Here is a 72,089-nt window from a genome sequence, read left to right as displayed (position 1 = left end):
AACAATTCCTTTGGCAGCTGCACAAAAGAACCAGTGGCTACCTAATGTTAGTCCAAACCTCAGTTTGCTTTCCCAGAAATTGCATTCTTGATGCCTTTCCCACGTTTAGAGGCGAAAGTAAGGTGGCTTGTCCAAAAACAGCAGTCCCACTAATTTTCCAGAATGTGTTTATGAAGGTATATTCATATATCCTGTTCAACAAGGGAATTCTACCATTATGTAAATTAAGTGCATATTTTTAATCCAGTTCTTGATCTATGGAAAAGTACTATTCACAAGTCAACTAATTCATATAGTGAAATTGGGAGGGAGGAGTTTTGTATTTTTCCTTTTCTTCTAGCAGTTTTGATGTATGGGATTCTGAACACTGACGTATTCATATATGGGCTGAGTCCTGGGGTAAGAGAAAACAAAGTGGTAATATCTGATGGTCAGAAGAGAGTTGTGGGGAAGGGGGGAAAAGGTTTACAAAAATGGATGATTATTCATAAAATGTCTATGGTTTTGGTTTGACTTGGTTGTGCGTTTTTGTGGATGGCTCTCAGACCACTTGTGATTATTTGTTTCTAGTAGCACCGCTAATGTGCTAGGTGCTTTCCAAACGAAAACCACGAGTCAGCTGTGTCCATCACATGCTTGGGTATATTAGCAATGTCTTCTGTTTTCCTCTTAGTCCAGGAAGGTCACCCTAAACTCAGTAGCGTGGGCTAGGGTCTGAGACAAAAATGCCTGTTCGGCACCATGGCAATAGTGGGTCAAGCCCCCATCCCAGCTATGGTTTTGTGGGTGAGGCTAGCAATTCAGGGCTGTGTTTGATAGTAGCCCTTTTATTATTTATTCATTTTTTATCATAATCAAGTTACATAATGTGTCAGGTTTCTTCTCATTTGATTTTCTGCATAAAAAAAATTATGTACATGAGCATCAGTGTCATTCCTAGGGACGGGCCACATTATGACTGGCTGTTGTGCCCCACGCAAAGGCACAGCCACAGTCCCTGCACTTGGAAGAGTATAGGAACTCTGCTCCCTCTGTGGTGTACCCCCACAAGCACATGTTGCCTCGAAGGGATAGGGAGGAGATCGCCTCATGACCCCACCCCACTCTGCACCTCCATGGTGCAGGGAACAGGCAGTGCTGAACGCAGGAAGGACAGTGCAGTTTGTACAGGCTCCCTGTGCCCTGGGTTGCTAGGGGAAGGACTGTACCATTTGATTTCCCTGCACAGCACTAAATGAGCTTCATTGTGAGTTGCTTTTTTCTACTGGACACTGATAGTCCAGGAAGAATTGTGGCAAGAGACAGTAATATCTGCTTCTTTCGTATACTCAACCTCCTAGACTTACTGCTGTTGTCCTCTGCCAGCATACCTAGTGGAACAGAAGAACTAAAAATGTTAATGGCAACAATTGCTGGCTGCAAGTAATCAACTTTACTGTGGTGTTCTTGGTAGTCCTCTGGCTAAGTGTAGATAATATTCTGGTAATGTTAATTAAGCATGAACAAAGACTTTAGTGGTGACCACTATGTAGAGATCTTGCTCTTTCACTCTCTCTCTCTTTTTCTGGCTTTATACTTTCTTAATATAGGATTAAATTCTGATTGTTGCTAAGCACCTGCACATCTAAGTGACTTTAATGGGAATTGTAGGTGTTCAGCATCTTAGAGTTTGGACAGGAAGTTAGGAGATTTGATTCTTCACTGCCTTGTACCTTGTGTAGGCATTTTCCTTGGTACAAACTGCATGTGAAAAACTACCCAATCAGAATTCTTGCACTCTCTTTGCATGTTCACAAGCAAGGAGAGAAACCAGTTTACAGAAATTGCAGAACATGGTCATCAGTGGCCTACAGACAAATTTTACTATTCAAGAAAGAATAAGAAAGTTGTATGCCCCAAGAGGTTCCTGGATGAGGAGGACAATCAACAAGAGAATCCTTGTGAAACTGTTGCAGTTACTAACCAAAATGGTATACCTGGAAACAAGGAATTTAGAGATGTAAAATACAGTATGAATGCCCTTTGAAATTCTGCAACCAACCGTACTGAAAACAATAAGAAGACTGATTTTTCAGTAGGTTCCATTAAAAGCTCAAGATTTGTCAGCACAGGAACCTGCAATAATCATAGTATCATTCTATAATTAGCAAAGGAGGTACCACTGTGCCACACTCAATGTGTACACTGGAAAGACAATGTCTTCCTGTGGCAAGGGCATGATACTGGGACTCAAGACACCTGAATTCTATTCCCAGCTTTACCTGGCTATTCTATTGCCATTTACCTGGCTGTTGTGTGATCTTAGGTAAGTCACTTCACCGGTGGTGTCCCAGTTTCCCCTCCCACACTCTGTCTATCTTAGCCTTTGTTTGTTTACACTGTAAACTCTCCAGGACAGGGACTGTTTGTCACCACATTTATCTACGGGCCCTGGTCAGGCATTCGGCACAGGAGTGAATTTTCCCTTTGATGTATCACTTTTTGACTAGCTGTCCTTCATTATCGACCTAGCATATACCTCAAGCTGCAAAGGCTCCTGTGTCAATACACAATGATTTACAAGCAAAATCCCATAAGAACTTATTTATTTTAATCTTCTTATGACTCTATTGTGTCGATCCATAAAGACAACCACTTACTTCAACCAGCGATTTACCAGATTTATCTAACTGCATGCTGCAGTGTTTCAGGAGAACATTTGATTTCAAGGCTAAAGAGAATAAAGAGGAAATTGAGGAGCAGAATGAGCCAAAAGAGGTTAAACTCAGTTTAAATCATGACAGCTGAAGCAGATGTTCCAATAATTGATTTAAACAATGCTAAGTATTTATTTTCTTAGATAAAACTGAGAGGAAAACTGACTTGAGGGCTGAAATATGAGTTGGTGCTATGGATATAATGTGTCTTGGATTCACGATGTGTTGACTTAGTGGACACATAGAGTAAGATTAAATTCAAACATTTCTTTGAGCTGTAAATTTTATCCAGGTTGTTTTCATTATATTGTACAATAGACAAACACTGGATGTGATTTTAGTCTCACAGCAGCATAGATCAGAGATAGCTCCATAGAAAGCAGTGGAATCACAATAATGAAAGAAATAGCAGAATCTGGCGCATATTTCTTATGAGTAATTAGTTGACCTAAAAAAGACAGAAGAGGTGTAGACAAATATTTTTATTTCATGTTCTTAGGTGAGTAGGTACAATTTTGGTCCAGATCCTCCAGTGCAATGCAACTACATGATATTCTGCCACTGGTGAGCTATGAACTGGCCAGTGGAGGATCCCACCAATGAAGGAAGGCATTCCAATCGCAAATAGCTCACATGGTGGCTCCTATGCCACCTTTGTCATATTTTTAGGCAACATGGCCCTGATCCAAAGCTTATTGAAATTAAAGGGAGTCTTTTCACTGGATTCAGTAGGTTTTTGATCAAACCCTATCTGGGTGCTTTTGACAAGTGGTATTCTGGGGAACAGTGACCAAACCAAGGACTTGACATTGGAATCCCCCTATATCCAGAATTCCCCCTGATTTCAAATGTGGCCACTATTTTTTGGGGTCTTCAATTTTGGGGGCCCAATGTAACCCATTATGGGGCCTGATTTTCAGAGGTGTTGAGTCTCTGCAGCTCCAACTGAAGTCAACAGTGCTGTGCCTGGGTCAGCTCATTCCATGATCAGGGTCTAAACTGTGTGCCATTTTCAAAGTGAAACTGTCAATGAAAAGATTCTACAACCCTTCCAAAACATCAGCAACAACAGCAAAACAGCCAGGAGTGGGTGAAATAAGTATATTCTATTTTAAAATATCCATTAAAACTGTAAATAGTTTTCCAATAAATGTTGTGTGTATTCAGTGAATTTGCTTTAAAAATCCCCACAGATTTATACATTAAAAAATTCCCCACAAAATTTGGAGCAAAATTCAGTAGAACTTGCTATCAATTCCCACAGACTTTTAGTGGCTTTTTATGTGACGAATCAATGCCGAAGAATATACCTGCATCTATTTGATTTTAACCTTTTTGTTTGCATATCTTTTCCTCCAACTCCTTTGATTTAACTGCCAGGTGCCATTTGTATATAATCTTGCCACACAATAGCAACTTTTCTTGGCAAATCCCTTCCCCTGGTAACTTCCTAATTATTTAGTGTACCTCAGGGAAATCAGATGCTGGTTAGACGTTATACAACATCACAAACCACCTGCATAAATTATACTTTTTATGATATTTCAATATGCTGTACTGAACTAATGTACTGTGGTCTACTAATGTGAGATTGTCTCTGAGGCCAGTGAATAGCACGTTGGTATGTGGCTTGTTATGATGGGATATATTGTCAGTAAAACAGTTTAGAGAGTTGGACAGTGATTAAAAGTTTCTTGCACATTTTTAGCATCTCAAAGAGAAGCTACCTGTTAGCTTACATCCTTCATAAATCAGTTTTGCGTGCTACCTCAGAGATCTTTGGCTGATTTAGAATGTCCATAAAAAAAGTGTTGCTTTAGCCTGTCATAAGTCTGGGGGTTTTTTATTGTTCACTTCAAAAAGCTGTCTTGATCTACTGGTGGTAATAATGCTAATTTAACCCTTACGTGCTTGCATTTTCCAGATTGTCAGGCAAATTAATTACTTATAAGATGTGTACCCTATATACAGAATTTGAGTGGTCAGCTTCTGCTAGATTCTCTAAAATTCTCTTAATTATGCAGTTAAGGGTCCAAATCCTGCTTTTACTTACAGCAATATAAATCCACACATACTCCAGTGAAGCCATTGAAGTTACTCCAGATTTACACTGGTGTGACTGACAACAGTGTTTGTTTCAATGTGCCTTTGAAGCCTATTGTGTGTGCACTAGAGGCTCAGGTTCTGCCACCCTTAGGCCTTGGCTACACTTGCGAGTTGCAGCGCTGTAACTCACTCCCCGTCCACACTGGCAAGGCATTTGCAGCGCTGTATCTGCGTGGTTGCAGAGCTGCATGTACTCCACCTCTCTGAGAGGAATAGTGAGTATTGCGCTGCCGCTGCAGCGCTGCGGCACCAGTGTGGCCACCCAATGCGCCGTGAATGGCCTCCAGAATTATTCGGCAGTATCCCACAATGCCTGTTCTAGCCACTCTGGTCATCAGTTCAAACTCTACTGCCCTGGCCTCAGGTAACCAAGCATGTGACCCACCCTTTACATTCCCCGGGAATTTTAAAAATCCCCTTCCTGTTTGCTCAGCCCGGCGTGGCGTGGAGTGCTATCAGCGAATCTTTCCAGGTGACCATGCCTCTACACGCCAAGCAAACCCCAGCATGGAGCAATGGCGAGTTGCTGGACCTCATCAGTGTTTGGGGGGAGGAAGCTGTACAGTCCCAGCTGTGCTCCAGCTGTAGGAATTATGATACCTTCGGGAAGGTATCAAAGGACATGATGGAAAGGGGCCATGACTTGGACGCCCTGCAGTGCAGGATTAAAGTGAAGGAGCTGTGGAGTGCCTACCGCAAAGCCTGCGATGCAAACGGCCGCTCGGGTGCTCCCCCCGTGACCTGCCGATTCTACAAAGAGCTGGATGCGATACTTGGGGTTAACCCCACCTCCACTCCGAGCACCACCATGGACACTTCAGAGCCGGTGGGGGAGTGGGGGGTAAGGAGGAGGAGGAAAACAGGAGTGATGGTGATGGGCTGGATGGAGACACCCTGGAATCCCTGGAGCCATGCAGCCAGGAGCTCTTCTCGAGCCAGGAGGAAGGTAGCCAGTCGCAGCGGCCGGTACTTGGTGGAGGACAAACAGAAGAGCAGGTTCCCAGTAAGCGGGGTTTTTTTTCGGGAAGGAATTTTTTCAGTGCGGGCTCTTTGAGAGAGGAGGGTTAGGCATGCATGCCTAGATGCGGAATAGTGCATTGATGTGGTTTATCACATTGCGGTAATCGGCCTTGGTAATCTCCTCGAATGTCTCATCCAGAACATGTGCAATGCACTTGCGCAGGTTTATCGGGAGAGCCACCGCGGTCCTTATCCCAGCCAGGCTAACGTGTCCGCGCCACCATGCCGCGAGGGGCGGGGGGACCATTGCTGCACACAGGCAAGCTGCATATGGGCCAGGGCGGAAGCCGCATTGCAATAGAAGACCCTCCCTTGCTTCCCAGGTCACCCTCAGCAGCGAGATATCGTCCAAGATGAACTCCTGTGAAAAATGTTGGGACAGTGTTCAGTGTAGGTGCCCCCTGAAGCTGTTGTCTCTCCCCAAGGCACAGAAACCCAGAGGACAGTGCAGCCCTGAAACAATCAGTCCCCCTTACTCACCATTTTGAGGCTCCCGTGGGATATGTACGCTCTGTTTCGGACGGGAAAATTATGCTATTGTGTAGACCCTGTGTGTTTTCTACTCCTTAAGTGCGGGGGGAATCATTACTCTGTCTAATATAAACAATGCTGCCTCTGTTAAAGGTTGCATTTTGCCTATTCAGCTGCATCAACCTTGAGACCTCAGCCGTCCCTCTTATTGCCTGCTCAGAGACTGCAAAGACTCAGGAAGAGACCGCGAAAAAGCAAAGAAGACATGCTGCAAGAAGTGATGTGGCAATCTATTAAAGAGAATGAGAAAGCACAGAACTGGAGCGAGAGAGAAAGCAGGATCCGCCAGGAAAACGCAGCGCACCGGCGGCAAAGCACCGCGCACTGGCAGCAAAGCACTGATAGGCTCATAAGCATCCTGGAGCACCAAGCAGACACTATCCAGGAGCTGGTAGCCATGCAGAAAGAGGAGCAGTACCGCAAACGCCACCCCCCCCCCACAGCCCTTTCCGTTGTGCCCCACTGTCACCTCCAACCCACTTTCCCCAACTTCCGTGTTCTTCATGGCACCCGCTGCCTCCAACACCAGTATCTTCACCACCTAGCCCTGAAAACCACGACCCTTACCCTCTGCACTCAACCCCCATCACCATGCAGTATAGCTGTCCTGAAATGCAGCACTCACTGCACAGCACACCAGACAGGACATACGCGAATCTGTGATTGTACTGTTCCCCACTCCACCCCCTTGTTTCTTTTCAATAAATAATTTTTTTTTCTTTTGAATAAATGGATTTTTTGGCTTTGAAAACATTCTTTATTGTTGCATAAAGTAAAAGACTCCTTAGCCCAGGAAATAAACAGGCACTGCAAGTCTGCTTGTCTGCTTAGCAAACACTGATTCCTAAAGATTGGAACTACTGCACTTCACTCCCGTGCAGGGCACCAGATACTGCTGGTTTTCAGCCTCAAATTGCTCCCTCAAGGCATCCCTAATCTTTGCAGCCCCGTGCTGGGTCCCTGTAATAGCCCTGCTTTCTGGCTGTGCAAATTCAGCCTCCAGGTGTTGAACCTCAGAGGTCCATGCCTGAGTGAAGCTTTCGCGTTTCCCTTCACAAATATTATAGAAGACACAGCACGCGGATATAACCGCGGGGATGCTGTTTTCGGCTAAGTCCAGCTTCCCATACAGAGATCGCCAGCGGGTCTTTAAACAGTCAAAGGCACACTCCAGAGTCATTCGGCACCGTCTCAGCCTGTAGTTGAACCGTTCCTTGCTGCTGTCAAGGCTCCCTGTGTAGGGTTTCATGAGCCACGGCATTAACAGGTAAGCGGGATCTCCAGGGATCACAATGGGCATTTCAACTTCCCCTACCATGATCTTCCACTTTGGGAAAAAAGTCCCGGCTTGGATCTTCCTGAACAGCCAAGTGTTCCGAAAGATGCATGCGTCATGCACCTTTCTGGGCCGGCCTGTGTTAATGTCAATGAAACGCCCACGGTGATCCACAAGTGCCTGGAGAACTATAGAGAAATACCCCTTCCGATTAACGTACTCAGATCCTAGGTGGGCTGGTGCCAGAATAGGAATGTGCGTCCCATCTATCACCCCTCCACAGTTAGGGAACCCCATTTGTGCAAAGCCAGCCACTATTTCCCGCACGTTACCCAGAGTCACGGTTCTTCTGAGTAGGATGCGATTAATGGCCTTGCAAACTTGCATCAACACGATTCCAACGGTCGACTTTCCCACTACAAACTGGTTTGCGACCGACCGGTAGCTGTCTGGAGTTGCCAGCTTCCAGACTGCAATAGCCACCCGCTTCTCCACTGGCAGGGCAGCTCTCAATCTCATGTCCTTGCGCCGCAGGGTGGGGGCAAGCTCCTCACACAGTCCCATGAAAGTGGCTTTTCTCATCCGAAAGTTCTGCAGCCACTGCTCGTCATCCCAGACTTCCATGACGATGTGATCCCACCACTCGGTGCTTGTTTCCCAAACCCAAAAGTGGCGTTCCACGGTGCTGAGCATGTCCGTGAATGCCACAAGCAATTTCGTGTCGTACGCATTATGCGGCTCGATAGCATCATCGGACTCCTCACCCTCGCTCTCACTGTCACTTTGGATCTTAAGGAATAGTTCGACAGCCAAACGTGACGTGCTGGTGAGACTCGTCAGCATATGCCTCAGCAGTTCGGACTCCATTTCCCGCAGACAGATCGCGCTGCACAGAAACCATTGAAAGATGGCGCCAAAGGTGGATGGAAACAAAGGGATTTCTGGGATGCGAAGTGAGGCATCATGCGGCATTGTGACAGGACCCAGAATCCCCCGCACCCACGCCCCCTTCCCTCAACCCACGGCGCCAGAATGGGAAAAGGTGCTCTGTGGGATAGCTGCCCATAATGCACTGCTCCCAATAGCGCTGCAATTGCCGCAAATGTGGCCATGACAGTGCGCTGGGCAGCTGTCAGTGTGGACAGACTGCAGCGCTTTCCCTACTCAGCTGCACGAAGTCAGGTTTAACTCACAGCGCTGTACATCTGCAAGTGTAGCCAAGGCCTTAGATTGTGTAGTAGCTTCCTCCGCGAGTAGCCCTATGAAGAGCAATTTCATATAATGGTTGAAAGAATCAAAATAAAATCAGTTTTGCCCCATGCCAGGATAAGTCAATGGCTTTACTTGCAGAGTAAGACACTGCCCCTATTGAGTAAGAGCAGCAGCATATGGCCCTCACCATTTAGAATTTATACTGGGCTTCAGGCCCTTTCATGTTTGAAAAATCAATTTTTAATGACATTATTTCTGCTTTAGTACACTGGGTTAGGGAGAGGTATTATCCTGCTAAGGGATCAAGATTGATGTTATTAACTTATTCGTGATGTAAAAGCAATGAGACTCGGAGAGGAAAAGGTTTGGGAAGTAAAAACCCCCTTAGCTCTCAGCAGATCTCTGCACTGGGTGGACATGGCGGCAGGAGGATGCAATTTATACACCATGAAGGGAGACTAAGAGGAGGGTGGATGTGAACCCTTTTTGACTTACCCTTCCCATTCCCGCCACTTCTTTGGGAGATTAATGTGTAGCCTGATGAACACCAGGGCAGTTGGACTCCCTTTATTGGAAATGAAGGGATTAAATGCCTTCCGGCAGGAGATTAGCTGCCTGCAGCTGGGACCCAATTCTGTTTCATTACTGCCCTGTTGTCTGAAAGTCATTGGCCATTGTTGGGATCTATGGCATTGCTAAAACACAGAAAATGCAGAAAAAATCTTGTAAAATCTCTTACACTGGAGTCTTCCCCCTCAGTATCAAAAGGGTGCATACTGTAGAGTGTTCCAACAAGACCCCAAGGAACTTCATCATCCCAAACTCAACTACTGTGAAAGTGTTAGACTATGACATCATGCTGAAGATATTAACCATGCCATGGAAATTTAGGAGTTGTCATAGTAATAATCTGATCCAGACTTTTCAGTAGAAATTCAGCAGCATTATGGCCTAAAGCACTCACAACTGAAACAAAAAGGAATACAATACACATCTTCCCAGACTTAGAGGTAAAAACCTTTGCGAACAGAGATGATGCTTCCTTCATTCCAAAGGATTATCACTAAACATAGAATTACCATTGTGACGTTGTGCAGTCTATATGGTTTTATAAAAACATGATAATAAGTGAATATAATGTAACTGGGATATGCTTCGTGCAAAAGGTATCTTGTAAGGTATCATTACAAAGCTCATAATCTACTGAGTGTGATCATCCTATTTGTAGAAATGTGCCACTCTTGTATCTAAAACTAGAAGTATAAAACATAACTCTGAGGGCCTATTGTAATTATGTAAAATGTGGGCCATTAAGATGGTTTGGAATCTTGATGACTCCCATTAACCAGGACCATTGTCTGCAGATGGCTGTGTTTACCTGTTAGTCTTCCTGTATATGAGTGTGCTGGCAAGTGAGTAATGAAGTCTTGCAGTGACATGTGATCATGTCACCTGAACTGGAATCCATCTTTAACCTGGTGCTTTTCCAGTGAGGGGGGGGGGTGGAAACCCAGAGGGACAAAGGGTTTCCGCCTTATGCGAAAGATATATAAAGGGGTGGAAGAGAACAAAGGGAGGGAGGAGCCATCATGAAGAATCTCCTAGCTATCACCTGAACTGGAACAAGAGCTATACCAGGGGAAAGAATTGTGCCTAGGCCTAGAAGGTGTCCAGTCTGAGAAAAACTTACTGAAGCATCTCTGAGGGTGAGATTATCTGTATTTAGCTTGATTAGACATAGATTTGCGCATTTAATTTTATTTTGCTTGGTGACTTACTTTGTTCTGTCTGTTACTACTTGGAACCACTTAAATCCTATTTTCTGTATTTAATAAATCACTTTTTATTTAGTAATTTACTCAGAGTATGTATTAATACCTGGGGGAGCAAACAACTGTGCATATCTCTCTATCAGTGTTATAGAGGGCGAACAATTTGAGTTTGCCCTGCATAAGCTTTATGCAGGGTAAAACGGATTTATCTGCGTTTAGACCCCATTGGGAATTGGGCATCTGAGTGCTAAAGACAAGCACACTTCTGGGAGCTGTTTTCAGGTAAACTTGCAGCTTTGGGGCAAGTGATTCAGACCCTGGGTCTGTGTTGGAGCAGTCGGGAGTGACTAGTTCAGCAAGACAGGGTGCTGGAGTCCTGAGCTGGCAGTGAAAACAGGAACGGGGTAGTCTTGGTACATCGGGTGGCAGCTCCCAAGGGGGTTTCTGTGATCCAACCTATCACAACCATCATATAATTTAAATATCCTGGAAGGAGAACTGCCACCTACCACATGGATCAGTGCCCTAGGCAAGTCAGAGAACCACCTGGCATTGGACATTCAGTGAGAGATATTTTGTAGTGGATCTAAAGAAATATTTCCTTAAAGAATAATACCTAGAAATGAGATTCACTTAAACTCTGGGCCCCAGAAATTATTTTACAGTTAAGGGGATTCAACTGCATCAACACAGACCCACTAACATCCAGAAAATCAGGTGAGGATCCATACAGTAAAAGATTATAAGGTGCTCTTGTACATCCACATCAATCTCAACTCACACGCCTTCCCACACATGGATTCTTCCACTTCACAACGGTGTTTTATTTTTCTTCTTTTTAAAATTGTCTCATTGCCAGCAGCCCCACTGTTTTAATCTCTCCAGGGCACTTTGTAAGATTAGCAAATCCAAATGATGACAATTTGGGTGTCGTTGGTAAATTTGATCGCCCCTGAAGTGACATGTGCTGGAATAAGAATAAAAGACTGGAATTGGTGACATATGAAGCACAGTGTGAGAGTTTGCCAAAAAGCATGACCTTGGCAGAAAATACCACTACAGAGCTTATGGAGGAAACTGTGAAGCATAGCAAATTACAGTCCCTCACTGCAAAATGTGAAGACTTGGAAAAGATGTAAATCAATCCTGAGACCAGGAAGAACTCTATTATGCTCTATACTCAGAGAAGAGGCTTTCTCTCTTTATTATATACAAGTACTGACAAAGAATTCTATAATTCAGATGTAAATCAATCCTGAGGCTATAACATAAATCAATTTACATCACTTAAATCAGCTTCTGTACCAGATGACTGGAGGATAGTTAATGTGATGCCAATTTTTCAAAAAGGCTCCAGAGGCGATCTTGGCAATTTCAGTCCAGTAAGTCTAACTTCAGTACCAGGCAAATTTGTTGAAACTATAGTAAAAAAAAAAAAACAAATAAAAAAACAGAATTATCAGACACATAAATGAACATGATTTACATGATGAACAGCTCTTAAAGCAAACTAAGTAGTCATGGGATAAGAGGGAAAGTCCTCTCATGGATCAGTAACTGGTTAAAGCACAGGAAACAAAGAGTAGGAATAAATTATCACTTTTCACAATGGAGAGAGGGGAATAGCAGTGTCCCCCAGGGCTCTGTACTGGCACTGGTGATGTTCCACATTTCATAAATGATTTAGCATTAAGAAATCTGTAGCCAGAGGTACAGTACCAGAGGTCTCTAAGTCCCAAACAAAATGTACCTAGTTTACCTGTAGAGTAACAGGTGGCAGTGAATCTAACTCTTTTTTTAGTTGATGTCTACCAAAGCCAGGTATTGGGGGCAAGCACTTCAAATAGAGGATTTAGGAATAGTGACTGATACAGCTTCCATTGAAATCAATGGAAAAAATGACCATTAACGTCAGTGGAAACAGGTGCTCTTCTTGTCTGCAATAGCTTACAGTCTAGTGGTTAGATAAGATTGGGTACATAGTTGCACAGGAGAGCTGAGGGCAAAAGAATCTTTTTACTCATACACAGGGATTGAGCATAATTACCTTGTCCACAGGTAAGTACAAAGGCTATGGAAGACAAGCCACTGCTAGTATCACTAGTTAGCTCAATGGTGGTGGAGAGAGGATGGAGGGAAGTCAGGGCTGCCTCACTGGTTGCTGTGGAGGGGATAACACATAATGAGCACTTAAGGCGTGGGGAAGTGGCCATGGTCACCCAGTACTTTGGCCGTTAGAGTACACTGTAGGGGTTTTGAATACCCGTATAATTCACGTCTTGATTCATTTTGCTGCAGTGTTTGCAGCACTGTGTTTCGGTACTTGGGACAGGGTCGCCATGTGCTAAATGGAGCTGGGACGTGAACCCCGCTCAATGGGAGCTGATAGGAGTTCAGCACTTGTGGAAATCAGGCCACTTATTTAGATGCCTAAATGGCTGTAGGTGCCTATCTTTGAAAATCTTGGCCCAGGGGTTGAAGTCATTTCAGAGACGTGCATTAAGGCAAAAGCAAGAGTCCCACCTTCTGATACAGCGGTTGGCTTTGGCTAAACCTATTCTATTGTCTCTGAAACAAGATGACTTGAGTCTATGTGGGTGCCCTCTCTCCCCTCCCCTTTAGCAGTTAAGGATAAGGGATTGTCTACAGGCCGACAAAAGTCGATGTATCTTCCTCTGCCTGTTCTAAGATGCTGCAACATCTTCTATTATTATCCTCTTTATTTTCTTTTCCCCCTCAGGATGACAGGCTTAATGACAAATGACGGAAAAGCCTGAAGTAAGGTATTAGTCTGCGGCAGCAGAGATAAAAACAAATCATTGATTAAGAGGGATTTGCAAGTAAATGTTTGTCTTCCTTTCATCAAGTACAGCTGCCTGAGGCTGGTCTGCTGCCTGAGACTGAGGCATGTAGGAACAGGCTTCTTCCTCTGGGGAGTGGCACAAGTGGGGTAGGTTAGCTGTTTGGAGTCCCTCAGAGGGAAAAACCTGGGTTTCTTCACTATGAATTGGATTTTGGCTTTTTCAGCATTCTAATTGCTGCATAGAGGGATTAGAGTGTGTATATAATGCTGTATCTTGATGCTGCTGAACGTCTATAAAGGGTATGACTTTATGTATTCATATGTTGTATTAATAGGCCTGAGGAGAAAAGCCTGTTAGTCCTCTAAGAAGCAAAGCAGACTGGGATTACCTGCTAGTAAGTGCTGAGCAGGACTCTCTTCATCAGTGCAGGGCTAGGATCATTAGGGGAAGAGTTTTTGCAGGAGACAAGACAAACTCACTCATGGAGCCAAGGACATCCTTGATCTGGGCTTTTTTTTTTTTTTTTTTTTTTAATAATAGCTTGGTTAGTGGTAGGCATTGGGCTGATTGTACCATCCCAGTAAACCACCTCTGTAGTGAAATGGGCTTTCCTCTTTCTAGTGTTCATCACACCCAGGATTCATAATGCAGCGTCTTTTCAGTAAGGATGAAGTTTAACTTTTGAAAGCTGAAGTCCAATGAAGCAGAAGCTCTGCTTTTCTTCATGTAATGAGGTCGTTTTAGGCTGACTCTATAAGGCTCAAATAATCTTTACATTGGTATCTCCAGTACCGGTGCAAGCCCTTAGTGTAGACATGCCACAGCAACAAAAACCGTGACTTGCACTACTGTGGTTTAACTCAGTTTGAAACCAGTGTGAACTGTACCAGTGCACATCTCAGTTTACACCAGTGCAAAGTATTTATGCTAAGGATGTGCACAGATGCAGCTACGTGGGTTTGCTATGCCAGTACAAAAAACCCCCCGAACATGAGCTTCACAAAGGTATTTAGGCACCTAACTTCCACCCCTACTGTATATAAGACATCAGTCACATCTGGGGGGTAGTATAAGTAGTTACCTCAGAGCAGGGAGTTGGGTAGAGCTAAATGTGGGGGCAGATTCTGATCTCTGTTGCACTGATGAAAATCTGAAGTAATTCCATTGGTTCCACGTAGTTAATCCAGGATTAAATCAGTGTAATTGATATCAGAATCCAGCCTATAATTGGGCCAATGCATCCAAAAGATCTAATAATCATTAGAAGACTGTAGCTTCAGTGAAGACTAAATAAAACAAATGGTGAGCCCCTGAGATCACATGCAGCGGCTGCTTTCAAAATGAGAGCTGATTTTTCTGCAGCCCAGTGCACCTCCAATTCTGGTGGAAGTGCTGCAGGTGCTCAGCACTCTGAAAATCAGACCCACACTATTTCATATTGCCTACAAAACAGAAAAAATGATGGGTTTTTTCTAATTAACTGCAGCCCTGCCTATGGAACGCTTGTATTTGCATTGAAGCAAACTGATTTCCTCTGCTATATGAGAATAAAGCTGATGGGTTAGGTTATTCACACTGGAGCTAATGTGGCCCACAATACATCTACCAGAAGTAACATTTGAAAGTCATTCAGAGAGTTTAGGTGGGATACACAGACACACTGGTAAGAGTCTGAACTTTCTTGCCTGACACTGGTAACCTGACATGGAATCCCCCATCACATGTCAGGGCTCATTAGGCACTTACTATAGTGCTGCTGTTTCAGAGAGGATTCTGCTCAGAAATCAACATGCACATCCACCTTGAAACTACATCATCTGCCCAGATTCAAAACGTTTGTTCCAAAGCTTTAGCTCACAATTTCACAAAGTGAAACTGATGATTTTTAGTGCAATGGAGCAAATGGACCAGCGGTGGAGCACAGTGTTATTCAGTGACAATTTTCAGGAGACTCCTAGGTAGCTCACAGAATGTAGTAAAATGCATCCATAAAATATATTTCTCCTTATAAAATATGGGCCTGAACCTTCTTCATTTGAGTTCAATGATAATCTTCATTGTCTTCAGTGAGGGCAGAGCAGGTTCATTATGGTATTTTTACAATAACATATACACTTGTGCAGGCGTGTGTGTGTGTAAATATCATTAGGGTTATTATATTATATGACATATAGTTGTATTTTAAAGAATGATCATCATTTTGTCTAATATACTCTCTGCAGTCACTAAAGATTTCTGCATTTAGAAGCACCAGGGATATAAGGAAATCTGCTGCCTTGGTCTGGTCCCAGATTCATGGGCTGTATTAATAGATAGGATTAGTAAATAAGAACAGGTCAGAGGGCTGCAAAGCTCTTTCTTGTCTCTTGAGATTTCCCTGTTTAGTTTCAGTCTCAGGGCACCGCTTCCTAGAATGCAAGGAGCAGAAGTTTAAGAAAGCCAGAGACCATTTTCTTTTACTGGGCATTTGAGACTAACCGTGGGGGGGAGAAAAGGGCAAGTTCTGGGTCACGGGCTTTGCCTGAAAATGTCTCTCCAGTTTTCTCAACAGGCACCATGGAGGAACAACAACATCACCTTTCTGAACAAAGAGCCTCCTGTCTCAGAACAAGGAGAGACTATTATAGGCTTCTACCTACTGGCTTTAGGTATGTACTGTACCTCTGAATGGCTTATGAAATGAAACTCCTTTTTAAGTTTGGACTAAAGTTCAAAGGGATTCCTATAGTGTTCATCCACAAAGGAACAAGATGTCATAAACTGCAACTTTTTCTTCAGAAAGTTCTTTCAAAAAAAAAAAAAAAAAAAGGAGCTAGTGGTTTTTTTATTAGTATTATATTTTATTTTAAATGCAAACATTTGTATTGTGGGCAAAAGGATATGATATTATAGTCCAAGCTATTCCTTTAACTAAGGTTCATTTAGGATGTGGATACGAACAAAATATCTTGTGCAGAAAAATATGACATTACCTTGTTTTCTCAAAATGTCTCAATGGCATTCAATTAGTGTTCTATGCTTCTATCTTCTGCTTACTGAAGTCTATATTCAGATTGTTCAGCAAATAGTTCACCTTCTAAAACTAATACATTTAGTTAAATGAAATAGAATTCTACATAGAATTCTACAATCATATTTTAAATTTGTTTGTAAAATTCTTCCATCTAATATTTTATATACATTTAGAGGAAACTTTCTTGATCTGAGTCTATTAAAGATTCCTTAAAGTACTAAATTATTACTCATTATCAGTAGTTACAATAATACGTGCATAAAGTCTAAAAACTTGATATTCAGATTACATTGCAAGGCAGTTATTATACACTCATATTAAAAGTGTTTGAAAATGGAACCTCGTATTAACTTACTTTGTTCCTAAGGGCTTGTCTATACTTACCGCGCTGGTTCGGCGGCAGGCAATCGAACTTCTGGGTTCGATTTATCGCGTCTAGTCTGGACGCGATAAATCGAACTCAGAAGTGCTCCCCGTCGACTCCGGTAATCCTGCTCGCCGCGAGGAGTACGCGGAGTCGACGGGGGAGCCTGCCTGCCGGGTCTGGACGGGGGTAAGTTCGAACTAAGGTATGTCGACTTCAGCTACGTTATTCACGTAGCTGAAGTTGCGTACCTTAGTTCGATTTGGGGGTTTAGTGTAGACCAAGCCTAAGACTTTTTTTTGATTAAGTACTGTATTGTAATTTACAGCAAACTCAGTGCAGGATGATGGTGAATTACCATATCTGTTGTTCTGTAGGCAGACTTTATGAAATTTCAAAGAATGTAGATGTACCAGTTGACAAAGAAAATAAAAATAGCCATCTATTATTCTGACTTCATATGAAACAATATCAAAAGGTAACTGTTTTCCAGAGAATAATTCACAATCACGTCTTAGCTTTATAGTGATTCTATCTAATCGATCTATCTCTGTTTTTAAATGATAAAGAAATGAAACTGCATATAAAAGATGTTGCACATAATGAGAACTCCACAGCAATGTTACTAGAAATAGTTCCTGAATACAACCATTGAGAAACAGGCTTGTAAATTAAATAATCACGCTAAATAAACTTTTCTTTTTCTAAGCTTATCATGTATTCCCCCCCGGTACCAGCAGCTGCAAACCACCACCTGATACTTGTAAAGGAAAACTCACAGCCATGATGAAGAGGCTTGAAGGCCTTTCCTTCTGTCTATACGAGACTGGCATACTTATCAACAAAAATAGCCGACATAATGTAGTTGGAGTAAAGAATAAGACAGTTCAGAAAAAAGTTGGAAAAAAAAATAGCAGCCACTTTATTAGGAAGCAGAATAAAAATAATGTGGTCAAAAGGAAGTAGAGATGTTCTGATTTATCCCAGACCTATGTGCACAGGTGCAAACACATTCATGCAGCATCAGCAGCCTAGAAAGCACACAGCACAATCAACTACTGAATGAACCACACTAGAACACATTCTCAATTAGGGCTTGATCCTGTATTTATTGACGTCAATGACAAAACACACATTGACTTCAGTGGTTCAAGATCAGGTCTGAACTGATTAGCCCTGCTGAGAATGGGATTCTGTGATTACTTGGTACCTACCAGACTCCTCCCCAGCCCTTTGCTGCAGGTTTCTCTAAAGAAATAAAAATGATACAATGAAGAATAATAAAAAGAGTTTTCCCTTTCTTTTACAAATATTGTCTTTTGGGAAATGTCTCAGAATGCTTAGAGCTGGTTGACATATTGGGACAAATCGATCCTTGATGTAACTTCATTGTGAATCTGAAGTCTCTAGTACACTCTCAGCGTTAACTTCAGTAGTGAATACATTTTGATTTGTGTTATTGCTGGAAAAGCTAGTAATTTCCCAAGCAGACATCATTCCTACTGATCCAGTGGAACACCTCAAAGTCTTACAAATGATTAGCTAGTAGAGACGATTGACAATTTTCATTCAACATATTTTTAAATGAAAAATGCCTTTTTTGTTAAAACAGCTATTTCTGAGGTAAATGTCAATTTCTGACTATTTTTGGGGGGTGGGGGTGGAGATGAGGTATCCATAAAGCAGAACATTTCAGTTTTTTGGCCACAGTGGTTTATTTCTAGGGTTGCTGAGAACCAAAAACTGCTGGTTTTCAGTCAAAACCCAGAAATGTGTGAAGAAATTTTTTTGATGAAAATTAAAAAAAAAAGTACTCTGGTACTCTTTATTCCTATAAAAAAATTATTTCCTGGCCAGTTCTACTAGCTAGCACCTCATCCATATGCATATTTAAACCTTTTCACATTTCAGTGTACTTCTACTATATCTACAAAAACAACAAGGAGTCTGGTGGCACCTTAAAGACTAACAGATTTATTTGGGCATAAGCTTTCGTGAGTAAAAACCTCACTTCTTCGGATGCATAGAGTGAAAGTCTACTATATCTATTACTATATCTCTTACAGGACCAATGAATTTCTTTATGCTTATTTGAAATTAGACAAAGGCACGAATCAATACACTAGATCCAAACATTCCCAAGCTTTGGATTCGGATCTACACTTCATCTAACTTCTTGCTTTAAGGCCTAAACTCTACTCGTAACCAAGTTTCTCTATTGCTTTTTGCCCTGTACTCTTTTAAAATGTGGTCCTACTATGATAACTGACTCCTTACATATGGCAGCAAAGGTTTTCATGTTAGTTAGCTCCATGTTTATAAGTAGAGATGTTTCATAATTGCCAGCCGTATTCACTCTAACTCAGGTATAATCACCAGTAAAACTTGTCCAACTGAGGTGTCTTAGAGGTGTAGTTCAAGTGCAACTGATATGTACAATTTTGCATTTGGAACTTAATTATACATTCTGTTGATGATGTAACAACCAGGAGAGACTCTACCTCGCTTTCCCATAGCTGCATTGACTTTGTTCTGCAATGGTCACCACAGTATTTATGTCAGTAAAGTCAGAAGATAAAACTAATTTACCCAGGAAGCAGGGCTGTGGTATAAGGAGGTGTTATTTTTCACATTGTCACTTTTTGCTCATAAGGGCTTTCAAGGAGCAAAGCTTGCTCTGGAAGGAAGATATTTCAGTGTATATGTATTATACCCACGTGTCTGGCTTACAGCAGGCAGCCATAAAAGATCATATGCATTAGCAAGAACCCAGAGAAATTTATACAGAATATCCTGCTAATATGGTGCCTGTGAAAGACAGTTGTTGCACTTTGGGAACTGCTAAAGAAGGTGCCCTATTCTCTTGAATCCTGAGATTTCAATGATGTTTATGGTTAGTTATCAATTTTTTTTACCACATACATATTTGAGAGACTTCAGCACTCCAAATACTGTACTTAGGGACTTGTTCTTACTTCCCAAAAGATATCACAATTAGAGCTGAATGAATTATTTTCAACTAACAGATTTTTTTTCCCAAAAAGTGCATTTTTTGTTATTCTGAATCTACATGCAAATTCAGGTAGAATTTGACAAATAGTTTTGGCTGAGGAAAAAAACTGATCTTTTTTCAAATGAGTCTAAACTTGACTTTTGTTTCAAAATGACATTTCAAATTCAAATGTGGCCAATTTTTTTAAGAAAACAAAAAAAAAAGGCTAAAAAACACCTTAAAAAGACGGAATCAAAATGAAAAATTTGAAAAAATATGTCAATCAAACAAAATCAGAAAAAAATGTTTAAACCCCCAAAATATTGTTTCAGATGGACCCAGAATGTTTTAGTTAATTTCATATGAATATATTTTCAAGTTTTCCTATTTTATTCACTCAGCTGTAATCAGCATATCTGTGAATCTCTACACAGTCAAAACAAAATGCAAGACCTATTTCTTTGACCTGTTCTTCCCACAGAAACACCCCTCAAAACAAAACAACTACACAAAAATTCAAACCACAGAGAAAATTAACAAAAAACCAATTCCTGAAAATAGGATCAGAATATTGTGATCTTAAACATGAAAGTGTAGGGTGAAAAGCAGGTTAGGAACTTTTTGGATCTGGAATAGTTTTTAATGACAGCTCTGCCGTTTCTATCCTACATCATTTTTAAACAATGTGTTTTAATTTTACTTCTTGTGCAAACCTCTTCCAATTGCTTTTTGTTTGGATTTTGTTGTTGTTGTTGAGAAAGGAGGCAGCTTACAAACCATCTATAGTAGTGGAAAAGAGGACAGCATAATTAGAAAAAAAAATAATAATTGTGTTCTGACCTCTAGAAAGGGCTACTTCCAAACACAAAAACAACACCCTTTAACTTATGATTGAAAAAATCAAGGCTGTAGCACAGTACCCTTAAATTGGCTTGGTCCTGTTTATACAGGTAAAACCACAATGAATTACAATACAGTTGGCGCATAACCTCATTCCATGGCATTCTTATAAATGTAGCATAATCAGAACCATTGTGAGCAACATGGGAGATTTTCTCTTCCTATTCCAGTTCCTTGAGTCAATGATTCATAAAGTCTCTCAGTGTATAAGAGTATTAGCAGAATTTTAGAGTAGCATTCCCTGTAACCTACAGTTTTGCCTCTTTCTTGTCATGAGCAAAAAGGCATATTTAGTACACAATTCCTCTAGTGCATCAGTGATTTGTCTTAATTCATGGCCTGTCTAAATTTAGCTACCCAATCCAATTTCTGCCCCAAACAGCAGGTCCATTTGCCTCTGATAATAGCTGAGTCTGACACTTCACTTTTACTGTCTTTTCCCCCACTAGATCCAATTGGTGTGTTGTTTATGTTTACAGTGCCATATTGATGGGTTGCAATTTGAATGTTCTAACTCTACTCCTACACAGCTTTTCACAAATAAGGGGACTGCAAAAGTGCCAATTTGGGTGTTGAGAAGTCTAAGGACAGAGCAGGAGGTTTTCTGTTCTGTTCTGGCCTGGCATGAATACTGCCACTGAAAAGATGATAGCCAAGTGTGAAATCTGCTCCCAAGAGGTTGCAGTCTAGGAAGTGTGAATATGTTGTTGTTTTTCTGATGTCTTCCAGAGACGCTTATAGTGTTCTCCTTTCTTTTCACAAATGCAATCTCATGTTTTTTCTAAAACAAACAAACAAACAAAAAAACCCCGCCATCAATCCCAGCTTTGTTTCCAAGTTTGTTATGTCTGCAGTAAAGAGGTTGAGGATGAGGTTTTTTAAATTGATTTTATTTATTTGTTTGTTAGCTTTTGTTTTATTACGCAGCTTGCTCCAGCAATGAGCAATCTGAATCAGGATGTTCTGGGTTATTTAAATAAGAACACCAGCAAAACTCTCCTGCAGCAGATTGAGAGCTCATTCAGTGAATGAAAGCTAGCAGAAACATGACATCCTCAGAACAGCCAGAATAATGCTGACATCAAGTTATGAGCAGCTTCTGAGACATGATTAAAGCTTACTGGAGTGTCACATACATGGCAGCAAAAGTAAATTATTTTTAAAATGCTGCCATCTTGATCTAGGCTATCGTAAAATGTTGGCCTTTTTGAAGATTCATAGATGCCAAGGCCAGAAGAGCATCTAGTCTGAACTCTTGTATAGTGCCGGCTATAGAACTTCCTCAGAATAATTTCTAAAGCATAAATCTCAAGCATCCAATCTCAGTTTAATTTGTCTAGCTTCAGCTACCAGTCATTGGATTGTGTTATACCAGTCTCTGCTAGACTGAAGAATCCATTATTAAATATTTGTTCCCCATGTAGGTACTTGTAGATGGTAATCAAGTCACCTCTTAACCTTCTCTTTGTTAAGCCAAATAGATTGAGCTCTTTGAATCTATCACTATAAGGCATGTTTTCTAATTCTTTAATCATTCTCGTGGATCTTCTCTGAACCCTCTGCAATTTATCAACATCCTTCTTAAATTGTGGGCACCAGAAATGGACATCGTATTCCAGCAGTGTTTGAACCAGTGCAAAATACAGAGGTAAAATAACCTCTACTCCTACTTGAGACCCATATTTATGCATCCCATGTCACACTGGGAACTCATGGTCTGATGATTATCCACCACGCCCCCCATATAAGAACATAAGAACGGCCATACTGGGTCAAATCAATGATCCAGCTTCAGACAGATGCTTCAGAGGGAATGAACAGAACAGGTAATCATCAAGAGATCCATCTTCTGTCACCCATTCCCAGCCTCTGGCAAACAATCTTTTTCAGAGTCACTGCTTCCCAGGATAGAGACCGCTATCCTGTACATATGGCATACATTGTTCCTACATTTACATTTAGCCATATTAAAACACATGCTGTTTGCTTGTGCCTAGTTTTCCAGGCAATCTGAGTGCTCTGAATCAGTGATCTGTCCTCTTTATTATTTACCAGTTCCCCAATTTTTTGTCATCTGAAAACTTTATCAGTGATGATTCCATGTTTTCTTCTAGATCATTGATACAAATATTAAATAGCATAGAGCCAAGAACTGAGCCCTATGCGACCTCACTGGAAACATACCTGCTCAAAGATGATTCTCTGTTTACAGTTACATGTTGAGACCTATCAGTTAGCAAGTTTTTAATCCATTTAATGTGTGCCTTGTTAATTTTATATCATTCTAGTTTTTTAATCAAAATGTTGTATGGTACCAAATCAAACTCTGTATAGAAGTCTAAGTATATTAAATCAATACTACCTTTATCAACCACACTTGAAATTTCATCAAAAAAGGGTGTCATGTTAGTTTGAGAGGACCTATTTCCATAAACCCATGTTGATTTGCATGAATTACATTTTACCTTCCTTTAGTTCTTTATTAATCAAGTCCCATATCAGCTGCTCCATTATCATCCCTGGGATCAATGTCAGGTTGACAGGTCTATAATTTCCTGAGTCATTGTGTTTACCCTTTTAAAAAATTGACACAACATTAGCTTTCTTCCAATCTTCTGGAACTTCCCCAGTGCTCCAAAACTTATTGAAAATCAACATTTATGGTCCAGTGAGCTCCTTAGCCAGCTCTTTTAAAACTCTTGGATGTAAGCTATCTTAACCTGCTGATTTAAAAAAGTCTAACTTTAGTAGCTCTGTTTACATCCTCCTGAGAGACTGGCCATAGATTTCTCCTTATGTCACTTTGCTTCTCATATCAATTTTCTACAGTTCCTAACTTCTGATTTATATTGATTATTGGCAGATTCCTCTTTATTTTCTCGCTCTTGGAGATCAGTTTCTGATCTATTGCAGAGCTTTGCCCCTCACTCCAGGACTCCTCTGTTTTTTTAAGTAGCCTCTTGTGAGGGCATTTGTGAATGGCCTTTGGAAAGGTGAAATAAATTATGTCAACTGGTTCTCCTTTATCCACTATTTTATTGACACACCACATGGGAATACAAGTACCTCTTAGTAGTTCATATACCAGATGTTTCTTTCCAGGCTCTTTCCTCAAATATGATCTATCCTGATACATATGCCATCTGCAAAGCAACTGGTGGGAATTCCCCCCAATGTCACTGATGGTGAAGCCCTTGCTCTTCTTTTTCACTATATTGCATTTTGTCCTGTATCGAGCCATCATCTAAATTGTTTTGTAAACTAAACTATTTTTATTGGTTTATGTGTATTATAGTCAGTGACTTTAATAAGACACATCAGTGATGATACAGGGTTCAGTTTTGCATGCTTAATGGCCTGGAAATATATATATTTTTAACAGATCCTCGGTAGCGGGAATTCTTTGCTGCTATATGCAAAAAACACCAGATGGCGCTTGTTTCTGGAGTATTTTTATGAGGGTGCCACTGCTTGCCTTAGAATTTGATGTAATTAGAATAACTTCCCCTCAGTTTGTTGCTCTGTACATTAACACATTCAAATTGCAAGCCACTTCACACATCTCAAGTGTTCGACACAGCAGAGAAAGCTTGTCCGCTTGCTTCTGTAAAATCAACTCCCTCCACCTGTGGCTGTGCCATACACAAGGTTGCTCTGTAATTTCACTCATCAAGAAGTGCATTTATTATAAAGTACCCCCACTACACTCTCACACACTATCATGCTCCAGATTTCTCTATAGTTTCAAATCTGAGAAAGGTCTGTGTTTCTCCAGGGGAACAGATCTCTTCCTCTCTTTCATTTAACTTATCTTTTAACTGAAAATTCTCCTCATTCGCTGTGCTACAGAGGTAGTTCTGTATATTCCCAGCAAATGAACTGTGTGCAAATGAAATTTACATATTAATAGATTTTAAGGAAAACCCATCCATCCTCTGCAGTACTTTGGCAGCCTTTTAGCATAATGACTTTATGAACCACTGTTCAGGAACCTCTGTTCTGTAACATTTAAACATTCTCTATCAATTTTTATGTATACTGAAGTAATTAGTTCCAAATCAAGGGCCAAATTCTACTCTTATTAAACTTGTGCAAATCCAAAGTAATTCCATTGACTCACTCCTGTCTTCAGCTGCCCAATGTTCTGATGAATTCTGTGTTGTTGTAGAAGATACTTGTTAATTTTGCCCTTTATGGGTTGATGGCCCAAGCTGGTTAGCATTTTGGATTAAAGTAATGGGAAATCTTTTTTGCCTCATGAGTACCTTCCAAGTTAACTTGTCCTGACTATAAATTGTTCATGCCATTAGTGAGATTTCATAATTAACACTGCAGAGCTAGACAGCTTTCTACAAGCCTTTAGGAAGATAGTCTGTCCCCTCATGTCCTTAATGTATTGTTTCCCCACTTTGGCGGCGATTAGTGAGACTATTCAGGGATATTCTACAGCCCCTCTGCCCAAAAATTTCTTCAGAGCTCCATTTAGCATTAAGCCTCCTAATACACAGATGGTTCCCATCTGCAGGCTGAATCTAATGTTGCAGGGTTTGATAAATCCTCTTTTGGAGTCTATGTAGGCAGTTTCTCAAGTTTTTAACCCTTAAGACTGTTTTGAATAGCAATTGTCTGTGCTAGCCAGGTTTCTGAGATGGCAGCCCTTGCTTTACAGAACCCATTTTATTTTCCATAAGGTCAATGACATTCCATGTAACTTGTGCCCATGTGCTTTGAACCTGACCCCAAGCCTACTGAAATCAATGGAAAGACTCCTGCTGACATCCTACAGGCTTTGGATCAGGTCCTTTGGCCCAGACTTAAAACCATTGCACTGTTCAGTGTTGCAAAGTCTAAGACCCAGAAGCTCAAAGGTATCTAGGCAGCTAGCTTCCATTGATTCCAATGAGAACTAAGTGCCTAAATATATTTGAGGAGCTGGGCCTAAGTGATTTGGGGCTTATCTACATGGGGACATCCAGGAAAGTTAATCTGAATTAACTAAAGTTGTGAATTTAAATCACATCAAACCTCAAGAGCTTCATTCAGAATTAAAGTGGCCTTAATTTGGTTTAATTTAATTTGCTTCCAAAGTGAATTAAACTAAACCAAATTAAGACACATTTAATTCTGATTAATAGCACCCACACAAGGATTTAATGTGGTTTAACTAATCCTCTTCAAATTGACACCTTTAATTAATTAGAAACTTTTCTCCATGTCCCCATGTAGACAAGTCCTTAAATTTTCAAAAATGGCTTGGCATTTAGGAGCCTAAGTCATATTGAAAGTCAATGGGACATACGTTCCTAAGTGAAAATGAGTCTTAGCCATCTAAGTCACTTAGGCCAGATTTTGAAAGGTATTTAGGCACCTGACTCACAGGAGATAGACACCTAAATACCTTTAAAAATCTGGGATTTAGGCCTTGCAACACTGTGTGGAGCAATGCCTATATACCTTTAAAAATCATCGTCTCTGTGCACAAGTGCCTGACTGATTTTTCACCAGATTCATAATTCCCTTCCTACCTTATGCTCTTCTCTTCCAACAAGACTGATGGCTGCTAGACATCACCGTACCTTCAGTATCAGAGGGGATACACAATTCTATCTAAACAGAAAACAAGGCTTTCCAGTTTCTGAGGGCTTGCTCATTTATTTGAGGTTGAAAGATAGGACACAAGGCCTTCAAAATATTATCTTCAAATGGATTAAAATGTGCATTTCTGAACAGCATTCCAATCGGTATTCTTTGTCACAAGGAGATCACAGACTGTTCCATGAGAAGCAATTCCATCTCGCCAGCTGAACAGGGCCGTGGTTTTCTAGAACTGACTGGCAAAGCTGTTGTGTGGTCGTCTGCACACATTTTTACAAGCCATTACCAGGCAAATGGATATGGCATGCCTCTACAGCTGTAGCGTTCGGCAGAATGGTTCTCGTCTCTGTACTGGGAATGCTTCATGGATCCCATCTAATTAGAGACTTAATTTTTCTTTACCTGTGTATGGTTGTTCTTTGGTGGATAAGTGCATTGTTGCTATTCAGTTTTATTACCAGTGTTATTCAGAAGAAGGAAATTAACAAGTGAAATATACCTGGGTACTCAAGGAGGCCTAGTACACAACACAGTGGAGTAAAAATGTTTGGGTTTATTTGTTTTTAATGAAATAACCTGCCATTGTACTGTCCTTCAACATATGGGCATCATGCATTTATATATCACGCTGTTTCCTGATTTTTTGTTGTTGTTTGTTTTTAATTTGACTTTTATGGAATTTAATTCATTTTTCAGGATGGATGTCTTGGTTTGGAAACAGCATTGTGATTTTTGTACTCTATAAGCAGAGAGCTGTCCTGCAGCCCACCGATTATCTTACATTTAATCTGGCTGTATCAGACGCAAGTGTGTCTGTGTTTGGTTATTCCCGAGGGATCATTGAAATCTTCAATGTCTTTAAAGATGATGGATTCCTCATCACATCGATATGGACATGCCAGGTAGGAATGCATTTATGTGGTGAATTATTTAATTAGACAAAATAAGTAGTGCTATTTCTGCATGCGTGCTGTATATAAATAACCAGTCAGGGTTATGAGAGTGAAAATTAGTGACGAATGACTCTCCAATGGATCATAGTTCTGGTTTGTTTCAGATAAGTATCCAAAAATGTGGGTCTTCCTCTAGATTAACCAGTCTTGACCAGTTCCCAGTGATCTTCTACCCCAAAAATCCCTTTACCCAATAAGCTCCTGAAACCACACTTAATGTGGTACTGCTCCTTAAAGGTCCATTGTTAATTGGTATGGCTTGTATTGCAGTAGTAATGCCTAGAGCCTTCAGCCAGGATCTGTGCCCTATTTTATTAGGCACTGTTCACACAAGCAATGAAAAGGTGGTCCCTGCTCCATAGAGCCGGCAATCTAAGCATAGCCTCCTCCAGCATCTTCAGGGCATAATCAAGTGGGCTTGCATATTCCTACCCAGTGCCTTTTGTTGTTGGGAATATTTGTGAAGCCCCATGTTTACATTTTTAGTCTATTATCTTTTAACATCTTACAGTGCCAAGTTTATTGAGCAGGTTTGGTAGGAGCTGCTCCAGTTGCAACTTGATTTCCCAGATGTCTTTGTTCCCTTCCAGTCTGATGTTTTGCACGTGAGTTTGGTATAGAAAGAATCTTGTTAACTATGGCTGATGGTCTCTTTCTATTGGTAGCCATTGGTGTCCTGGTTGATTTTGTTAGAAATATCAGCAGCCTTCGATACCATTGACCACGACGTTTTATTGACTCGCCTCTGAGACTTTACTGGACTGGCTGGAATAGCTCTTTTACCGTGTTTATTGTTCTCTCAGAGGTGCCAAATAATGGTAACGAGTACCTGTCTTCTTCCCATAGGGTCCTCAAATACAAGTTTCAATTTGCTCAGGAAAATAGTGAAGCATTTTGTGTGATGGCGGCATTTTTGCTGATAGAAGGGACCTCCAGAGCTAAAAGCATGAGTCTCTACCGCTTGAGATAAAGAGCCAGGTTTTGCAGCTGAGGCCAGACTCTGATCCTCTGCAACAGAGGAGACACATAACGTACTGCAATATGTGAAGGACACTCAGATCTTCATGTGCTTTTCACTGACCCGAGATACTGAAGCCTCTTTGTTTTCACAATGTCTGACAGAAGTACAAATGTAACTAGGAGCCTCTTGTTTTATGCTCAGTCCACATAAGATGGCTGCAGTGGTGAAGGTATACTGTCTGGGAGTCATTGCTGCTCTTGCATGTCCAGGTGACAGTCGTGGCATTTAGTATCTTTTTTTTTCATTTAGGTCTGGCCCAGGGGTTTTTGGCTCTTCCTCTATCATGCCACAGTATTCCACACTCTTGTAACCTCTAACTACCAGAAGCTGGGAGTGGAAGATGGGGTTGATTATTTCATAATTGCTCTGTGCTGTACACTCCCCTGGAAGTTCTGGTATGGACCACTTCAGGAAACAGGATATCGGACAGGATACAGGAAGCCAGGGACAGTTTACAGGGATCATGGTCTGACCCACTATGGCCTTTCTTATGTTCTTAAAGCTGTATTACTGCAATATGCTTGACTTTGGGCTACCCTTGAAAAACAACTGGAAGCTTCAGCTTTGCACCATTTGAGTGGAGGAAGTTGCATTCTTCTAGGAAAGTCACTAGGTTGTCTCCTCCACTATTTGGGAGACCAAGGATTCTAACGTTGTCTGCTCAGATTTAATTTTTAATAGTTCAGTTTTATTTAGCATCATTTCACTGCTATCAATAATGTTATAAAGTTCAGCCTACAGACTCTGCTTTTCTCCAGCTCTTGGAGGTCCTGGCCAAGTTACTCATTAAGGGCTTATCTACCCTAAAGATGTAAGTTGACTTAAGTTATGCTACTTCAGTGTCTCTCCTGCCGACTTACCTTATGCTTCTCGGGTAGCTGGAGTACAGATGTTGATGGGAGAGCGCTCTGCCATCTACTTAGCGGGTCTTCACCAGACTCACTAAATCAACACCGCTACATCAATCGCAGCAGGGCCAATTTAGCCGTAAGTATAGAAAAGTCCTAAGACTTTAAAGTTGGACACAATGCAACACAGGGCACCACTTGGTCAAATGGAGTCTAGAGCAAAAATTACTCATCTTGTGCCCTCATTTTGTTGTTTGATATTTACTAAGGCTCTTACCGAGTAAAGCACTAAACCAGATGCTTAACTTAAGCACATGAGTAGTTCTGTCAAAGTCAATTTGTATCTAGGGGTAAAGCCTATTTGATTAACACATTTTAAATCCAGAAGGGACTGTTATGACCTAGTCTAACCTCCTGCATAACACAGGCTATAGAATTTCAACAAGTATTTCCTGCACCATAACTTCTGGTTGAGCTACAGTGTATCTTTTAGAAAGACATCCAGTCTTGATTTAAAGATTTCTGGTGATAAGTCTGCCACATCCCTAGGTAAGTTGTTCCAGTGGTTAATTACCCTCTCTGGAAACAATTTGTGCCTTATTTCTAGCCTGAATTTGTCTAACTTTAGCTTCCATTAGATCTTGTTATGCCTTGTTATGGCCTTGTCTGCTAGAATAAAGAGTACAATCAGAAACGTTCTTCCTGTGTAGGTACTGAGAAGACTGTGATCAAGTCACCTCTGAAACTTCTCTTGGATAAACAACATTGATTGAGGAAAAATTATGAACAATATTATGGTATTTGTTAATTCTGTATTTTGTTATGTGGTACTGAGGGAGTGATGAAGAAAAGTGCTGTGTGGCCGAACAGACAAACCATTAATGGCTAGATTCTGCCACACTTGCACATGGTGAGCAGTACTTTTTCTAACATAGTCCATTTTACAGATAAGTAAGCCAAGGCACAGACAGAGATGAAATGCTTGCCCAGGATCACACAGGGAGTCTGGGGCAAAGAGCTAAGACTCCTGACCTTCAGATTCGTGATCCTAAGCCTTACTCACATCAGCATCCTTCCTCCCATTTAATTTTAAAGGGGGGAAGGTATAAATTCACATAATGTCTGGGGTGGGGGGAGAGTTTATGTGTAGGCTTTCTTGCTTACATCAGAATCTTTCAGTGATGAGTGTTAGTGTAAATGCTTTACAGATTTTTCTCCTAACCCTTAATCTAATACATTCTGCTTTATAAGATTCTGCTTAATATTACTGGGCCACATCGTACCCCTATGTGCAAACAACTCTGTAGGCCTGCTTTCTTGTGGGTTTTTTTCTGCATTCTCCCATTAGAAGGGCTTGGCTTCACCACCTCATCCCATGGAAGAAACCAGGACTCTAGATCTGCATGGATCCTGGGTATCCTCCAAGGCCATAGTGCCATCCTCTGATGTCCCTGCATCTCTACATTGATCTTCAACCCCCTGCATCTCTGCCCTAGCACTCTGCAAACAGAGTATCATTGGAGTCATGCTGTTATGATTCCAATTGAAATGTGATTTACCAACCAGCAGCTGCCTCTATGACCCAGTCCCACCTCCCCCTGGTTCACCAGTGCAGATAAGGGCTTCTCAGGAAAAATTGAGCTAATACCGTCTTTGGCTGTTAACATTCTTCCTGCAGTGATTGTGTTTGTCTCAGCAGGATCACAGCCACCGCACCCTTTCCCCCCATCTAACTTGCAGATCCCTGAACTCCTGGACAGTAAAGCAGTCTAATAATTTTATCCATTGAAAAATGGCAATTCGTCAAAACCGAAAGTGTTCGTGTAAACCGAAAGTGTTGGGTTTGACAAATTTCCTGACTCAAAAAAATGTGGAGGACAAGTTTTTGAAAGTGTCAAAATGGCTCACGTCAACATTTTCAGAATGAAAAATTCCAGTTTTGTTTAGAAATTTAAGCTAAGAAGACTGAAACAAAAAGGTTGAAATGAAATCAAAACTAAAAGTTTTTAAATTATGGAAAGGAAAGATTTCAATTGACCTGAAACAAGACAATACATATTGTTTTCTCAGATCACTAATATTTTTGAGATTTCACATTTTTGTCCTGATTCGAAACAGGAAACATTTTTCAACTCTTGAAAATACTTGTAGGACAGAAAAATACTTGTGGGACAGCTCTAATGGACTGTTTTGTGTGGGATTTGGGGGAAGTAGGGGAAAGCCGACACGGCAGATGCTGACTCCCCCACCTGTCTTTCCTCTGGGAAGAGGGAGATATGCATATGTAGGGCCCCCTCCGGGAGAAGGTGTTTAGGGTACAATCTAGCTTATTGGTATTTTCATTTACATTTGTGAGAAGGATTATACTTAATATAAGTGTGCACTGTGAGACAAAAACAAAAGCCCCTTTTCTATGTCTCTTGCTTTGTCTTGTCAGTTTTGCTGCAGAGGAGAGGAGGGAGTGGTGACAACAGTGAGAGAAGCCCATTTTTACAGCTGGCGCCTGTTCCTACCTTTCACACTAAGTTATGGCCTGTCAAGGAGGCATGCTTTGCTCCCTTCTCCACAGGAGAGTTAACTTACCATAAAACTACTGTTCTGATCTCAGCAAAATATTCTTGTTCTCCTTCAAAATATGTGCCCATACATGTCAGTAGAAAAAGATTTTATCTAAAGGAAGCTAGTTGTTTTAGCAAAATTCCTCTATTTGCTTTCCCTGCATATTCACAGCTGTCATTCTTGGGTGTGTTTTAAGAGAAATTATAGGAGAACTCTTTCATTTACTTTATTTAATGCATGGCTAAGAAGTCACCAATAAAACAAAAAGTTACACTGAAGCTGAAAAATTCAGATCCAGAATTTAAAGCATTTCAGACGTGTTTGTTCAGAGGAAGGCTGGTGGTGGTGGTAGGAAATTAAAAGTGGACTCAGGAGATCTAGGTTCAATTCCCAGCTTTGTCACAGACTTCCTGAGCTTGGGCTTGGGCAAATCGCTGAGGCTGAAATCCTGGCCCCACTGAAGTCAGTGGCACTCACAGCCCAGTGGGAGGGAGGCACTAAGTTGGATTTAAGCCACCTTTTCGTCCTGCTGGTCTGGACTGCTTGAGGGGGCTGGGAAAGACCCTGACATTGCTTGAACAGCCCTCGTCACCTGTCTATGCTATAACAGCCTCCCTGGGCTGCACTATGGGCCACAGAGCAGCCTGGAATCTCTACAGTGTGTCATATTGCAACTCTGCCCCCAGCCACACCCTGGCACAACTCCTTCCATATGGCTTGTGAGAGGGTCCTCAGAAGGCAGCCGTTATAGCTATTTTCCACAGTGCCTGCACAGGGGAATCCTCCTCCGGCCGGAACCAGGGCTTATAGAGCCCCTTTATGTTGCTCTGGCATTTTTGCTGGGTGTAGTGGGGCTGGAGTTGTGGGGGAGAGGGCTGGCTCCAGGCACCAGCCGACCAAGCACGTGCTTGGGGCGGCACCTTTTATTTATTTATTTATTTATTTATTTGGATTCGGCGGTGCGGTGCTCAGAGGGGGGGGCGGGGGCTTCGGGCGGTGTGGTGCTCGGAGGGGGGGCAGGGCGTTCAGGCGGCGTGGAGCTCGGAGGGAGGGCGGGGGCTTCAGGCGGTGTCGTGCTCGGAGGGGGCGGGGGCTTCGGGTGGTGCGGTGCTCGGAGGGGTGGCAGGGGCTTCAGGCGGTGCTCGGGGGCGGGGCTTTGGGTGGCGTGGTGCTTGGGGGGCGGGGCTTTGGGGGGCGGGCGGGGGGGGGGGGGATACGGCGGGGCGGCGCTCTTCTTTTTTGCCTGGGGCGGCCCTGGTGGGGGAGGATCTGATCCATGATCTCATTGTGCCTGAGTTGCCTGTCTGTAAAGGGGAAGTAGTAGTACTTCTCTATCTCACAGGAGTGTTGTTGAGGATAAATTCTTTAACGTTTGCGAGGTGCCCGGATGCTATGTTGGTGGAGTCAATGTAAGTAAATAGATTTGGTTCTGCCTATTTTAAACAAGGCGCCATTTGTAAAATTTGGGTATCAAGCAAAGTTTTGAATTGTTTGGATCTGAGAATCTGGTTCAGACCCCTCTCTATTAATAACCAACCTGTTGCCTATTCTAAGGAAAGGAACACTCTAATTTGCACAGTGTTGCAATGAATATGTCTGATAATTCTGTGTGTGAGCTCTAGAAGTTACAAGTTATTGTTTCACGTATATGAATGCAACATCCATTTTGTAATTAAGAATGTGTAGCTACTATATTTTACATTTAGTGATACGTACTCTAACCAGCCACAGGGGTAAGCCACTGCTTTCAGTTACAGATGTGTAAATCCAGAAGAACATTGCTGAAAAGTCATTGGCGTTATTCTGGATTTATGCTGGTGTAAATGAGAGAAGAATCTGGCCCAGCAGGACTAAAATAACTCTTAAGGGCCAGATTTTGATCTTATTTATACTTTTATAAATCTGGAGTAACTCCATTTATACTTGAGTGGAGTTACCCTGGATTTACCCCTGTGCAACTAGTAAATTCTCATGTTCACTAATTATGATGTTAGTAAGTGTTATAAGGAATTCTTTATTTTAAAAAAAGGCAAAGGAAGTTAAAAGTAAAAATTCTGAACAAAAGTATTTCAGGTTACTCTCTATCAATTGAAACATCATTTTCCTCTTTATATATGGCAAAAATCTTAATAAATGATTCCAACATTTAAGCATAATTAAAGTTAAATGGAAAAACACAGTTAGGGCCTCCTTTCTGTTTCTCTTTTACAAAATGGCAGTTCTAACACAGAAGCAATTCAATTCATAGTTCTTGTAAGGAGCGAGATATTTACAAATTATTGGATCAAATTCTGATCTGCTTTACATCATGTAAATCTAAAGCAATTCCACGGCCTGCACTGGAGTTACAGCAGACTCAAACCCTAGCGTAACAAAAATCAGAATTTTCTTGGCAGGATGAGTAAACAAATGGCGCTGTGTCAAAGTTTTACACAAACATGTGCTAGGTGAGAGATTGTGTAAATATTTCCTTGTAATAAGAGCATGTAAATAACTGAGCTAAACAGAATGTATCTCACACAAAAAGTTCTTTTTCCTATTTATCGAAGAGCTCAGTCAACTTTTAATTTAAAGTGGAAAAGCAGAGACGTCTCTGAATAAAGTTACTGATTATTCAAGAGGAACAGTTTGAGCAAGCTGTCACTTGTTAAGTGATAAGCAAGATGTATCAGATGACAGAAAGTATGCTTTTTTCTGTGGAGGTTTGTCTCTGTGTCAGTTTTAATGGGAATCTGGCTTCCAAGGACAAGCTCATACCCATGCTCATATTCCTATTCTTAAAATTGACAAAACAGAATGCAGTGAAAACAAGAAAACACATTTTAGCGTATTTCATAATTTATGCCCATAGCATGCCATTGATTTTTATACATGAACTACCATTAAAATCAGTGGGGGTTGTGTAAAAAAGACTAGTGGCACAATGTGTGTGATTTTAAAACTCATTTTAAAATATTCAGTACTTCATTACAATAATAATGTTCTTACTATTTAATGCCCAAACTTCATATATATCTTATAATTCAAACAATATTGGAATGAGCTCTCTCACCCACACCTGCTAGCCTCAGGACTGAAATCATCTTCATTTGCACCCCTGGGGCCTGATCCAGCTTCCAATGAAATCACTGGAAAGACTTCAGACCTTTAGGTCTTTACTATGCATTTGGGAGAGGCAGGAAGCAACCTAGGGATATAACTTAGGGTGACCAGATGTCCCGATTTTATCGGGACTGTCCTGATATTTGCTTATTTGTCCCACGTCCCGACCTACTTTCGGTCGGGATGCGAATTGTCCCGATATTTTGCCTCCACTCACAGGCGGAGCGTCCCCAGCCCCGCCCCATCCCTGCCCCATTGGATCCCTCCCCAAATCCCCGCCCTGGCCCCGCCTTTTCCCCAAGCACGCCACATTCCTCCTATTCCCCTCTCCCTCCCAGGTTTGTGCTGATCAGCTGTATGGCGGCGCAAGTGCTGGAGGGAGGGGGGAGGTGGAGACGGAGCAGAGGCATGCTGGTGTGGGGGGCTCCGGCGGCCGTTTTTTTTTTTTTGTTTGTTTTTTTCCGCTTGAGGGAGGGGGGAAGTGGAGACGGAGCGGAGGCATGCTGGTGCCCGCGTCCCAATATTTCACCTGTGTGATCTAGTCACCCTAATATAACTCCACATAGGTGCTTGTCGTCAACTGTCTTTATGATACACTGATTGGGAAATAAAATTAGGAAGAGAGAGAGAAATGGTTCCTAAATAATTATTTCTGGGGTGAAGGGAAGGGCCATCAAGCATACACAAATAAATGGAAAGTTACTAAATAATGAATATAGAGGAAATGTCATCAGCATTACATACTCCAAAGAACTTCTCCGATGGCAGGGAGTACAGCAAGCACTGTGACAGCTGAACATCTAATATATGAACTATCTAAATACTAAGACAAACAAACAACCCATGGCCTGGGCAGAGGAGAGCCGCTCAGTTTTCAGTCCCATTGTTCCAAGTAACTTTTACTCTTAATGTTTATAAACTGAGACTAGGGTGCCGTGGAAGATTATTGTTTGCTGGTCCCTGGCGCCATGGGTCTAGCTGCAGGTCTGTCTGTCTGCTGTTAGACTTGGTGCCACTAATTTTGCTTGGCTGTGCTCTTTGGCATATCACCATCAAGTCACTGTCTGGCAGGTTAAACTGTGCCAGTCCTCATCTCACTGGCAGCCAGTCTTGATTACCACTGGCAGCCAGTCTTGAAACTGGCTGGGATCACTATTTGGGCTGTGTTGCACATATGCATATAGTTATCTCATCAGGCATGGCCAAGCTCCATTTTCATGCACTTGGTCACTTTCACTGAGCCAGTTTTCTGCCTCACTTTGGTCTTCCACCATGGTCTGCTTGACTACAATTTTTGTCCTAGTTCTGAGTAGCCAGCTTTCACTATCAGACATGTTTAAGGAAACTTTCCTTTGCTAAGTCAGGTTGTCATTTCCCTTTATCTCATGCACTCATCTCGTTTGATCTAATTGACTATTTTTCTTTCCTCTGCCCATGCCCTTCTTTGATCTCCATGGTAAGATGAAGATTTAGGCTTTACCAGATCTAGTTCTGTTCCTGGGGGAGAGAATGACAGAGAAATGAGATCTGCTCTCTTATTGTTACAGAACACTCTAGCCTTTTGAGCCTTTCCACACAAAAAGACTTGTCTCCAGGTAAAAAAGAAGTATTTCTATCATTTGCATCTCTATTTGAAGGGGGAGAGGTTTCTCCATCAATTCTTCTCCCCCCTCCCTTGGAAGAAAGAGGCATCGCCACTCTCCTCTGAGAGAGATTTTTTTCTCTTTCTGAGGGTTCATAGAGAATCTCTTCTCAGGAATTTGGTGACTCTGATACCAGGGGATCAATTGATGCTGCCTCTTGTTCTACCTGTTTGAGCAGCAGTGGCTGACTTACATAAACATAAGAATGGCCGTACCGGATCAGACCAAAGGTCCATCTAGCCCAATATCCTGTCTACTGACAGTGGCCAACGCCAGGTGCCCCAGAGGGAGTGGACCTAACAGGCAATGATCAAGAGATGTCTCTCCTGCCATCCATCTCCATCCTCTGACAAACAGAGGTTAGGGACACCATTCCTTACCCATCCTGGCTAATAGCCATTAATGGACTTAACAACCATGAATTTATCCAGTTCTCTTTTAAACGCTGTTATAGTCCTAGCCTTCACAACCTCCTCAGGTAAGGAGTTCCACAAGTTGACTGTGCGCTGCGTGAAGAAGAACTTCCTTGTATTTGTTTTAAACCTGCTGCCTATTAATTTCATTTGGTGACCCCTAGTTCTTGTATTATGGGAATAAGTAAATAATTTTTCCTTATCCACTTTCTCCACATCACTCATGATTTTATATACCTCTATCATATCCCCCCTTAGTCTTCTCTTTTCCAAGTTGAAGAGTCCTAGCCTCTTTAATCTCTCCTCATATGGGACCCGTTCCAAACCCCTAATCATTTTAGTTGCCCTTTTCTGAACCTTTTCTAGTGCCAGTATATCTTTTTTGAGATGAGACCACATCTGTACGCAGTATTCGAGATGTGGGCGTACCAGTGATTTATATAAGGGCAATAATATATTCTCAGTCTTATTCTCTATCTCCTTTTTAATGATCCCTAACATCCTGTTTGCTTTTTTGACTGCCTCTGCACGCTGCGTGGACATCTTCAGAGAACTATCCATGATGACTCCAAGATCTTTTTCCTGACTTGTTGTAGCTAAATTAGCCCCCATCGTATTGTATGTATAATTGGGGTTATTTTTTCCCAATATGCATTACTTTACATTTATCCACATTAAATTTCATTTGCCATTTTGTTGCCCAATCACTTAGTTTTGTGAGATCTTTTTGAAGTTCTTCACAGTCTGCTTTGGACTTAACTATCTTGAGCAGTTTAGTATCAACTGCAAACTTTGCCACCTCACTGTTTACCCCTTTCTCCAGATCATTTATAAATAAGTTGAATAGGATTGGTCCGAGGACTGACCCTTGTGGAACACCACTAGTTACCCCTCTCCATTCTGAGAATTTACCATTAATTCCTACCCTTTGTTCCTGGTCTTTTAACCAGTTCTCAATCCATGAAAGGACCTTCCCTTTATCCCATGACAGCTTAATTTACGTAAGAGGCTTTGGTGAGGGACCTTGTCAAAGGCTTTCTGGAAATTTAAGTACACGATGTCCACTGGAGCCCCCTTGTCCACATGTTTGTTGACCCCTTCAAAGAACTCTAATAGATTAGTAAGACATGATTTCCCTTTACAGAAACCACTATTGCTCAACGGTTTGTTTTTCTATGTGCCTGACAATTTTATTCTTAACTATTGTTTCGACTAATTTGCCCGGTACTGACGTTAGACTTACCGGTCTGTAATTTCCGGGATCATCTCTAGAGCCCTTTTTAAATATTGGCATTACATTAGCTAACTTCCAGTCATTGGGTACAGAAGCCGATTTAAAGGACTGGTTACAAACCTTAGTTAATAGTTCCGCAACTTCACATTTGAGTTCTTTCAGAACTCTTGGGTGAATGCCATCTGGTCCCAGTGACTTGTTAATGTTAAGTTTATCAATTAATTCCAAAACCTCCTCTAGTGACACTTCAATCTGTGATAGTTCCTCAGATCTGTCACCTACAAAAGCCGGCTCAGGTTTGGGAATCTCTCTAACATCCTCAGCCGTAAAGACTGAAGCAAAGAATCCATTCAGTTTCTCTGCAATGACTTTATCATCTTTAAGCGCTCCTTTTGTATCTCGATCATCAAGGGGCCCCACTGGTTGTTTAGCAGGCTTCCTGCTTCTGATGTACTTAAAAAACATTTTGTTATTACCTTTGGAGTTTTTGGATAGCCTTGGCTTTTCTTATTACATGCTTGCACTTAATTTTTCAGCGTTTATGCTCCTTTCTATTTGCCTCACTAAGATTTGACTTCCACTTTTTAAAGGAAGTCTTTTTATCTCTTGCTGCTTCTTTTACATGGTTGGTAAGCCACAGTGGCTCTTTTTTAGTTCTTTTACTGTGTTTCTTAATTTGGGGTATACATTGAAGTTGGGCTTCTATTATGGTGTCTTTAAAAAGCGCCCATGTAGCTTGCAGGGATTTCACTTTAGTCACTGTACTTTTTAACTTCTGTTTAACTAACCCTCTCATTTTTGCATAGTTCCCCCTTTTGAAATTAAATGCCACAGTGTTGGGCTGTTGAGATGTTCTTCCCACCACAGGGATGTTGAATGCAATTGTATTATGGTCACTATTTCCAGGCAGTCCTGTTATAGTTACCTCCAGCTCCTGCGCTCCACTCAGGACTAAATCTAGAGTTGCCTCTCTCCTTGTGGGTTCCCGTATCAGCTGCTCCATGAAGCAGTCATTTAAAGTATTGAGAAATTTTATCTCTGCATTTCGTCCTGAAGTGAAATGTTCCCAGTCAATATGGGGATAATTGAAATCCCCCACTATTATTGGGTTCTTAATTTTGATAGCCTCTCTAATTTCCCTTAGCATTTCATCATCACTATCACTATCCTGGTCAGGTGGTCTATAATAGATCCCTAATGTTATATTCTTATTAGAGCATGAAATTTCTATCCATAGAGATTCTATGGAACATGTGGATTCACTTAAGATTTTTACTTCATTTGATTCTACATTTTCTTTCACATATAATGCCACATCCCCCCAACCCCTGCACAACCTGTTCTGTCCTTCCGATATATTTTGTACCCCGGAATGATTGTGTCCCATTGATTGCTCTCAGTCCACCAGGGTTCCGAGATGCCTATTATATCAATATCCTCCTTTATCACAAGGCACTCTAGTTCACCCATCTTATTATTTAGACTTCTAGCATTTGTGTACAAGCACTTTAAAAACTTGTCACTGTTTATTTGTCTGCCCTTTTCTGATGTGTTAGATTCTTTTTTATGTGAATGTTTATCATCTGATCAGGCCCCTCCTTTATCCTCTTCCATCCTCTGCTCCTGACTATAACCTGGAGATTCTCTATCATTAGACTCTCCCCTATGAGAAGTCTCTGTCCGATCCACAAGCTCCTCTGCAGCAGTCGGCTTTCCCCCATCTCCTAGTTTAAAAACTGCTCTACAATCTTTTTAATGTTTAGTGCCAGCAGTCTGGTTCCACTTTGGTTTAGGTGGAGCCCATCTCTCCTGTATAGGCTCCCCGCATTCTGCTAGTTGTGCCTAATCCCTGGCACAGCATTTAGCTGCTCCCACTAAGTTACCTTAGCTCAGCAATTGCATCTTCAGCCATCAAATTGAACCAAGATAAGAAGTCAAAGTTGTGGTCTGGCTGCAGACCAGAGACCCTCTGGGATTCTCCCACCCTGTTCAGAAAATCTGGAGAAAACTGAAGACTGTTTTTTGCCCTGCTGTAGTTCAGTTCTCTATCCTCTCATTGCCCTGCCAGTGTGCGTCAACCCTGTCCTGGAGAGCTTGAGGCAGCAGTTCATTCTCTTGGCAAATGTAGTCTTTGGCTTCTGCTGGGACTGCCAACAAGTGGGTCAGTTCACGTCAACTGTGATAGTTGTGCCTGGGTCCAGATGCGAGCCAGTGAAAATCCCCCTGAGCGATCAAGTCTCCCATTGGCCAGCTTTCTTGTTAACAACCATTAACATATCTGTCCTTTCCATAAAGGTTCTATTCATATGTTCTACTGCAATAGATGTTCGTATGAAAGAGGCAGTGAAATGTGTTAGTAATGTGATGTTGCAAATTACTATCCTTAACAAGGGGAGGGAAAGAAACACTACAGCTCTCTGTGTGAGCACTTCAAATTCTACTAAAGTTTACTTCCCAGCCAACATACAAAGCCTCCCCTGTGCAATAATCATAATACCAATACAGAGCTGCTGGCTTCAGAAGGCCGCTGCCACCAATAGGAAATGGGGGAGGTTTGTAGACTCTTGAAATAACTAAAATGGAATAATGACTAGTGGTCTACAACACACTTGCTCATGGTCCAGGGAGAGCTCACTGGTTATATGGCCCTAGCAGCCTTTTTTTTTATATTACGGTTGCTAAACTGCATTAAAGACAGCTAAAAGTATATTAAGGCCAGGGTGCCTAATGTTAGGCTCCTAAGTCTACATTTAGTCACCTTAAGAAAAGTAGCCTGATTTTCAAAGGTGCCAAACACTTGCAGTTCCCATTAAATTCAGTGATGCTCGGCACTCTGGAAAATCAGGCCATTAATATTTAAGTGCCTCGCAATGGCATTAGGAGCCTAATTTTAGACAGCTAGGTTTGAAAGTTTTGGCCTAGATACCTTACTGATGTTACTTCCTCGTGTGAGCAAATGCTAAACTTGCCACAGAGATGTTCTATTTTCACAAATGAGGGCAGGTCCATGAGACATTCTGCCTGTTAAGTACACCACCTTAAAAAAAAAATTGAAATGCTCCTGTATTCATGTATTGTTTTTATTTTTCTGACATGCAACCTGTCTGAGCCTTGCAAAGACTACAGCAGATAGGTAAAAGGAAAAATAACAGAAAAAAGCCAAACCAACCTAAAACATACCACAGTTCATTAAGATTTACAGGGCCTGGGGCAAAATTTTAAAACCTCACCACCCTATTTCTGTTTTAACAAGCTCCCCAATCTTCTCTCCCTCCCACCTTTTTGCCCATTGTGTCCTGTCTCCCACATCCCTAGAGGTTTTTACCGGCTCATTGAATTAGTTTGATTTTAAATTATTTTATGTTTTTATAATAGCTCTCTAACCAAGATAATGTTTTTGTACTCCAGTTTTCCTGTATGGTTCCAGGCGAGGTGACTGAAGCAGTGACAGCACTTCAGGCATAGGACTGAGGAATTAAGGCAGGAACAATGGGTAGAAGAGGCCAACACCAGGTTTCAGGGGTTTCCTTTCTACTGTACAGTTCCTGAGCATCTCTATGTACCTCAGTCTCAATCCCCACTCACTCTCTGTCAAGCTCACCCCATCCCAATCTTATTCTCCCAATCAGCACCCACTCACTTTTCATTTGCCCAATCATCCCTACACTCACCTCACTCCATCTTGTGGTCAACTCATTAATTCCATCCAACTCCCCCAGCACACACCACTCAGTCCCCCCCGGCACCAGTCCACACAGCCACTCAGACCACCCACTGCAGAATTCTCTCCCTCTGGCACCGAGAGGGATCTCTGAGCCAGTCATCTTCTCCCCTTGCATCCACATGATGTTGGGTCAGGTGGTGTTCTCTTTCTCTCCCTGCGGCTTTCCCCTGGCAGCGTTAAACTGAACCCTTATGTTCCTGAACAGATGTTCACTGACTTCATTGGGGTTCATAAACATTGCAGTAAGAGTCTATGCATGTAGCGCTGCTTGCAGGAAAAGGATCGTAATCACAAATACTGCTTTCTGCAGCAGGCGGATATTGGTGAAGGTTTCTTATCCAAAAACTGACCCAGCTCAACCTCGTGTAGCTGGCATGATCCCAGCCCAGCCCAATTTTTAAGATTCTTGCAATAGAACTGACAGTGGCTCATTAAGAAGTACAGAAACCAGATTTTTCACAGAATTGCATCAGCCCTGAGGTATATGCAGAAATACATTTGGATGTATGTGCAGTTCAGTCATTTGAATTATATATGAGACTCCCACAATGAATTACACTGAATGTAAAAAGGGATTGAGAACTAGCTGCTGCCGGTCTTCACACAGAATTAGTCGAAGTATGATATTGCTTGGATTTTGTTTATATATAGCTTATCATTTCTGACATTTGTGTAAGATGAAAATAACCCAAAGCCAAATCATGGAACTGGCACTAAGAGCATTAACAGATAAAGCAGGTGTTAAAGGTGCTGAGTACAGGCTGTGTAACTTTAGATCTGTATTCAGCTCACCTTTACATCCTGCTCAGCTAAAAATGGAGTATGTTAAAGATGAACTACAAAGTAAAACACGAAAAGACCAGCTTTGCCCTTTACTGCTCCTGTATGATGTTCAAAGATGGCTTTTTGTGGCTCCTTCATCCCCTCAAAAATTACTTTTTTTCCGTGAGGATTTTACATATGAAATATTATGACTATAGGAAGAGTCCTCACTTCTGTCTCTTGACTGGAAGACCTTAGCAATATTTAGAAGACTTTAACAGAGTAGTCACATTAGGCTGTAACCTGAGCTGCAGCTCTCTCTGCAGGGAGACGATTTAGATTGAAAAAACAAAATGGAAAAAGATTTTTCCCCCCACCTCTTTTTTTGCTTTGCAGTTCACCTTTAAGTAACATAGAAGGAAAAGACAATAGCTTTGATTTGGGGGAAGAGGAGTTAGTCAGAACCAGCATAAACTTTAGCATCACAGATGAGGCTATTGGGTCAGATCCTCAGCTGGGATAACTTCAGTGGCGTTATGCCAGTTTTGCACTAGCTGTGGGTCTGACCCATTGTTTCTTGCACTTTTTTTTAAACTTCTATAGCCGTTGCTGACTTTGTGACAGTCAATGAAGTTATGTATTTGATACTTAAGAACTAAATAATTTGGAAGTTCTGTTTGGTTGCTTAGCAAATCTGAGATAGCCTTTTCAGTGCTGCCCAGATATTATTTCACATCACAAAGCTGATGATCTACCTACACATCAGCATAACCACAAGAGAGGTATGGGCTAGTAGTGTGCACACAGTTCTAGCAAACTAAAATTTCTAAATTCTATTCCTAGCTCTGTCATTTCACATAATTTCTCAATTTCCATTTCCCCATTGTAAATGGGTGGTAATACTTGCTTATCAGTCTCATTCCTATCATGCCTGTGTCTTTTCCTAACTGGTTACATTTAGTTTAGAAACCATCAGTGTGTTGAATATTTTCAGTTTCTTCAGTGCATCACTTGGACCTTGTCTCCAAAGAATTTAATCTATGATGATGTCTTCCAATCTCCTAGCCTTGGGTGGGCCAGATCATCTCACTGATTTTTAAGCAGAACTTCCCATTAAAATTGAAAATCAATGTGACGATACCACCATTTGTTTTAGACCCTTCAGTAGTTCCTCACAATTCTCTCTGACTTGATTGTCCTAAATAATGTTGTGTCATCTTCCAATTTAGTAACCTCACTGTTTACTCTTCCAATTCTTTAACAAATATATTCAATAACACCAGTCTTAGTGCACCCCTTATTAACTGTCTTGCATGTTGCAAATTGATAATTTATTCCAACTCTGTTTCTCTCTTAACCCAGGCCTCATGTATTCTGTAGGATAACTGTCCTAAAGTTAAATGTCCATTGTTAGGTTTCAGAGTGAATTCACCCAGTTAAATAAAAAGGCAGTTCACACCCTTCCAAGCTATAGTTTCAGACTCTAGGGTTCAGCTACTTTATGTATAGTGTCAACATTTGAAAATATTTTCAAGGGTCAGTTCTCCAAATTGTCCCTTATAGGGAAAAAGCCCACATAGGAGACTGGAAACTCTGAGCCTGATCCAGTGCTGACTGAAGTCAAGGGAAAGATCCCCAGTGACTGCAATGGACTTTGGCACAGGGTGTCTATATTATTTGCCTCACAGAATTTCCACAAGATTCTTCCCACAGAAAAGGATGTGTTTGCTCATGGAAATAATGAACAGGGTTGTGGCCTATAGTTCTCTAGGCGGTTGCCAAAGGCCTAGGGCAATCTGTGTGAAGACCCTGTACTTTTCCAGCCTTTCCTCAATCCACTGTGGCTCTCCGGCAATGTGGCTTCAGTCGGAAATTACCAGGTTTTTGTTGCTTCTGAATAAACGTTGTAATCTGAGGCCATTAGGCCCCCATCCACTGTAGTATTTCATGTTTTCTGGTGAGTTTTAAGTTATTGTTAATCTTTCTCCAGTTATTTCAATGTAGAATCTATACTAGCCAGCAGTATCAATGTAACAAAGGAGCTCCAAAGAGCCGTCCCATCCCTTCAGATTTACAGATACATACCACGTCCTTGCTTCAGCTGCTTGGAGCTGAACTCACACCTTTGCTATGCTGTTATCTCTTGTGGCTAGAAGCCATATTAGCAGCTCAGCAGAAGAACCACCTCATCTGAGGCATTTAGCCAGCAGCCAGAAGTGACTCCCTGTCAACCCTGGCAGTGACTGGACAAATGGCTTCGCTACAGCCAAGAATCAGCCCAGAGAACTGATGGCCACGTGCTTTGCAGGCCGCAAAGTGGCTGTGGCAATCCCCATGGGTATCTGTGGCAGAGCCCATGAATAACCAATGTTCTTTAGGAAAACTCACCTGACAACTTTATAATCCTAGAGATCAGTATAAAGTAATATTCTGAGGACTAAAAAACTAAATATATATAAAGCAACAGAGGGTCCTGTGGGACCTTTAAGACTAACAGAAGTATTGGAGCATAAGCTTTCGTGGGTGAATGCCCACTTCATCAGACGCAAGTAATGGAAATTTCCAGAGGCAGGTATAAATCAGTATGGAGATAACGAGGTTAGTTCAATCAGGGAGTGTGAGGTGCTCTGCTAGCAGTTGAAGTGTGAACACCAAGGGAGGAGAAACTGCTTCTGTAGTTGGATAGCCATTCACAGTCTTTGTTTAATCCTGATCTGATTGTGTCAAATTTGCAAATGAACCGTAGCTCAGCAGTTTCTCTTTGGAGTCTGGTCCTGAAGTTTTTTTGCTGTAAGATGGCTACCTTTACATCTGCTATTGTGTGGCCAGGGAGGTTGAAGTGTTCTCTTACAGGTTTTTGTATATTGCCATTCCTGATATCTGACTTGTGTCCATTTATCCTCTTGCGTAGTGACTGTCCAGTTTGGCCAATGTACATAGCAGAGGTGCACTGCTGGCACATGATGGCATATATAACATTGGTGGACGTGCAGGTGAATGAGCCGGTGATGTTGTAGCTGATGTGGTTAGGCCCTGTGATGGTGTTGCTGGTGTAGATATGTGGGCAGTACTGGCATCGAGGTTTGTTGCATGGGTTGGTTCCTGAGTTAGAGTTGTTATGGTGCGGTGCGTGGTTGCTGGTGAGAACATGCTTAAGGTTGGCGGGTTATCTGTGAGCGAGGACTGGCCTGCCTCCCAAGGTCTGTGAAAGTGAGGGATCATTGTCCAGGATGGGTTGTAGATCACTGATGATGCGTTGGAGAGGTTTAAGCTGAGGACTGTAGGTGATGTCCTACAGTCCTCTGTACGTGTACCCAGAAGCCTCCTGCTACAAGACAGGCCCAAAAAAGAAACCAACAGAACTCCACTGGCCATCACCTACAGTCCTCAGCTTAAACCTCTCCAACGCATCATCAGTGATCTACAACCCATCCTGGACAAGTTTTCTGATTTCCAAAAACTGGGGGGGACTTTTCAGTTTTTCAATGAAAATCTGAATATTTTTTTCACCACAACCCCACTTTGAGGAAAAGGTTTCATATGAAAAAATTCAATCGGCAATAGTTACTAGGTATCATGTAGAGGTGGATAGTGTTCTGAAGGCCCACTAGCCAATTTTTTGGTGAAAAAATTATGTGAATTCTTGCCAAAGAATTTCATATGATTCCACTCCACTGAAATATCAATTCCAATGAAGTTTTTGTAAGATTTGAAAATAATGTATGCTTCATTATCAATATTTCATCCAGAAGTGGTCCTTATTTTGAGAGTATATAATTGTTTTTCAATCTTGGGGGTAGTAAATACTTTCCCACTTTTTCAGAAGGATTTATTGTCTACAGTGTATTTATTGTCTACAGTGTGTTGTCTACCTGGGAAAATACTGAAAGTAGGGACTGTATTTTTTTCACACAATGCACAGCCAGCCTGTGGAACTCTTTGCCAGAGGATGTTGTGAAGGCCAAGACTATAACAGAGTTCAAAAAAGAATTAGATAAGTTCATGGAGGATAGGTTAATCGATGGCTATTAGCCAGGATGAGCAGGGATGGTGTCCCTGGCCTCTGTTTGCTAGAAGCTGAGAATGGGCAACAGGGGATGGATCAGTTGATGATTACCTGTTCTGTTCATTCCCTCTGGGGCACCTGGCATTGTCCATTGTCAGAAGACAGGATACTGGGCTAGATGGACCTTTGGTCTGACCCAGTATGGCCATTCTTATCATCTTATGCTTTTATTATTCCACTGATATCAAGGTGTTTCCAAATGGCAATTTGTTTATTCTGTAAATCTTTCATTATGTTAAAGTGATATTATTCTTGGCTATGTGAAGTCCAAATTGTTCATAGTTCTATTGGGGAGTAGAGAATACCATTTTGATTTCAAGTAATTTTGTGCATGTGTGTTGTAATGTTATTGGGACTCACTAGATAGCACTATCACAAATAAATTTACAAAATAAATTTATTTGACTATATCAGAGTTACATATTTTTTTTAAAAAAATGCTTATTGTTGGCAGTGGTGCAGTTTTTTTTTTTTTTAGCTGCTGAACAGATTACCAGTAAAGTGTATTCTGCCTTAATCTCAAAAGATATTGTTTTTTTAGGCGTGACTGTTGCCAACAGTTATACTTATGTGAGCAAACAAAAAATAATGGTGTGAACCATTCTGTGTATGCATGAGAGAGAGAGAGAGATGTGAGAAATGTGTAATGGTCTAGTAATGTGAGCACAAATCTGGGAACCAAGAACTTCTGGGCATATCCAGTTGTGCTCACTGGGACAAGATAATCAGGCCTGTGAGTTCTACCACAAGTTCTGATATTGACATCCTCTGTATTTGTAAAATTTATAGGTGTGCATTAAGACATTGCATGGTGCACCGCAATGTAAATGAGATCGTTGCCCTCCAGTGCAAAGCTAAGTAAAGGCTAATCATTAACCCAGGTGAAGTTAAGTACTATGTAATTTCCTCTGCACTGAATGGTGGTCAGTCTCAAGTCCATAATGTTTACCCTTTCTTGCAAGGGACTTGAGTGGAGAATATTCCATTCTGAATAATATTCCTTTCCTTTAGCTCAATCCCTATTCTGCTAAACATTATCTATGCACTCCCCTTAGTCTTATCCCAGCTGCTGGGCACAAGTAACTTAGTGATTACTATAACTGTAGCACTAGAGTCCTGTGGATACTGACCACTGTCATGTGATAGGGTAATTAACTTTGTGTAACCCTGACCCATGTCAGGTGACTGATGCCAGGAACTAAAGATGACTCTGTGACAAGGACACACCCTTTTTGCAGCCACATATCACTCTCTCAGTAATGCAGGAAAAGGTGCCCCTGTGCTTCCTATTCTGCTCATGAGGTTTAACCTTGGATTTCTACACAGTTTTCCACACATGTACTATGCAGGATCAAGCCCATAGAATGCTTTTATCTAATCCAGAACATACTTTTTCAAATACTTGCCATATTTGTCACTTTAAAAGTACTGAACACATTTTCTTCAAATGTGGGGTTTGTTTGTTTTGGGTTTTTTCAGTTCTTACTGAGATCAAGGGAAATTTGAAGAAAATCAGTTCAGTCATTTTAATGTTACGCATATTTACAATGATGATGTCCTGGAACCAACTTGACCCCATGTACTTACATGGGTATATACCAGTATATGCATAAGTAACTAAACGAATGAACTGCAATACCAATAGCTGTGAGTCAACCTTTAGCTGATAGGGACTGATTCTGATCTCAGTTATGCCAGTGTAAATCTAGAATAACTCCATTCAAATCAGCAGAGTCCTGATTAATATAAATAAGAAGATCAGAATCTGCACTATGTCTGTTGTTAATTATATTTTTAGAGACACCAATTGACCTTTGATGCCTGGCAACTACTAGTATACAATGGGAAATGTTTCTGTTTTTCTTTTTCTCTAGAAAATACTAACAAATTAAATGGAAAAAGTATTTATGCAAGACCAAGGCTGAACCTTTAAGAGCTCAGATATCAGTGAATATTGTGGATAATTGCACAGCTTTAATTCTACCCCAGTGCATGTATATATTACAGTAATGCCTTTAATTTTTTGATCACACCATTAATCTTAGATGTGAGTATCTAAGGTTGTAGAAAACATTGTACAATATGATACTGTATTATTTTGGAAATAGTGTATGGTCACAGAATGTAAGACTGTATTGTATTGCAATACATGCAATGGGAGAAACTTATGGTTGTTTGTCCAACCTTGAATTTTGCATTTCTCTACTTTAGAGTGCTTAACTGTGCATCCTCAGTACAAAATGCTGAGTACAACTTGTTCTCACTTAACGATTTAAACTTGGTTTACTATTAAACTAAGTGCTTTTTGGTTTAGAGACCCTTAATGCATTGGATTATTGTCTGACCTCTAAATGGGGCTGCCCTGGACGACCACTCAGACATTTCAGCTAATACAGAATGCAACCACCCAGATTAGCAATGTTGTGGGCATGGAGGAAGTCAGAGACAGCAGTGGTTTCTAATTCATTTCCAAATGCAGTTCAAGTTGTTGGTTTGGATTGTGTACCTTGGGATCTCTTCTGTTTGACCTGACAGTTGAAATGAGCTATGTTGCTCAAACTGATACACTCGTGGAGAATTGGTAGGAGGGTGAGGAGAAGCTTGTTTTTCTTGGATATGAATGGAATTTACTTCCCCACTTGGTGCAAAAAACAACAACAGAATTTGCTGATGTTTAGGGAATACTCTGAGGACTCTCTCTCTTACCTTAGTCTTTTTTTGGTGAAGTGGTTTGAATAGGGAGTGTTTAGATTTCTCCTTTTGTTTCTGGGTTGGGGATTCTGTTGTTTTTTATTTACATGATATGAATTTGGAATCATTTTTGTTTGCATTTTTAAATGTTATTTCTGGGGACTACATTGTGACAGACTTAATATATACAGGGGAAGAATAATCTCTGTGACTTGGTTGGTTTTTCTTGATAGATTCATCATATTAACTAGAGGACAACAACGGGACAGCTTAGTCTATGGAGAAGCACATGCAGTTTAGGAAGCAACAATAGATTCACAGAATCAGATTTGTGTCCTCTGTCTTGATGGGGAGACTAGTATTTCAGCCTAAATTGACACACAATAGCTACTTTAGCAATCTGTTTTCATACCATTCTATCTCTGTTAATCTAAGATTAGAACCACTGGGACATATTCTTCTCTCGCAGTGATGTCAATAAGAATAGCTCCATTGAAGCGAATAGGGCTACAGCAATGTAACTGAGAGGAGAATCCAGTCCATTGCTAAAACTTGTTGGTACATGGGAGATTCCTGACACTTCCTACCTTAGAGCAAAGCTTAAGAAACTAATTTGAGGCATTATGAGCTTACACATTGTGAGTTTTAAATAGTATACTGTGGACATAATGAGATTTAAACTAAGGCATGAGAAGTAGAAAGTAGAATAAGGATGACGTTTTTCTTTTGTTCATGTCTCAGCTTGTAGGCAACCAGCAAAGATAATAAGCAGAATCTGTCAATATCTACATGGCAGAAGGAACAGCTTTGGTGTAATCCTGAAAGAAAAGCTTTTAAACTGGCTAATCTCCTTGCTTGTTAAGAAATATTAGCATAATATCTGGTTGAGTCAAAATTAAAATCAGACAGACTTCCTGATGATGTCTCTATTAATTTATGAAGTTTGGATCTGCAGTTATTGGAGTCCCCTCTCAACACTAGGAATCACTAATTGGGTAGCGTTAGGGTTCACATCACCAGTGGTCTTTAGGTCACATTATGAGGACCACTGCCCTACACTGAAATAACAGAAAATGTTATGACCATAGAAGGAAAGGAAGGGGCTGGAAGTAGAAGAAGAGAAAAAGAGAATAAAGAAACAGCTAAAGGGGAAAAGCATGAAAAGATACATAAAAATTTTAGATTAGAGACATTTTATTTATTCTTCTTCATATTTTAGTGTTTCCTTAGTTAATGGGCCAAATTATTTTTAAATTTGGAGAAGAAATGGATTACTTTATTCTCAGTACTTATATTAGTATTTCCAGCTATCAACTCAAGATACTGTGGTTGGATAATTAGTATTTTCTGGGTTGCTAGTTACTTTGGATTCTGTAAATCTGTCTCTGTTGCTACCTATGATCTATGCTGTCTTTTTAGGGGTAGAGGTGTGTGAGAAAGGTCTTTCTCTTTCTGTTGGCCATTATGGCAAGTCCCTAGAGCGCATGGACTATAACTAGTGTTGGGGACACCTTTTCTCCTCAGGGGACACCTCCTATTTCCTCTTCCTCTCCTTACACTGGAGTGGATATCTAGGGCTCAATTTTGATCTCAGTAATGCAATTGTAAATCTGGAATAACTGTAGCAGAATCCATATACTTGTTCTGAATAGATAGGGGTGTAATTGAGATCAGGCTCTAACTCCTAGGTCTATAGAAGCGAGAGACTGGAAAGAGCTATTAGGACCTCTTCCCCCTAGTGCAGGAGGATCCCCAATTGTATCCTTATTAATATTTTTCCTGTCTTAATTTCATTTCGCTACTCCTAATAATACCCTGTTGTACCAGCTTAAATGTTTTGTCTGTCTTCTTGGTGTGTAAGCCTCTTCCTTGTTTGTAAATCTGAAGGATAGTCCACTGGTTAAGGCACTGGCCTACTTGGGAGACCTGAGTTTGAGTCCCTCCTCTACCACACTTCCTGTGTGACCTCAGGCAAGTCCCTTAGTCTCAGTTCCCCATCTGTAAAAGTGGGGGGAAACGTGTTAAAGACTGTGAGGAACTCTGATATAGTAATGGGGGCTATATACATACCTAAAACGGAAAGAATTATGCAGAGCACGTTGCAACTCAACTCTGACTGTGAAGCTCTAAGCCCCCTGCATGCCCAGCACTGCAGATGTTGACAGCAAATTCCTGAGAGAGGAATGAGAATGAAGAGACAGCAACTGGAATAAATCCCTACGAGAGCAGCTGAGGCGCCAACAGTAAATTCACCGAAAGGAAGGGGGAGTAAAGAACAGGGAGAGAGAAACCCGAGTTGACCTTGACCTTGATTTTATAAAGAAGAGAAGGAACAATGCCCCTAGAGCTAACCAACTGTTAACACCTGCAGCTGGGAGTAGGCCAGACAGGAGCAGAAAAGGCTAAAGCTGGCTAAGCTAGTGGGTCTGACAGCTCCTTAGTGCTAAGCATAATGCTTTAATTAATCCCCTTTCTCTTTTAACCCACACCCAAAGAGCAAATATTGTATTTTCATTGATAAAGTATATAGGTAGAAACAATGTAGTTACTGCAGTATGCAAATTGTATGTTGTTTTCAGTGATAGAACCATCCAGTTTTGACCGTCTGCTACACATTTGGGGCTCCACTTTGCCTCTTGTGAAGCTGAGCCATGCTAAGGATGGTTAGGAGTACAAGGCAGGTGCTCCACCCCAGTGGAGGGCACTGAAGACATTGTCTTATATCATTTTAACCCTGGTGTTTAGGTACTTGAAACATATGTTGGTATTTTTCCAAGATGAATCTTAGGATGCTATTTATTGTCCCTGCTTCCACCTATTAGGCCTCTTTTGTAGCCTTTCTCTGGCCTGTTTATGGTTTCAGCTCCTCTGAATTTGATATCCTCTTGCGATTTCATTAATGTGCTGTTTAATCTCTCTTCTAGGCCATTAATGAAGACAGTAAGATCTATCCAATATAATTTCTGCAGTACCCCACTAAGCACCCCCCTGGACCTCAGTGCTTTGCAAATTGTCATTACTTATTGGTTTGGGGCCTGCTGTCTGTTTTTGGTCCACATGAGGTGTGTGTCTGTCCATAGCTGAGTTGAATTAATTTTGAGAGGAAGGCTGCATGAGACACTCTCAAATACTGTCCCCAATTCAAACACAATAAACCACATATGGGGCTTATAAAGTAAAATCCCTGTGGATGTAACAGAATAAAGATGAATAGGAGGGTATTAGATAAGGTGCCAAAGTCAGAAGGCAAAATGCATAAATAAGCATCTTTTATGCTCATACAGGGTCCAAACCAAAGCTGCTGGAAATCGATTGGGGAGTCTTTCCATTGACTTCAGTGGGCTTTAGATCGGGTTCCTAGATTCCCTTATTATCCAATGCACCTTGTGTAGTCAGCTATACCTTTGCAAGTCAGAATGGTGGCATTTTACATCTACTCCACACGTTTAAATATCTACTCCTGGTATGTAGCAATGGAGAACCAGGTCTCCCTAAACTGCTATTGGAAGGAGACTAGACTGATGTAACTTAAATGCTGAGGTGCATTTAAAGAAAGGTAGTGATTACGTACTTGCTATACATTGTTTGGTAAGTGTTGTCCTGCTTCCTTGTTTATAATTAGAAATGGTTGGAAAATGGAATTTCTGTTCTGCAGGAAATTCTGAAGTAACATTTTTTGCAGTTCCAAATCAGAATGAAAAATCAAAATTTAAAAATGTTCCTGTCGAATAGAAATTTTGAAAATTTCAGTTAAGAAAAATTGAAGTGTTTTATTTGATAAGATAATTTGTTATTTAATGGCAAAGCACTATACTAGGATATAATGCTAAACATTAAATGTAATATTAAATTATAACATTTTAATATAAAAGTCAAAATTAAATTAATCAAAATGATAAAGGTGGGAAAAAAATCCACATTATCTAAACCACCAATTTACTTGAAATTGACACATTCCCATGAACCATTTCAGTTTAATCAAACCGCATTCTCCGATGGAAAGCTGTTTCACTGAAAATGTTTCAACTCGCTCTAGTTATCATGATACAGTATTTCGTTTTAAATCAGAATGACTAGTCTCATTTTCCTGTCCTTTTTTGTGCGCTCCATTGGTAGATTCAGTTGATCAGGAAAGACAGTTGTCCCTCAATGAGAAATGATGTTGGCAAATCGGGGAAATGGGGATGAGAGAATAACAGTTGTCATCTTTGGAGGCAAAGAAGGTATATTGTCATATCCTCAGCAGACACATAATGACTTTAGTGGAGCTGTACTAGTTTACACCCACTGAGGATCTGGCCCTGACCCTTTATATGTACTTTTATTATTACTGCTTTTTAGGCTTATGTTCAGATTTTTCACTGTTCACATGATTCCTGAAACCCTGTTAGGTTCTGAACAATAACTAGTACTATTGGGCAGGGATAGCTTAGTGGTTTGAGCATTGGCCTGCTAAATCCAGGGTTGCGAGTTCAATCCTTGAGGGGGCCATTTAGGGAACTGGGGTAAAAAAATCTGTCTGGGGATTGGTCCTGCTTTGAGCAGGGGGTTGGACTAGATGATCTCTTGAGGTCCCTTCCAACCCTGATATTCTATGATTTTTTAAGCGTATGACTGTGTGGATTTACAGTAGTCCTTGTGTAGGTTGTTGTCTGGATTTGTGCAGTACAGATTTAGCACACAGCAGAGCAGCAGCTATTTGCCTCCATAAGCTTAATGAAGTGCACAGTACATTTGCATGTCCAGGTGTTTAACTAATCCTGAGAGACAACAGGCCAAATTCAGCCAAATGCAACCTGGAGTAAGCAGGTGCTGCATCCATGGAAATCATTGGGTCATATTCTTTTGTGACATATACATTAGTTTCAGTTACACATCAGGTGTAAGTTGATCATAAATCTGACATACGGGGCCATGTAAATGCCATAATAGTGCATCTTGCACTGATTTACTATTCAGTGATGCTGCAAAATGAATGTAAACAATACGCTGGGAAAGCGCGAGAGGGCTTGTTGCAAGAAAAGCAACCAGGAGAAGGGTGTAAGATAAAGCGTACCACACCTACTTTAATTTATATTCAGCTGATTCACAATGTCCTCAGGCCAAATTCAGGCATGAGTTCAATGAGAGTTCTGCCATTTATGTGAGGGTTGAATATATTTAGCCAGACTATTGAACTGGTTTAAGTTGCAGGGATTTTATTTATAGAATCATTGAATACCAAATTCTTGCAAGTTACAGTGTGGGGCCACTTACATCAGTTTTCCTACTCAATTTAATGTGAAACTTACACCTCCAAGTGACCCTCTAGCTTTAACTGTGTTTGCATCTGATTCCGACCTTTTGAAAATTAGACTAAGCCTGCAAAGATTTTATCCAGATCACCTCCCAGTCACACAGTATTCACTAACAGCTGGCTAGATTCAGCAGGAACTTCTTCCTTATATCCATGAATTAACCTAGTTGAATTGTAACCATCCTGTGCATAGATTGCTAGTGGGGCCATTGACTTCACTGGCGCTCTACAGAGGCAAAAGGGTCTATGCAGCCATACCTGTGTGGATCAGATTCCAGGATCAGGGCCTGAGTCAGTTTTACAAATACCTATAATAAATATGACTAGCATTGTTCAAAGGTAAATAATTTGGCTGATTTAGGTTTGGATGTTTTAAAAATCTTTTTTCCACTCAGCTAAGTTGATTACGTCTTGCATTCTTCCTATTGCTACTGCCACCTTAACCTAAACTTCATGTGTTCAATTTACATATTTGTCTCTATATAATGAGGATTGTTGCATCCAATCCCCTTTCTCCTGTTCAGTCTTTTTTCTCTTTCATGCCGTAACTTTGTATTTTGGGAGGATGCATTTCAGCAGGTGTTTGCTTGTTTGTTTTACATTCACGTTACCCACATGACACACCGCATCTAGTTTTTCAGTGTCTAATTGTTCACTGATCACAGAGATGGTAATGACCCCTGACATTTTATATTTCACTGGCATTTGGGCTTTTGGAAAAACTTTCAAGAACATTAATATAAAACCACTAGAGTATTCCCAATAGTTCCGCTCAATCCAACCCCCTTGTCATTCTGCAGTTTGGTTGTGGGAACAAAACCCCTTTTTTATTTGTTTTTCCAGATTGATGGATTTCTGACACTTCTGTTTGGCCTGGCTAGCATTAATACCCTTACAGTGATCAGTGTGACTCGCTACATAAAGGGCTGCCATCCAGACAGAGGTAAGGTCTTCAACAATGCATTTGAAGGAATTAAAAATAGCGCTGGTCTGACTCTGCCTTCAGTTACCTTGGTGAAAATCAAGAGTAACTACCTTGAAGTCAATGGAGTAATACAGTGCCAAATGGATATGTGGGGAAATCAAGATCAGGCCTAATAACTGCTGTTGGAAATTTGCTTCCATCAAACATTTTTCAAATGAACCCAAATAAGAGCAGGATTATTCTTGGCACATTCGCTTCACTGTGAGTAGAATTCACCCCTGTGCAGAGGGCCAACACTAAGCTTATGTATCACTTAAGTTCCTCAAAATAAAGTGTAAATGGCACTTCAGTGGTGCACACCTAAGTTTCTACCAGAGAGCAAGGTCACAGCCACCTCAGCCTAGATGCCTGGGCATCAGAGCTAAGCCCCAGAAGGATCCTCAAACTAGGTGTTCCCCCACCTATCTTGCTTGTGGGGCCCAATTTGGTAAGCATGCTCTGAACATACCTAGACCCACACAAAACAGCCAGAGGATGTGATCGTGCCCCCTTAACTTTTAGCCCAATGGTGTTAGGGCCCTCACCCAGGATGTGGAGACCTGGGTTCAATTCCTCTACACCCCCCCCCCATCTAATATAGGGAAGGAACTTGGATTTTGGTTTCCCACCCATCTCAGGAGATTGCCCTAACCATTGGGCTATGGGCTATTCGGGGGTCTCTCTCAATCTCTCCTGTTGAGGCTGTTCCACTGTGTATAAACAAATAAATATGCATTGGAGCAGAGGGACTGGAACCTGGCTCGCTCACATCCCTGATGAGTGCCCTAACCTCTGAGAGTAATTCTCTCTCAGGTGCCCAGGAGAGATTGAGAAAAATCTGCCCCAGAATACCCCATGCCCAAGAAATTGATTTCTGTGGAAATGAGGAGTCTAAATCTCTTTGTGGATCTAGCCCAAGGTGCCTGAGTTCCTTTGTGAATCTAGCCCTAAGTAACCGCAGGGAGTCTAGTGTCCTGGACAGCTCTCTGTGCTCTAAAGAAATCTTCCTCTTTCAGAGTTTTACCTCTTCAGCCAGTCACCACTGCTCCCATGAGACCCAAATTAATTGCATCGACTCAGGGAGCAGGGCTGCACACATTGTAGCCAAGCTTCCAGAACTTCTGCTGGTTAGAGGAGGGTACTTAAAAAGCCTGCTTTGAATACTTACACAACTGAAGATTAAACCTATGTATAAGCCAGATTCTCATTTATTCTAAGGCCCCTTATGCCACTCCAGCAGTGTAATGGAGTGTAAATGCAATTTACTCCCACTTTAAGGCCGCTTTACACTGCTGCATAGTGTAATGGGCCTCCGTATAAATCAGAATTTGGCCCATGTGGCTTTTCCCATTCCTTTATTGCTGCTGCTGCCTGCAACGTTATCAAGGGCCATTGATGCAGCCAAGCCATAGCAGAAACTGCAGGTTCATTATCCCTGGAGTCAGGCCAGATCAGGGAGCACTATGGAAACTGTGCTCAACTATCCCTGATAGGGGAGGGCATGGGAGAGTAAGGGAGGACACAGTGGAGCACTTGGGGGACTCAGGCTGAAAACATTTCCTGTATTTAATAAGTAGGATCATTCAGAACCCCTCCCATCCAATGACAGCATCAACAGCTTGGGAATCAAGGACAAAGAAGAGAAGAGAGTGGAATTCGTTAATTAAAACCATTAGAAATGTGAGTAACTAAAAGCCTTTTGCCTTTGACACACCTGAGGCTCATATTCTGTAGGAAAAATGGTAAGTATGGGGAAAGCAATAACTTTATTAAAATACATATCTGAGATATCTGTGCCAGGGTTAAATGTAAGGGTCATTCCAGAAGGCACTCGCAGTATTTGAGTGGGCTGGACTCTGGGCTAAATCCTATCACAAGTCACAACCAGACAACCCCAGAAAAATATATGTAGACAGTTGTCTACACCTATTGTCTGGAAAGCAGAGATTTCTTTCAAATGTAATAGGTTAAAATACTTTTCCTATGTGTTGTCTGGCACTGAAAGGTTTGCATGTGCAGACTGCAGCACATGGGCCTAATGATATTTGTGTAACTGATGGCACATGTAATCTTAATGAAAAGTGAAGTGAGTACTTTGCTAATCTAGTAAGGTAAAGGATATCTTTTTCTGTGGCCTTTATATCCCTTTAAAGAAGGCTGGAATTGGCACAACCACTGTATGATTAAGAGTAAGTTATTTTGGTTTCTCTGATCATGGATGAGATGAAAGCGTTCTGCTGGATGAATAAGGTAGTTTGAGTTTCTGATTTGTTTTCCTCTGGCTACCAGTGCGGGGGCAGAGTTAATGTTATTTGAATGCTATACTAGTGAATTTCCATTCTTTCCGTTGTTTTTCTTTTTTCATGTTAAATTAAACTTATAATTTCCTGTCTTTTTAAAGGTTTACAAAACTGAAAAGTTCATATACGTTTCTTGTAGCTATAACACTGAATTTCCTAATTCTTGCATATCTAATTTATCTATCACTTTTTAATCTAATCTAATTTCATCTAACTCCAATGTCCTTGCAAAATCTTGAAAATTCAAGTCACTGATATATACTTTCAACCTTACCTTTCATTTAAAAACAATTGTTTAGTCTGGGAATTATCTCAAGTACCAGGATTCCCCCAATTAGCCCTCCGTGATCTTTACAGTAGTCCAATGTGAATAGATTTCATCTGGAAAGGGTCAGTGTGTTAAGTGCCATTTTCTCACTGTGTTGTATGTTCCAGGGCATTGCATTAGCAACAGCAGCATCACTGTGGCCCTGGTTCTCATCTGGATAGCAGCTTTCTTCTGGTCAGTGGCTCCAATACTTGGATGGGGCAGTTATACAGGTAAAAGGCCTCTCAGACATTCCTACAGTGATACAACTGGCACATTTGCTCTTAATAGATCAAAGATGATTTCCCTCTTATCTTCCTTTTATTGTTGAGCAGACTGATTATCAATAGAGCTGGGAGTATAATTCATAAAGAATAATTTATCCAGGGAATGCTTATGATTGTACTCTGGGTATACCTCAAATTGCAGTTTTGGGCATGGTACTTTCTCTACATCTTCTACTAATCAGTGATATTACATTACATGGATGAAAGTACTGCTTATGAGCTACTTTGTCCAGATGTTTACATCCTTTCCAATATTTCCCTATACAATCTACTTGTGGGATGAAATTCTGGCCCCACTGAAGTCAATAGGAGTTTTGCCATTGATTTCAATAGAGCCAGGATTTCACCTTTGGTTTGCAAGGTTCTTACTGAATGTATCCAGATAAGTGCATCAGAACTTTTTGATGTTAAATATGGATAAGACCAATGTCTTTTAGAGCTCAGGGTAAGTAATTAATTTTCTATCTCTGGTTCCTGTCTTCTGAAAGTTAATTCATCCCATTTAAACTTCATCAGCTATGGAGAATTAAGAGGAGTTATTTTTGGTTAGGTCTTGTCATTTGATGCTAATATGAGTTCCATTGCTGAATCATGCAGGTTTCACCTGTTTAAATTTTCCAGGGACTGTAAATACTTGACAGTGTAAACAGCTAAAACTTTGGTTCATGCTTTGCTTATTTGTGATGTATTTTATTGCAATGGTTGTCTGAGCAGTCAACCTACTTAATTTTTTAAAAACTGTTTAAAGTCTATAGAAAACCCTGCTACTCATTTCATTTTGGGGAGTCCTAGAAACCTTCACTGCAACCTTTGTTCAAGTGGGAAATATTTAGGCAGGCTCTATTGCTATGAGTCAAACTCAATATTTTGTTACTGGGACAGATTTACAAAGGGGTTTGGGTGCTTAAAAATACAGATAAGTGCCTAGTGGGATATACAAAAGCACCCATTAGATGTCTAATTCCCATTGACCTTCTGTTAAATGCCTAACTTACATAGGCACTTTTGAAATCCCACTAGGTGCCTACCTGCATCTTAAGGCACCTAAATCCCTTTGTAAATCTGGCCCATTATCTAAGCATCTGTAGCCCCTTTATAACTGAAAAAATTGTGTATGCTCTAGTTTGCAATTTATGTTTGATCTCCGTTTTTTTCAGGTGTGTTTTTCCATTATCTGTGCCATTTGCTGTACAGTAACTCCTGAAAAATGCGACTTTAAGCAAAACGATGTTAAGCAAATCCAATTTCCCCATGAGAATTAATGTAAATGAGGGGGTTAGGTTCCAGGGAAATTTTTTTCACCAGACAAGACTCTTATTTTTATATATAGATTAGATAGATAGATATAGATATAAAAAAATAAATTGTTTGTTTAAAACTTATACTATGTGTGTGTCTTTTAATATAATACTGGTACACAGTGATGATGATTGTGAAGCTTGGTTGAGGTGGAGGAGTCAGAGGGTGGGATATTTCCAGGGAATGCCTTACTGCTAAATGATGAACTAGCAACGGGCTGAGCCCTCAAGGGTTAACACTCACATTCTTACTGTACAAGGCAGCAGGAAAGGAGGGAGGGCAGACAGAGACACACACCCTGTGTGTATGTGTGAGAGAGAGAGAGAGAGAGAGATGCGCATTTCCCCTTTAAGTATGAAGAATGGAGTCAGAAGTACACTGCCTTGTTAGTTAGATCAGCAAGCTGAGACAGGACCGCAGCTGCTGCTGCCTGGAAGCTCCCTCTGTCGTGTGTCCCCCCTGCTCTATGGAAGGAGGAGTAAGCAGGGTGCAGGAGCAGGGGGGAGGGGGATACCCTGACATTAGCCCCCTTCTTCCTCCCCCCCCCCCACAGCAAACAGGAGTCTCGGGGAGCAGCTCCAAAGCAGAGGGCAGGAGCAGCACATGGCAGTGGGGGGAGGGACAGCTGCAATTGCTAGCCTGCTGGGCAGCTGCTGCACAGGGAACTTAGGGGAATGGGGAGCTGACAGGGAGAGCTGTCAGTCCACCCTGGTTCCAACCACCCACCAGCTAGCTGCAACAGGCTGCTCTTTCTGCAAGCAGTGGATAAAGCAGGCAGCTGCCAAACGACATTAAAAGGGAGCATTGCACAACTTTAAACGAGCATGTTCCTAATTGATCAGCAACGTAACAACGAAACGACGTTAACCGGGACAACTTTAAGTGAGGAGTTACTGTATTTTTTATTCCTATTTCTTATTTTGTAATTTGTTAGTTAATTGCTTGTTGTATTATCTTTGATACAATAACTTATTATTATGCTGTTTGGTACCGAGATCTTAGAAAAAGTTACTGTGTAGCAAGTAATAGCACATGGAAGAACATAACTTACAATAGTATAAAACCTACAGAATTAATAACCATTTTTCTAAGAGTGGGAATTAAAATATCACACTTTACTGTCCCCCCAAACAATGGTTTCTTCATGCTAAATAGGCAGTGGAAATCTAAATCAGAAGCAAGTAGCCTGTAATACATTTTGTTGCAATCCATGAGGTCTTAGAAAATTGTCTCTCTAGAACATTATCTCATAATTCATTAAATCACCATGATCACTTGGTCCTTTGCTTTTTAAAAGAAGAAATCTATAGGTTTTAAATGGATAATTCAAATGTTTTAAGATTGATAAAGGGGAAATATGTTAAAAAGGAAAAAAGCTAACCAAATTATTTTGTTTTCTAGATCGCATGTATGGCACATGTGAGATAGACTGGGCAAAAGCCAACTTCTCTACAATCTACAAGTCCTACATTGTGTCTATATTTATCTGCTGTTTCTTTCTACCTGTGATTGTCATGGTCTTCTCATATGTGTCCATCATCAATACTGTCAAGTCAAGCCATGCACTAACTGGAATGGGTGATCCAACAGATAGGCAGAGGCGAATGGAGCGAAATGTCACTCGGGTACGTCTGGGTGCTTAGTATATCTGTAGTATATAAGAAAATAATCTTCTATGTTCTATAGAAACAGCATTAGAGTTCAATGAAGAAACTGAAGACTTATCAAATTGGATCACAAATGAACATTAAACCAGAACATGAAAAAAAATCATGCAGTCAGTCAAAAATATGGAGAAAATATAACTGAAGTACTTTATTTATGGATCACCAAAGATTGTATCCTCTTCTTTTTCTGAAGCGACAGTGCTGTGCAGAGAGAAACTTATGGTGGAATTCTCAAAAATGCTAATCACTGGCCTAACGCTGCTTCCTGTTCCATCAAAGTTAATAGGAAATTTAGTAAAAGTGGAGTGCTTTTAAAAATCCTACTATTAATTATTAAACCAGGGTATAATAAAAAACTGTTTCTTCCTACTCTTTTCTTCTGCTCGCCTTTCTTTTCCCTTTTGATTCTTATCCTACATTTCCTTCATTTCTCCCCACCCTTCCAACCCCCACTCTCTGTATTCTACCATGTACAGGTCTGTCTCGTCTTACGCGGGGGTTCTGTTCCGCAGTTAGCGCTTAAAGCGAAAACCACGTATAGTCAAAATTCCATTGAGTTCAATGGCGGGCGGAATCGCCCGCACTACAGGTATGGTGTTGAAATTGTTATTTTTCTCTTTTGTTTTTGCCGACCGTGTAAAGTTGAAATCACCCATGTTGAATGCGCGTAAGATGCGACATACCTGTATCTTTTTCTTTCTTTCTTCATGGTCCTCTTTCCAGTCTCCCTTCCTATTTCTTTTTCCTGCCCTTAGTTGACTGTTTTTATTTCATATTCCCTTCATCTTCATCCCAATTCTTTCAAAATATAAGTGGCAAAAAAATCAAACGTAAATTATAGGTAGGCACCTAAATCCATATTTAAGGCCCCAAGTAAGTGGCCTGATTTTCAGATGTGCTGAATATCCACTACTCCATTGCACTCATTGGGAACACTCTCTGTCAAATGCTTCTAAGAACCAGGGCATTTATTTAGTGCCTAAAGTGTCAAACTTTTTAGGTATTATGTTTGAAAATATTGGCCTAGAACAGTGGTGGGCAACAGGCGGCAGCCTCTGGCCGCCGCTTCCCGCAGCTCCCATTGGCCAGGAATGGCGAACCATGGCCACTGGGAGCTGCGGGCGGCCGTGCAAATGTAAACAAACTGTCTGGCAGCCTGCCAATGGATTACCCTAGTGGGTCGCAGGTTGCCCACCACGGGCCTAGAGCCTGATTTTCAGACGAGACAATCACCCATCATTCCTACTGATGTCGCAACTGGGGTTGTGAGATTCTCAGCACTTCTGAAAACCAGGGGTCTACAAAGGATTTTAGCTATTTTTATCTCAGTAAATATTTAGAGTGGACCCAATGCTATATCTTTGATTTATTTTGAGAAATACCCATTGAGCTGTCCAAACAAAGCCAGACAACATCTATGAATAAGAACCAAAGAGCAAAAGTTGCAAAATCTGGCCCATAGTGTGTCCTAATGCAGGGGTGCTGGAACTAGCAGAACTGGGGGTGCAGCAGCATCCCCTGACCTGAAGTGGTTTCCATCATATACAATAACATGACAATGAAGACGTACACTCAATTGCTCATCTAAAACAGACAATCGCTACATTTTCCATATAAGAAATGTGCTAGATTCTGTACAAACATATAGTAACAGACAGTCCCTGCCTCAAATTGCTCACCATTTAAGATGAAGCGTGGGAGGGAAAATACAGGCACAGAGAGGTGTAATGACTTGCCCAAGGTCATACAGTAGGTCAGTGGTACAGCTGGGAATACAAGCCAGGTGTTTCTTAGCCATCAAACCACACTGCATCTCTCTGCTTCTTTAGTGTAATCCAATGTACTGTATTGTCTTAAGAAAATAAAAGATGTTTTCATTCTCTTTCCTAGGTTTCTATTGTCATTTGCACAGCCTTTATTATAGCATGGTCTCCATATGCTGTCATCTCAATCTGGTCTGCCTGTGGCTACTCTGTGCCCAATCTAACCAGTATCTTTGCCAGTCTGTTTGCCAAGTCTGCCAGCTTCTACAACCCCATTATCTACTTTGGAATGAGCTCCAAATTCCGAAGGGACATTTTTGTCTTGCTGCATTGTGCTAAGGAGACTAAGGACCCCGTGAAGCTCAAACGCTTCAAAAACCTCAAGCAGAAGCAGGAGCCTTCTCCTTCTCAGAGAGAAGAGAAATATGCAGCGGCGGTCCAGCCTGCAGCCAGTCCTGATTCTGGGGTAGGGAGTCCAACCAACACCCCACCTCCCAAAAACAGGGAAGTGTATTTTGGTACCTTTGATTCTGCATCTACCAACCCTGATATTGAATGTGATAGACTGTAAGGCTGCAATTACCATGTGCACCCACTATACGTACAACTAGAACAGATTCAGCTCACCACTTCTGAACAGCTCCCTAGTTCCCATTCCATCTGTCTCTTACTCTAGAACTAATGACGACTCCAGTACGTCTTAAAGCAAATCAGGATGTGCTAAGCAAATATCATTCTTATTATATATGGGTTATAAACTGCAGTGCAGCAAATTACAATGGTGGGCATCAAATCTAGTGCCAGAGGGAATTTTTCCTTCTCTGGATCTTAGGGTGACCAGATAGCAACTGTGAAAAAATGGTACAGAGCGTGGGGGGTAATAGGCTCCTATATAAGAAAAAGTCCCACAAAATGGGACTGTCCCTTTAAAAAAAGGACATCTGGTCACCCTACTGGATCTACAGTACAGCATTTGAAAGACTTTATTTAGAAAATTTATCGGTTAGCCAAAATCACTAATATTTTCATATCCAAATTATATTAATTAGGTGATTTCATTTCCCAAAGCACATTTTCCCAGCCTTTTCTACCCTTTAACAGTCCCGGGTTTATCCCATTCCTCTGGCTTCACAATGCTGCCATTAGTCAAAGGCCAAAAGGGAAGTCTGCATCTGCTAAGAGCACTATAATGCTGCTCCATGATCAGCCACTAGAGGGTGTGCAAAAACCACATGCTCTCTGCAGGAGACTAACACTGTCACCTCCATGATACTCTCTGGCTACTCACATTAGAGGGGTGAGTGGGTGGGGATGGGTGTAAAAATAAGAGTCCTGAAGTCTAGCTAGAACTGAGTGCAGTAGCAGCCATGTCACTGAGCTAGTTGGCAAGCTCTTTGTGCACAGGCAATGAATAGCAAGATGCTGTTCTCACAAGAGTACCAATAAAGTATGGTTTGAAAATTATTTAAAAAACAAAACCAAAACCCAGCCTTTATTGACTCTTCTCAGGGCAGTCCGTATATCTGTCCAGGGATACAAAGCTGCCAACTACTAGCTAGAAATAGCTACTCTATAAAATAGTAGGACAAGGGAGTGATTTAAATAGCGAAGCTGCGGGGTTCAACCAGTAAAAAGGCTTTATTTTTCATGCTATTGGCAGAGACTGCCTATTCTGTCAGGTTTGTTTTGGAAAATGAAAACAAAGAGAGAGATGTCTATTTTCCTCCTCCTTGGGGGCTATTCTTGTTCACAGGCTTCCACCCAAAAAATGTATTGGCATGTTTACAGTAAACACGTTCCTTTTGAAACATTGTATCTGCATGTATTCATTGGCATTTGTATGTTCCATCATTAAACAAGATAAATAATTAATGGTTTGCAAACCTCATTACTAGTTCTGAATCTCTGACATCTGAATGTCCAAGTACATAAACATTGTATTTGTTTTGCAGAAGTATGCTTATCCATGTGTGTTTCTTGGGAAAGTTATCAAAAAAAAATCCACCTTAATTTCCTCCATTTAGTATATTTGGTTTGAGATTTTCATCTGATTTGAACTTAAAGACAAATACACTTTATAAGCAATGGCAGTGAACTATGGTTTCTTTCATGGCCATAGAGCTGAACTGAAAGTGTATTCATTTTCGTGGAAAAATTTTGAGAATTTGGCTTTTTTCTATTTCATTATCATAAATAATTAAAAGCAAATAGGTCAGCTGCTTGTGTCTGGGAGAAGCTGCATTCCCCAATCACAGGAGTGAATCAAACCCACAACAGATTTCAGGCAAAATCCTAACCTGACTGGATGGACTGAAGCAGGGGTGACAGAGGGGTGAGTAGCAGGGTACAAACCCTTGCGTCTAGCACAAGAACCATGCCGCTGGCTCAGTGTGTGCAGGTGCTATGCACTATTGAGTACACTTTGCTTCTCCTTTGATTTGAGACACCCTGCGGCCCCAGCTGACGCACACTGCTGTCTCAAGTGTACACGTTAGCTATTTAGCTGATGGGCTGGTCACGTCTCATCACCAGCCACCCACCTAACCTGGCTCCCCCCTAGTGCTTTGTTGTTTGTAAGGGAAACACACTGCCCCCTGCACACAGGAAGATGAAAAAGGGGGTGAGTAGGTTCCCTATGCCTTTCTCCCAATACACTCACTGCAGGAGTTGGCCCTTAGGATACACAGAATTGCTATGGCAATTCACATCAGAAGTGACACTCCAAAGGATAGTCTTGCATAGTTAAGACCCACTTCCATGGACATCTTCCAACTCTGCAAGAGTGGAAGCTAGAATTCAGTCAACTGTAATGTATGCTACTTTTGACCACTTGAATAGATACACACATCACATATGCACAAACAAATGGTGGAATTGGATGATGGCGGGGATGGGTAGTGGTGGAAAGGAGGACACCAGAAAAGGAAGAAGTGAGTGAGGAAAGCAGGAGGGAGAAGGAGCAGAAGCCGAATGCAGGCATATCTGCTGATGGAGGAGAAGGTGCATTCAATTCTTCCAAAAGCTTGGGCAAGCAGCAACGGTACTTCATCTTGCAAGGACTGTGTGCAGTAGTAAGCTATGGTCCTTCATCAATACACAGTAATGCCACAGAACCCTGGCTCCCATTAAAAGAGCACCCACAAGGCGGTCTATCTGGCTGTGCCGGTTAGGCAGAGGAATACCACTGAAGACACCAAACATGTGGTACAGGCTCAGCAGCAGCAAGAGCAGCAAAAAACAGTGGCATGTTTGTCACTAAGTGTTGCTCAAATAAATAGACACCATATCCAGAAGCCTTGAATAGAAGCAGTTTTGTGATTGCACGCAGATACCAGTGTGTGACACAATGTGCGTGGGGGGAGAGTCTAAAATGTGTAACATCCCTTCAGTGCACATAAAGTGATTTGTTTCATGACTTAAAGTATGAAATAATTGCAATCATAGAGGGTTTTTAAAATGTATCTCCAACTGCCAGAGATAGGGAGGACTCTGAGTTACTACAGTGAATTCTTTCCCAGGTGTCTGGTAGGTGGATCTTACCCACATGCTCGGGGTCTAACTGATTGCCAGATTTGCAGACAGGAAGGAATTTTTCCCCAGGTCAAATTGGCAGAGACCCTGGAAGTTTTTCATCTTCTTCTGCAGCAAGGGACACAAGTCACCTGCTAGTTTGAACTAGAGAAAATGGTGGAGTCTCTGTAATTTGAAATCTTTAAATCATGATTTGAGGACTTTGGTGATGTAGGCAGAGGTTAGGGGTCTCTTACAGGAGTGGGTGGGTGAGGTTCTGTATCCTGCGATGTGCAGATCAGAGTAGATGAGCACAATGGTCCCTTCTGGCCTTAAAGTCAATGAGTCTTTGAGATTTTTGTTCTATTTTTCTTCCCTTTTCTTTCATCATTTTTTTAGGAAAAAAAATTATGATCTTAAGACAGTGGACTGTGAGGAGAGTCCAGTTCAGTCATGGCTTTGCCACAGACTTCCTCCGAGATGTTGGGTAAGTCACATCAGTCAGAATTTTCAGCGGTAGTCACTGATTCTGTGTTCCTCATTTTCTGGAAACATGACTGGATTTATTTTCACAACTGCCATGTGAGAAAGGGAAATATTATCCCCCCTTTCACATATGGGGAATTGAGGCACAAAGGGCCAGATCCCCAAAGCTATTTAGGCACCCATCTGCATCTCTAGGTGCTTAAATACCTTCCAAAATCAGGCCCAAAGAGAATAAGACCAACATTTGCAAAAGTGTCCACTGTTTTGGGGTGCCCAGCCTGAGAATTTGAGGGTCTGATTTTCAGAAGTGCTGAACACTCTCAGTTCCACTTGAAGTCAATGGGAGTTTGGTTGAAATCAATGGGCTCTCAGCACCTGAAAATTCAGGCCTTTGGTCTCTCAAATTAGGCTCTAAAATTTGTGTACACTTCTGCAAATGTTGGGCTATTATCTCTGATCTTAATTCTTCATTTGTGAAAAGGAGAGGCTATGTCCATACCTCACAGGAGACTTGTGCAGATAAATTCATTGGTGTATGTGATAAGGCCGCAGAGAGGTTTTTTTGGGACTTGGAGCAAAATTTGAAACTGAGCCCCCTACACTTCCAAAAAAATTACCAATGAGGGCAGGCCCAGGGGCAAGATGGGGTTGGAGAATAAGCCTGCCATTCATTCACCCCACAGCCGTGGCTCTTGTCCACTAGGGCTGGGCTCCCCACTCCAGGTATTGACACGTGGTGCAAACTTGAGTGGTGCTGTAATACCATGCACTGGGTCACAATGCCACTCACTCAAATTTGCCTGACCATTCCTCCTTCATGCCAGAGGGGCAGGTGGGCCAAACCCGAGTGGTGCTGAGACCCCAAGTTGCAATGCCCCTCTGAGGGAGCCCTTGGTCAAACTGCCCCTCCTCCCCCTTCTAGGAAGCTCTGGTCTGTGAGGTGCAGATGTATCATAAGAGCACCATAAAAAAATTCCATGAGGAAATTAATTCTGTACTGAGCCCTGAGTTTGGATATGGCAAGGTGAAGAAGGCAGGGCCCATACATTGAATTATGAAGAGAAAGAACTATTGAACAGCTAGCTGATTCCCAGAGCACTGTCCATCCTGTGCACTATTTCAGGAAGGGGTCCTGCCAGAAAAATAGTTTCCATCCTGTATTTGAATACTGTATCATAATGCATGGGCACCAGGGGGCAGAATTAAAGTTGCCTGGGTGCTGTAAGATACTGGCTCTGTCTGTGCCACAAGTTTTGATAATACCCAATTATTTCTCTCTTGGCTTGCAGTGCTCCTGGCTAGAATACAGCATCTGAACTCCAAATTCCTACGCTAGCATTCTCTGCCCCAAACTTCTTTTGTTTTACTGCAACATCCTCCTGAATTTCAGATCATACCTGATATAGTTTTACTTTAATTTTTTTTTACCAAAAAGTAACATGGCTCATGCATTGATATGAAGAAGATTACAATAGGCAACCAGACTGTCAACATGTTTGAGTACCAGGTTGAAGTACTGTCTTTTAAGAGTTTAAACTTTATTTAAATGACAGTACAACTCTTTGCCCTAAACCAGTGATGGAAATGGTGCACCTATAAAGGTGCAGGCCAGACGTTTGAACCCATTTATTGAAATGAAAAAGATTTCAAATTCCTATAATGCAAACTGTGAACTAACTGGCTGGCTGTATTTAAAAAAAAAAAAAAAAAAAAAAAAAAAGCATAGTACTCCCTTAAGGCTGTTTATACACTAGTTGCTATAAATAATGCAGATTTAGCATGCACATCAGCATCAACCACAAAGAACATTTCTCCCCAAGGTGCTCCTGCAAAATCCACAGGGCTTCTCCGCCAAAGTCCATCCTGAACCACAGTCATACATGTGATGGTGTTAGTGCTGGCATATTTGGCTTATGCTCACACCCCAAACAACTCCCTGCTGTCATTCCACTGAATGAACTTCATTCCTGGTGTAACTCTATTGCCTTCATTGGAGTTACACCCCAGGACTGAGTCTTACCCACTGAACTTGTCCAGCCTCCACACATAACTTCTTGCTAATACCTCCACTGGAACAATTCCCAAGTGTTTCTCATGCAGAATGTGCTGTTGTAATTTAGTTGGCACAATCACATGAATAACCATTCAACGGGGATGCCTGATGTGTGGTCTCTCATTTTTGTGGGTCAGAAATGGTTTTATGGCATTACAAAGCTTCTGTGTAAAATCAGGCTTTATGTTTTGGATAATATAGGATCTTTCACAGCATTAAAGCAAACTGTAGTATACTTTACTTGCAGTCATGAAAAGTAACTGATTACTTGAGCTTAGAAAACCATTGTCATAAGGAAATGATTTATATATTGCCTTCCTCCTTTTGTCATTTTTTTGTATAGGTTTCAGCTTTGTTTTTAATTTTGAATGTTAGATTCTCCCTCTTGATGGACAAAAGGGTCTCCACAGTGTAATACAAAGCTACAACCAATCAAGATCTCATATCATAGGAGAGTTATTCACATTCAGGGATGTTCTAATAATGGTCCTAATCCTGTTTTCATTTAAGCCACTAGGAGCTTTGCTACTGATTGCTGAGAGTAGCATTGGGCACAATGTCTACTAAAACTGTAGCAGTAAAAGTTATATATGCAACTTATGTATGGCAGACCTGGAAAGGTGAGATTTTAAAAGCAGATGCCCCCAGCCTGTTGAAAGTATGCCATGACATGCTGCACGATGGGAAACTACAGTCATTCAGCTGATCGATCTACAGACCTGATAGAATCATTCAAATCTCAAAGTCCCGTTACTCTATATCCAATTGCATGTTCGGCAGAAAAAGCCACCATGACTCCCATAGGTGGGAGTTCCCATTTTAAACCAGCAATTTCACCTTCCTCATTCCTGTTGCAATTGACTTATTTAAATATTGTTAGAATGACTAATGTTAGGGTGCAAATTTCGTAGAGATGAAGAGATGTAATATTTGTGTGACTTTTACAAGAAAGGTTGGTTAATCTGAACCAGTCTGTAAATCCTTATAGTGGCTTAGCTAAAACAAAACAAAAAAAGAGTTGACCATCAAGAGAGTAGTGGACACATTTTGAACCACTAGTTCTCATTCAAGACTTTCCTTGAGATCTGGATAAACCCAGCATGAATTAAATATTCACAGCAGGCCCAGGAAACCAGACTGGTCTGTGTGCTTGTACTCATCCCCTTAAAAACCACTTTGAACCCAGTCACAATTATTTCAGGCTTTGCTAACCAGGCGTGGGACAATTTGACTTGCTCAGCAACAAGCTCAAAAACAAATAATCCAATTAATGAAAGAAGCAGAGTGTAAAAGTGTTTGGGAATGTTTGGGAATAGCACAGATAAATAGCCAGCACCTCCCTGGTGGAAAGTTTCCCTGGAACAATGGCTCAATGAGGCCCCTTGTTAATTTAGCAGGGACAGCAGTGTGGCTGGTCTGTGAACTCCACAATAGTCAGAGCTGTGACATTTCACTGGCACTCAGAAAACAAGGGGGAAAACAAAGAACTGCACACCATGCAAACAAGTTGGGCTTCAATTAAACAAACTCTAAAGATGAATGGTGACATTTGCAACTGCTGCCTACTTCAGATTCTGCAATGAAATCCAAGCAACTGGTTACATAACTTTTTCCTAGCCATTCAAGCCAGCCCTCATTAGACAACAATAAAGGAATGTCAGCAATGATTTTTTAAAATATTTAGTCTTGATATAGGGGGGAAATGATCAGGTTTATTCCTATTGCACTTATGGAACACAGGTACAGGGTCATTCTTTCAACATTTTAAAATGTATTTATTTTATCATTGTTTCTATGCTAATGACATTCAGCTGCAAATAGCTCTGACTACCTTCAAATACTCACATACTCCCTCTGCCTGCCTTGCCCAAGTAAATTCAGGGCTCTGGCTCACGTTCCTTAAAGCGTGGCTCTATCTGTGACCCTCACAGTGTAAAATCTTGGGATTAAGGGGCCTTGTGACATTATCAGCTCCACTTAATTTAAGCTTTCACTGTTTGAAAAGTCGCTCACCAATCTTTTTCCTTGCAAAGACAGAGCCAGAGCCAGTCAGCCTTACATAATGGAGTGTCTTGTGGGCTCTGGTCATGTTAGCTCCTAAATCTAAACAGATCAATAGGGTTGTTTGGTACTGTATTGCGGAAACCCAAAATCTCCTCGAACAACTGCTCTTCCCAGCTCCACTCTTGTCTGCCAGCCACCAGCAAACATGGACTCTGATATGAGGTCCTGCTCCTTACAGCCTGCACCTGTTTCTTCCTATCACCTTCTCCACTCTACTAGGGGGAATAGGTGGTGGCATATTGGGGAAGCCCCCATATTGTCCAACTCATATACTTATACTTAGCTTCTGTATGTCTGACAGGGAAAAAAACTGAGCCAAAACAGATTCCCCCCCATCTCTTGGAGGTATGGGGTGAGATCCTGGCCCTACTGAAATCTATAGCAAAACTCCCATTTACTTCAGGATTTCACAGAGACTTAAGAGGTGTGTGGTGGAGGAGAATGGATAGCTAGCTCCAGCACACACCGCTGGGCACTGAAGAGAATCTAGGTGACATGCTCCTCCATCTTGAGAAGCACTGGGGAACTGTGAGACATACAGGTTACTTCTCCATACTCAAAAATGCCTGCAGAAGATGTCTGGACCCCAGTAGAGTGTATGAGACACTAACTGTAACAGGAACCTCTGCAGTCGGTAAATAGTGATGCCTGTCACGTGACCACAATATAACCTTTTGTAATCCTGACCTAGGTGAGGTGACTGGGGCCATGGAATAAAATTCAATCAGCACAGCTGTGTGTCACAGTAGTATTGCACTGATCAGTGAAATTGCCTTTCTCTGCCCAGCCTTATGAA

The 72,089-nt window shown here is 41.3% G+C and overlaps 1 protein-coding gene across 1 annotated transcript; it reads left to right on the top strand.

The window, feature by feature from the left end:
- The first annotated feature begins 15,944 nt into the window (after nucleotides 1-15,944).
- Nucleotides 15,945-63,751, top strand: LOC117874080 (opsin-5-like). Its single transcript, XM_034763886.1, has 6 exons — nucleotides 15,945-16,065; nucleotides 26,978-27,183; nucleotides 55,437-55,536; nucleotides 58,293-58,397; nucleotides 61,152-61,375; nucleotides 63,308-63,751. The coding sequence occupies exons 1-6, from the start codon at nucleotides 15,945-15,947 to the stop codon at nucleotides 63,749-63,751; spliced, it is 1,200 nt and encodes a 399-aa protein (XP_034619777.1).
- Nucleotides 63,752-72,089: the final 8,338 nt, after the last annotated feature.

This window comes from Trachemys scripta, chromosome 3 (assembly GCF_013100865.1).
Source record: "Trachemys scripta elegans isolate TJP31775 chromosome 3, CAS_Tse_1.0, whole genome shotgun sequence".
Classification (NCBI taxonomy): Eukaryota; Metazoa; Chordata; order Testudines; family Emydidae; genus Trachemys; species Trachemys scripta.
Note: the sequence above shows the minus strand (reverse complement) of the source record. Positions and strands in the feature narration are given on the sequence as shown.

What these genes read in the sequence shown, in the direction of transcription:
- LOC117874080 (XM_034763886.1), top strand. Translation starts at nt 15,945, where the DNA reads ATGTCTCTCCAGTTTTCTCAACAGGCACCATGGAGGAACAACAACATC. An exon ending in GGGCTGCCATCCAGACAGAG is followed by an intron (nt 55,537 to 58,292) that starts GTAAGGTCTTCA and finishes TGTATGTTCCAG; the next exon opens with GGCATTGCATTAGCAACAGC. An exon ending in TGGAGCGAAATGTCACTCGG is followed by an intron (nt 61,376 to 63,307) that starts GTACGTCTGGGT and finishes TCTCTTTCCTAG; the next exon opens with GTTTCTATTGTCATTTGCAC.